General features: G+C 43.0%; 1 protein-coding gene and 1 long non-coding RNA gene across 2 annotated transcripts; both read right to left on the reverse strand.

Annotated features, from left to right (window-relative positions):
* Nucleotides 1-19,978: 19,978 nt before the first annotated feature.
* Nucleotides 19,979-47,689, reverse strand: LOC311010332 (uncharacterized protein). The gene is made up of 13 exons (XM_084040857.1): nt 47,675-47,689; nt 47,299-47,518; nt 44,797-46,597; nt 36,314-36,487; nt 34,359-34,532; nt 32,412-32,585; nt 30,465-30,638; nt 28,513-28,686; nt 26,560-26,733; nt 24,611-24,784; nt 22,703-22,876; nt 22,124-22,170; nt 19,979-21,130 (listed from the first exon to the last, which is right to left on the reverse strand). The coding sequence occupies exons 1-13, from the start codon at nt 47,675-47,677 to the stop codon at nt 20,613-20,615; spliced, it is 3,981 nt and encodes a 1,326-aa protein (XP_083896983.1). The 5' UTR covers nt 47,678-47,689; the 3' UTR covers nt 19,979-20,612.
* Nucleotides 47,690-52,199: 4,510 nt separating this feature from the next.
* LOC311010333 lies at nt 52,200-57,278 on the reverse strand. The gene is made up of 3 exons (XR_014596768.1): nt 57,151-57,278; nt 53,025-53,127; nt 52,200-52,339 (listed from the first exon to the last, which is right to left on the reverse strand). It is a non-coding gene; the product is annotated as an uncharacterized lncRNA (long non-coding RNA).
* Between the last annotated feature and the right edge of the window lie 14,811 nt (nt 57,279-72,089).

Raw genomic sequence — 72,089 nt, forward strand, 5'->3', positions numbered from 1 at the left:
TCGGTCACGATGCGTCATTCTCAATGAAGCTGCCAGAGAAGAAGCATCGTGTCTGAGCGTCTTTATTGATATTTCCCCTTTTCAGGGTGTAACATTTTGGAGGCACAGCTGGGATGAGTGTGACGAGGGCCAGCTGTCCCAGATAGACGTCCTTGGTCATCATTCAACCCCCCCCCCCATATCTTCAGCCACGGTGGATGACAGCGTGTGGTGTTCCTTCTGCGTAGAGAGACTTTCATGCAATCTGAGGTTAACCACTGGTGCCAGGAGAGCTGTGTTGTCCACTCTGCCAGAAGACGGATCTGCATCACGCTGACATTGTCCACGGGCCGGTGACTGGGATGGATTCTTCAGAGGTTGAGGACTTGAAACTAGAAGTTGGTGGTGCATTGTACACACTAACAAGAGATGCTTTGGTTGAAGTTTGTGATTTCCTAACTATTGCTGGTCCAAAATTTGAGAAGGTATCAGGCAAGAATCGCTCTTTTCTTATCTCGTATATTACCAATCATCTAGAGAGAGAGGAGTTAGATGAACTTGAGGACCAAGGTATGTCTGAATTGCTAGACTTAAAAGATACAATTATTGAGTTGCAACATTCTCCTCAAAACACTGCACCAGAACAGGCAGCCTCAGATGTAAAACAGACAGAAGTGGTGCAAGAGCAGGTAGTTCAACCATTAGAAGAAGAGCTGTTGATAAAAGAAATAGAGAGATTACAACAAGCACTGGCATTCTCACAACAAGGGAAACCAAACCAAAGTAGTGAAACCAAAAAGTCAGTGGATGAGGGAATTAACATTATGAACCATGCCCCTGCTCAACAGTTCCCCCAACCCCGTTTGTCAGTACAGTGGAGCAGAGAATTCAAAATATCAGGACAGATTGGTGAGCCAGGGCAAAAGGACAGGCTTACCTTCTCAAGCCTAGCACACCAGATTGAGCAAGGCATCAGCAAGGGGTTTCCCGAAATGGAGATAGTTGACACAGTGATTAGAGCCATAGCACCAGGCCTACAACTTCGCAGCTACCTTGAGGGCAAAACCAACCTTACCCTGCCCAACTTAAGAAGGATTCTCAGGTCTCACTATCAAGAAAAGGGTGCAACAGAACTGTACAAACAACTAACATCAGAGGTCCAAAGCAGCAAGGAGACTCCGCAAGCGTTCCTGATCCGGGCTCTAGACTTGAGGCAAAAAATTCTGTTTGTTTCACAGGAAGCAGAATCTGGCTTGAGATATGATCCTGTCCTTGTCCAGAGCATGTTTCTTCATACCGTTCTAACAGGCCTGCAAAACGATAGTATTAGAAGTGACCTCCAACCTTACTTGCAACAGACCACATCAAGTGATGAGCTTCTCCTCGAAAAAGTCAACATTTACATTTAGGTCATTTAGCAGACGCTTTTGTCCAAAGCGACTTACAATAAGTACATTTGTCAAAAGAAGGAAACAAAGAAACCACGACGTATCATTGCCGATGCAGTAAGAGCTAAAAATAGAACAAGTGTTAGGTCCTCATCTGAGTAAAGTAGTACTTCAAGAGCAACAATGCTACGATCTGAGTGCTATAGGTAAGTTTTTTTTTTTTTTTTTTTGCGGGGTGGGGGGGGGGGGGGGTGTCGAGGGAGGGTGTTAGTGGGTCATGCTATGTAGAGTCGAGGTGAAGTCTGAACAGGTGAGTCTTGAGCCTTTTTCGGAAGATGGCAAATGACTCTGCTGTCCTGACATTGGTCGGGAGTTCGTTCCACCACTGAGGCGCCAGAACAGAGAAGAGTCTGGACTTTGCTGAGCGACATTTGTTTGATTTCAGCGATGGTGGTACCAGCCGGCCAGCTGAAGTAGAGGAGCGAAGTGCTCGCTTCGGGGCATGAGGTTTGACCAGTGTTTGAAGGTAGGCAGGTGCCGTTCCATTGATGGCCCTGAAGGCCAGTGTCATCGTCTTGAATTGGATGCGTGCTGCAACAGGGAGCCAGTGGAGGTCACGGAGGAGGGGGGTCACGTGGGAGAATTTGGGTAGATTGAAGATAAGGCGTGCTGCAGCGTTCTGGATACGCTGCAATGGTTTAATCGCATAGGCCAGGAGTCCGGCCAGGAGAGAGTTGCAGTAGTCAAGGCGGGAGATGACCAGTGCTTGGACCAAGAGCTGCGTTGCATCCTTTGTGAGGAAGGTCCGAATCCTGCGGATATTGTAGAGGGCAAATCTGCAGGATCGGGCCACAGCAGTGATGTTGGGGGTGCAGGATAGTTGGTCATCGAGGATTACACCCAGGTTCCTCGCAGTTGAGGAAGGAAATACTGTGATGCCCTCAACAGTGACCGACAGGTCCATGCGAGGGCAGTCTTTCCCTGGGATGAAGAGGAGTTCGGTTTTCTTCAGGTTAAGCTTGAGGTGATGTGCAGTTGTCCAGACAGAGATGTCAGCCAGACAGTCCGAGATGCGAGTTGCAATGTGAGCGTCAGAGGACGGGGGGAAAAGAGAGGAACAGCTGGGTGTCATCAGCGTAGCAATGGTAGGAGAATCCATGCGATGTGATAACAGAACCTAGTGATCTGGTGTATAGTGAGAACAGAAGCGGTCCTAATACTGAGCCTTGAGGGACACCCGTGTCCAGAGAGCAGGGTTTGGACATAGAGCCATTCCATGTGACCTGAAAGGTGCGGTTTGTCAGGTATGATGTAAACCAGGTGAGAGCAGAGTCGGTTATGCCAAGTTCAGCCAGAGTGGAGAGGAGAATTTGGTGGTTGACTGTGTCGAATGCAGCAGATAGGTCAAGGAGAATGAGAACGGAGGAGTTGGATGATGTTTTGGCGTCTCGCAGGGACTCGGTCACCGTGAGGAGGGCCGTCTCAGTGGAGTGGGCAGTCCTGAATCCTGATTGGTTAGGGTCTAGGAGGTTCTTCCGCAAGAGATAGGATGACAGTTGGTTGTAGGCAGCACGTTCCAAGGTTTTAGAGAGGAATGAAAGAAGAGATACAGGTCTGTATCTTTGGATGTCAGTAGCGACAAGGGTGGGTTTTTTCAGGAGAGGCTTCACGATAGCGGTCTTAAAATCCGCTGGAATGACACCTGAGGTGAGGGAGGAGTTGATCAGGGTGGTGAGGAATGGCAAGATGTCGTGTGAGATGTCCTGGAGAAGAGAGGAGGGAATCGGGTCAAGGGAGCAGGTGGTGGCACGGTTAGATGTAACAAGTGCGTGAACGTCTTCAGAGGTGAGGGGGCTAAAGCTGGTAAGACCATCCAAGTTGAGAGTTGGGGGAGATGTCTTCTGGGAGGGAATAGGCGTGAATGAGGAGCTGATGTCATTTACTTTCTTGGTAAAGTAAGTTGCAAAGTCATCGGCAGTAAGGGAGGAGGGAGGGAGAGGGGTAGGAGGGGTGAGGAGGGAAGAGAACATGGAGAAGAGTTTCCTAGGGTTGGAGGCAGAAGAGTTGATCTTTGCCAGGTAGAAGGCAGATTTAGCTGCCGAAACAGTTGAGGTGAAGTCAGAGAGGAGGAGGTGGTAGTGAGCAAGGTCCTCGTGCTGTCCCGATTTCTTCCATTTTCTCTCTGACGCTCGCAACAATGATCTGTTGGTTCGCAGAGGTTCAGACAGCCAGGGAGGGGGGGGGAGATGATCACGCCGGTCGTGAGATTGGGGGACAGAGAGTGTCCAAAGAAGAGGCGAGTGAGGACATCAGGATAGAGGAGGCTTCCTCAGTAGGCATTAAGGAGAACTGTTCCGAGGATGGGAGCGAGGAGATAACAGTTGAGGAGAGAGCGGAGGGAGTGAGGGATTTCAGGTTGCGGCGGCTGGTGACCATTCGAGGCGTAGAGGGGAGGGATGAGGTGGGCTTCATGGGGAGGGAGAAAGTCACAAAGTGGTGGTCGGACACGGTGAGCGGGGTAACAGAGAGTGCCGAGATGCCACAGGATCTTGTGAAGACAAGGTCAAGTTGGTTCCCGGCCCGGTGAGTTGGTGGAGAGGGGGAGAGTGTGAGGTCAAATGCGGAAAAGAAGTCAATGAATTCAGATGAATGCAGCTTTCCCGGGTGGATGTTGAAGTCACCGAGGACGACTGAGCGGTGTGCCATCATCAGGGGAGCAGCTCAGGAGGGCATCCATCTCATCCAAAAAGTCACCAAGAGGACCGGGTGGGCGATAGATCACTATGATGTTGAGTTTGAAAGGAATGGTGACAGAGACGGCGTGAAATTCAAGCGTAGGGTAGGTGGTCGAGAGGAAGGACCTGGTAGGACCATGTGGGTGAGATGAGGAGCCCAGTTCCTCCTCCTCGCCCTGTTCGTCTTGGGGAGTGTGAAAACGAGTAGGCAGTTGAAAGGGCAGCTGGAGTGGCAGTGTTTTCTGGGGTGATCCAGGTCTCTGTGAGGGCCAGGAAGTGGAGAGTCTGCAGGGAGGCATAGGCTGAGATTGTGTCCGCCTTCTTGACTACAGACTGGCAGTTCCACAGCCCCCCTAGTACCTCAAGTTCCTTACCGGTGGAGATTGGTGGGTAGCAGAGATTGGATGGGTTACAGCCTCGAATGAAGGGACTTCTGTAAGATCTTCTCCAGTGCGATGTCCTGACTGGGATAAGACACATGGCTGCGAGGAAGGGGGGGGGGGGGGGGGGGGGGTTGAGATGTTATACCTATCTCAATGGGCTTCCTCTCTGGACTCCCACAGATAGACTCCCTGTGTCTTTGTTCAGCTGTCTTCGTTCTGATGGCCCGACGCTGCAGCTGACGCTGTAGTGACAGCCTTTTAAGTGCTCAATTTACCGCAAGTACTGACTGTGGCTCCTCCTTCCCTCTAATCAAGTCTATTCACTACAGGTGAGCTGGCTCAAACAAGCTGATTGCTCACTTACCATAGACAGCTTCACAAGAAGTTCAACAACAAGCTATCAATACTAGACTAAATGTTACCACTAGCTTTACACACACAATGCCTAAACCCAAATCTACAATTAGTTTCTGACTTACCAACAAGAGACAAAGCAGCTTCCTTCCTTTCTCCAGACCAAATGTGGTTTGAAGAGAACTACTGCTGTCCTTTAAGTTCTGACTGTGGCTCCTCCTTCCCTCTAATCAAGTCTATTCCCTACAGGTGAGCTGGCTCAAACAAGCTGATTGCTCACTTACCATAGACAGCTTCACAAGAAGTTCAACAACAAGCTATCAATACTAGACTAAATGTTACCACTAGCTTTACACACACAATGCCTAAACCCAAATCTACAATTAGTTTCTGACTTACCAACAAGAGACAAAGCAGCTTCCTTCCTTTCTCCAGACCAAATGTGGTTTGAAGAGAACTACTGCTGTCCTTTAAGTTCTGACTGTGGCTCCTCCTTCCCTCTAATCAAGTCTATTCACTACAGGTGAGCTGGCTCAAACAAGCTGATTGCTCACTTACCATAGACAGCTTCACAAGAAGTTCAACAACAAGCTATCAATACTAGACTAAATGTTACCACTAGCTTTACACACACAATGCCTAAACCCAAATCTACAATTAGTTTCTGACTTACCAACAAGAGACAAAGCAGCTTCCTTCCTTTCTCCAGACCAAACATTGCCTGTGCAAACGAAGCAGAGAGACAAAACAAAAAGAAACTACTTACCCAACAGCGGTCAGCCACTGTGCACTCAGTCCAGCCTAATGAACCACCTGCAGAAAAAAAGGGAAAAATCAAAATCTTGAGCCCACCAACAAAATCCAGCCAGATGTACTAAATGAACTGAGAGAAATACGCTCTGATATGGCAGTACTGAAAAATCTGGGCACTGAAGTCGCACAAATCAGAGAGTCAATTCGCCAGCCAAGTTCAACACAGACCCAGTATCTGGCCTCCCCCACAGCACAAGAATGCATCCCCACTCCTCCGTTTCATTTTCCACCCCAGAGCTTCTGGCCTCCCCCAGGGCCAGGACAAAGAGGAGATACAGCCCAACAGCGATTTGCCCCAAACCGTGCACGCCTGAGAAAATGCAGTGGCTGTCATCAAAATGGACGTGAGTATTGCACCCATTGCTTCAGATGTGGTAGTAATGAACATTACCTCGCCGGTTGCAAAGTGAGAGACAACAGAAACGACAGAGATGGTCCTTTAAACGAAAGAGGGTTGCCCCCACGGGACAGGGAGTAACCAGCAAAGATGGATTGTCCCACAAGTATTGCTCCCACTGTGGTGTCTCTGAAACACATCAAAAATTTCGACAATGTGCATCATGTAAAAACCTGTCAAGCTGAGCATTGGCCAAGACACAAAAAACAGTGCAACCAACATTCTCATGTACAAGTAAACCACCACTCTCACTCAAGTTCAGAGACCACCCACGCCACGAAAGAGGACAGGCAGTCTCGTCTTGTTGCACTGGTAGGGAAACGGTGCATTGTTGAGTGCTACATACAAGGCCGCAGAACACGAGCACTATGGGATACAGGCTCTCAAGTCTGTATTGTGGATGAGAAGTGGAAAAAGAGACATTTACCACATGAAAAGTTAAAAAGTGTCTCAGAGCTACTTGATGCACCTGATGATTTGAAAATCACTGCTGCCAATGGACAAAATATGCCTTACAAAGGCTTCATTGAGGTCACCTTTGGGTTGGCTGCAGAGGGAGCTGACCCTAAAGAACTTGTTGTGCCCATGCTCGTGATGAAAGGCAGAAGCCTTTCGCAGCCCATCCTCGGCTATAATGTTATTGAGCAAATCGTGAAAACCAACACAAAAGAACAACTTGACGCTGCAAGAAAAGAGCAGTTGCATGAGGCGCTTGAAGCAGCTTTCCCCAGCCTTGAGAAGGAAAATGTCATAACCTTCATTGACCTGGTGACAACTGAACAGTCTTGTGATTATGTCATGAAAACTACAAAAGAGAAAGTCACTGTCCCAAAACACACTTCTGTCCAGATTGACTGTAAGGTGCAGACACAGCCCCCTAAGAAAGACACTACACTCCTGTTTGAGCACAACATAAATCCCCAGTGGCCTGAGGGCCTTGAGTTCTGTGAGACTTTGGTAAAGCTCAGGAGTGGTGGTTCGCCTTACATAGTTCTTGATGTACAAAACCCCACTGATCATGATATTGAGCTGTCAGGAAAGACTGTTGTGGGTACTCTTCATGATGATGACATCAGATTCAGGCTGTGTATCCAGCTACTGTTTTGGAGGAACCTGATAATTGCCCCCCAGTGTCAGTGAGTCAAGTTAATGCAGAGAGTGACCAAGTTACAAATACTCCATGGAATCCACCAATCGATTTGAGCCACCTGAATGAACCTGAAAGAGTAGTGGTGCAGGACATGCTTCGCGATGAGTGCTCCTCCTTTTCCAAATCAGACGATGACATCGGATGTATAGAGAAACTGAAGTTGAGCATATCGCTGAAAGATATGGATCCTGTCGCACGTACATACCTGTCTGTGCCAAAGCCACTATATAAAGAGATGAAAGATTATCTTCACAATCTTATTGCACAGGGATGGGTGAAGAAATCCAACTCTTCTTATGCCTCACCGGTGGTCTGTGTATGGAAGAAGGATGGGAGCCTTCGACTTTGCGTAGACTACCGAGAACTGAACAGAAAGACCCACCCTGACAGACAACCGATCCCTCGAGTGCAGGACATCTTCGACAGCCTCGGTGGCAATTCATGGTTCTCATTACTAGACCAAGGAAAGGCCTACCACCAAGGTTTCATGGATGAGAACAGCCAGCCTTTGACTGCATTTGTGACCCCATGGGGCCTCTATGAATGGATAAGAATTCCATTCGGGTTGATGAATGCACCCGCTGCCTTCCAAAGGTGCATGGAGAAGTGCTTGGAAGATGTGCGAGACAACATCTGTGTGCCCTACTTGGATGATACACTTGTGTATAGTCAGTCATTCACGTTAACCATGTCCGCAAGGTGCTTCAGTTGTTGAGGAAGCACAGGATAAAGTTAAAGCCTAGCAAGTGTGAACTATTCAAACACGAAGTCCGCTACCCTGGAAGAATTGTTTCTGCTGAAGGTAGCAAGATCGACCCAGCCGACACCATTGCTGTGAGAGCTTTGAAGGATAAGAGGCCAAGCAACATAGGGGAACTACATGCTATCATGGGCTTGTTAAGTTACTACAGGCAGTACATACAAAATTTCTCCCGTATTGCAGGGCCACTTTATGACTTGCTGAAAGGCACAGCAGCAGACAACAACGTGACACAAAACACAACCAACACAAGACGAGTCACAAGAAAGACAAAAGGAGTACCGTCACACAAACCAATCATTTGGACTGAGGCACATCAAAACATCTTGGAGCGGCTGTTAGACTGTCTAGTCGAACCACCAGTCCTTGGCTTTCCAGACTTCTCACAGCCATTTGTACTCCACACAGACGCCTCAAACCGAGGCCTCGGGGCAATTCTATACCAACGACAAAATGACAAACGCCGTGTGATAGCCTACGGTTCCCGAACACTGACTGCCGCTGAACGGAATTACCATCTTCATTCAGGAAAATTGGAATTTCTCGCTCTAAAGTGGGCAGTCATAGAAAAATTCCGAGATTATCTGTATTATCTGTCTTCAGTGATAATAATCCTCTTACTTATGTCATGTCAAGTGCCAAGCTCAATGCAACTGGATGCAGATGGGTGGCAGAACTTTCAGACTTCCACTTTACCATTCGGTATCGTCCAGGTAAAGAAAATGTGGATGCAGATAGTCTGTCACGGATGCCTTTAAATATTGAGGAGATGATGGGACAGTGTACTGAGGAACTGGCATCAGATTGTGTTGCAGCGACGGCCCAAGCTGTTGAGGCTCAAGACACCAGCTCATCATGTGTCTATCCAGTGCTTACTCCTTTCCAATGTACAGCTGTGAGTGAGGAGGTGCACAAGCCATTCTCAGCTACTGAGATCCAACAAGCACAGCTCAATGACAATATTGGTCCAGTGATGCAGTGCAAACTGAGAGACCGCAAGCCATCAGGTCATGAACTTAATGCCTTCAGTATGTCAAGCAAGTGTCTGCTACGGGAATGGGAAAGACTTCACATTGATGAAGACGGCATTCTTCGCAGGAAGACAGCAAGCAAAACTCAGCTTGTATTACCTGAAGTGTTTCAGTCCACCGTGTTGAAGGAGTTGCATGATGAGATGGGCCATCAAGGAATTGATTGAACAACATCACTAGTTAGAGACAGATTCTTTTGGCCGTACATGCAGAAAGAAATCGAACACTGTGTCGCAAGGACATGTACCTGCCTTAAACAAAAGACACCAAGTAAAGAAACAAGGGCCCCTTTGACCAGTATCATAACCACACAGCCATTTGAACTGGTGTCGATAGATTTCCTTCACCTGGACAAATGTAAGGGCGGATACGAGTACATACTGGTAATTGTTGATCACTTCACTCGTTTTGCGCAGGCTTATGCCACCACCTCTAAGTCTGCGAGAACAGTTGCAGATCGAATATTCAATGATTTTGCCCTAAAGTTTGGACTGCCAGCACGGATACATCACGATCAAGGTGGCGAATTCGAGAACCAGCTCTTCGCCCAGCTGAAAAAGAACTTTGGTGTACTTGGGTCACGAACGACACCCTATCACCCGCAAGGAAACGGGCAAGTCGAGCGATTCAACAGAACATTGTTACAAATGTTAAAGACACTAACTGACAAACAGAAGACAAACTGGAAAGAATCCTTAAACAAGTTGATCTATGCATACAACTGCACGCGATGTGAGGTAACAGGTTTCTCTCCTTTTTACCTCCTCTTTGGAAGGTCCCCAAGGTTACCTATTGATCTCCTGTTTGGTCTCACCTCTGAGACAGGAAAAGTTGACCATCAAAAATACATGGAAAAATGGAGACAGGAAATGCAGGAAGCATATGAAGTTGTTCAAGAGAATGCAAAGAAGTCAACAGAGAGAGGTAAAAGACATTATGATGGAAAGACAAAGAGCTCAGTGTTGTATCCCGGTGATCGTGTCCTTGTTCGGAATCTGACACCTAGAGGAGGCATTGGAAAACTTCGTAATCACTGGGAAGACACTATCCACATTGTAACTCGCCAGGTTGGAAAGGACATCCCCGTCTACGATGTTAAACCTGAGCTGGGACGGGGACGGTAAAGAATCCTGCATCGTAACCGGTTGCTACCGTGTGATCACTTACCTTTGGAAATCCAGCCAGAAGGAGTGTCTAAACGAAAGAAACATGTGACAGAGACAACCAAGGACTCCACAACTCAGGAAGAAGATGACGATGAGGAAGAAGGTGGCTACTATTACAACCCAGTTGTTCAGTCTGACGTGCCCATGCTCGACAAACCCCTTGAGTATGTGGACACTGACCATGAGTCACCAGTGTTGTACACTGACAAACCCGTGGTTGAGGAAAGCTTTATCTCAGACACAGACGAGACTGAGACACAACAGGAAAATGGACCGCAGCAGAACAATGATAATCAGAGTGAAGTCATTCAACCAGATGAACCTGTTGAGGAAGAGGATCCTGTAGCCCTGCCACCAGACCCACCTGAAAATCACAGACAACAAAGTTATGACCTACCAAAAAGAGAAAGGCGAGCCCCCAAAATCTTCACCTATGACCAACTTGGGACCCCTGCATGCTACAGTGCAGCACATGCAAATTATATGCTTTGTCAGTTTCAGCCCATACCATACAGAGAAGTATAGCCAGTGACAATGTGGATGAGTCCATTTCCAGTTTACCAACCCTTACTCATGCAGGGATACTGAGTATAACAGTCAGAGACTACTACGCTCAATATAAGTTGTAGATGATTTTGCAAATTCACATTAAGGTAGTATTGCCAGAACCAGTTAGTACATTGCCATTACCCCCATAACACAGTTAAGACAAATAACCAGTACCTAGTGAAGAGCCGTTGGTTCATGATGATTGTGATGTCGGGACGACATCAAATTTTGCGGGGGAGTGTGTGATAGATTTATTCTTGTTAAGAAGTGCTACGAAAGAGCTTAAAATAGTTAAAAACAAGGTTAAAACAGTTATAAATAGACCAGTCAGATGAGTGTATCTGGGATCTACCTGTTAAGCCTTCAGAGATTGATCATGATCGATTACTTATGCCTGCAGAGGCCGGAAGGGGGAGCTCTCGGTCACGATGCGTCATTCTCAATGAAGCTGCCAGAGAAGAAGCATCGTGTCTGAGCGTCTTTATTGATATTTCCCCTTTTCAGGGTGTAACAGTTACCTGTCTGTCTCTACATGTGATAGACTGGTTACCTGTCTGTCTCTACATGTCTCCCTGTGATAGACTGGTTACCTGTCTGTCTCTACATGTCAGCCCTGTGATAGACTGGCGTCCTGTCTGTCTCTACATGTGATAGACTGGTTACCTGTCCAGGTGTACCCTGCCTTCGCCCAATGACAGCTGGCATCGGCTCCAGCCCCCCCGTGACCCTGAATACAGGATAAGCGGTAGACAATGGAGGGATGGATGGTATTTTTTATTTATTTAAATCATGTTACAAATGTTTGACAGAAACAAAACTAAAACCATAAATGAAGTCGGACCTGAAGCCGGTCAGTGAACCAGCTGTTTATATCCAACAAATAAATATCTGTGGAAATCAGAATCAGAATAATTTAGTAATCCCTCGGGAAATGATGCTGTGACACAGCCACATGAGTTTACAAGTGTTATCTAAATTGTACAAAATATATGTAAATGAAAGTGTCCAATTAACAAAATGTTTTAAATCCTTGCAAGGTTAATGTGTTTCGGGTTACTTATTTGTTTTTGTGTTTGCCGATGTTTAAAAGCCATTTAATTCAGGCTGCTGTGATTTTGCTATATATGACAGGACAACAATGTGACTGGGATTTTAGACCTAGTGACCTCAGATGGGCTGCACGGTGGTGTAGTGGGTAGCACTCTCGCCTCACAGCAAGAGGGTCCCAGGTTAGATTCCCAGGTTGGCCCAGGTTCCTTCTGTGTGGAGTTTGCATGTTCTCCCCGTGTAAGCGTGGGTTCTCTCTGGGTTCTCCGGCTTCCTCCCACAGTCCAAAGACATGCAGGATGGGGATAGGTAAATTGATGGCTCTAAATTGCCCGTAGGTGTGAATGTCAGCGTGAATGGTTGTCTGTCTCTACATGTCGGCCCTGTGATAGACTGGCATCCTGTCCAGGGTGTACCCTGCCTTCGCTCAATGACAGCTGGGATTGGCTCCAGCCCCCCCGTGACCCTAAATACAAGATAAGCGGTAGACAATGGATGGATGGATGGACCTCAGGAGCTATGGACAGATACCAGGAAGCAGGTAGTGAACAAAGGAAAAATGTTTGGTGTGGATGGAGAGAGATGTGTGGTGTGTTTGAGAATGGAGTTATCCTGTAGGCCTAATCTTAAAGCCCCACTAAAAACCTGAGAAGGCCACGCTATCAAGACATTCGTTAAGAGTTAACCTGGGAGTAAAAGGAATCACTTTCCATGAGATCTTTCCATTTTTCTACTTTTTGTGCAATGCATTGCTAAGGAATATTTTTTGCGTGTTTTTGGCGGAATACTTTTTTGGTGTTTTTGGACTTTTCATGTTTTTGGTGCTGGACTTTATGAGACTTGGGGAGGGGTGAAATGTAAAAAATCTTATGGTATATGAAAGCAGTGTTTGGTTTGAAGTGCATGGTGTTTTTTGAAGCTGCTGATACAGTTATTCAAATAATACAAAGGCTTTTGGGAAACAGTTTGTTTGTAGAATATTCTTTTTGTTTAAACTTGATTTGCTGTTGTGTATGTGATTGATGGGGTTTATTGCGTAGGTATATTGTGTAGTTTCCCAACAAAGTAGTGATAATCTACTTGAAAGAGAATCAGGGTGATTGTTACAATACAGCTGCAGTAGCTTTATAAGTGTCAGGAAAGAAACAAAGTATAAAAACACAAAGTATAATCGAATGCCAACAAATATATGTAATTATGAACGTAATGTATACACTATAGTATAGTAGTGTATCTGCGGTTGACGTAGTAGTATCATAGAATGTAGTTCACATAAGTAAAGTTTGGATTCCCAGCCACACCAACACAGGCAGAACGACAGAAGAATTCTTATAGAAATATGTTTTATTACCCTTTCTAAAAACAAGCTTGTCAAGATAATTGTTTCTTAAAAAGGACAGAATTATTTAAAAGCAAACGTCTTTTCGATTGTCCAATGTTCCATACCAAGGGGGGGAAATACTTAATAATCATTCTAGTCTCCAGTTGGCTCCTGGTTTTCCTTTTGCGCTTCGGGATTTACGAGTAGCTCTTGCTCCAACCCGGAAGTCCAGCGCCGGGGATTCTGAGGGGCCGCTTTGCCGCTACCAGAGACAGACAGGAGGATTCTGGGAGACGGTTTCACCGGGACACAGGAGATCCAGCCAGCAGAAACACCGGGGGAATAGAGGAGGCGATCCAGCCCGTGACGGCGTGCAGCACGTTCATCCGAGCAGAGAGTCCTCTGGTAAGAGATCTAGCCAGTGGCGGCTCCAGAGATTTTCTGTTGCAGGTGCTATGGGGATGCTCAACACTTAAGAGAAGGTGCTTTGAATTTCGGGACATTTCATTATGGCAGTCGCATCGGACCACCCTTGTTATATATAGCTACACACGCGTACAGGCCCGCATTAACTATACTCGTTCCGCGACTATAAGCATATATGTAAAACTATTCAACACAAGGGCTATAGATACAACATACACTCAACAAAAATATGAACGCAACACTTTTGTTTTTGCTCCCATTTTTCATGAGATGGACTTAAAGATCTAAAATTCATTCCAGATACACAATATTACCATTTCTCTCAAACATTGTTCACAAATCAGTTTAAATGTGTGATAGTGAGCACTTCTGCTTTGCTGAGATAATCCATCCCACCTCACAGGTGTGCCACATCAAGATGCTGATCTGACATCATGATTAGTGCACAGGTGTACCTTATACTGTCCACAATAAAAGGCCACCCTGAAATGTGCATTTTTTTTGCTTTATTGGGGGTCTGGGGACTCAGAACCAGTCAGTATCTGGTGTGACCACCATTTGCCTCATGCAGTGTATCACATCTTCTTCGCATAGAGTTAATCAGATTGTCAATTGTGGCCTGTGGAATGTTGGTCCACTCCTCTTCAATGGCTGTGCGAAGTTGCTGGATATTAGTGGGAACTGGTACACGCCGGTCAAGCACATCCCAAACATGCTCAATGGGTGACATGTCCGGTCAGTATGCTGGCCATGCAAGAACTGGGACATTTTCAGCTTCCAAGAATTGTGTACAGATTCTTGCAACATAGGGCCGTGTATTATCTTGCTGAAACATGAGTGATGTTCATGGATGTATGGCACAACAATGGGCCTCAGGATCTCATCACGGTATCTCTGTGCATTCAAAATGCCATCAATAAAATGCACCTGTTCACCTAAAGTGTTCTTCGTCCATAACAGATGCCTGCCCATACCATAACCCCACCACCACCATGGGCCACTCGATCCACAACATTGACATCAGCAAAGCGCTCACCCACACTACGCCACACACGCTGTCTGCCATCTGCCCTGAACAATGTAAACCGAGATTCATCCGTGAAGAGAACACCTCTCCAACGTGCCAGACGCCATCGAATGTGAGCATTTGCCCACTCAAGTCTGTTACGGCGACGAGCTGGAGTCAGGTCAAGACCCCGATGAGGACGACGAGCATGCAGTTGAGCTTCCCTGAGACGGTTTCTGACAGTTTGTGCAGAAATTGTTTGGTTATGATGTTGGATGTGGAGGTCCTGGGCTGGTGTGGTTACACGTGGTCTGCGGTTGTGAGGCCGGTTGGATGTACTGCCATATTCTCTGAAACGCCTTTGGAGACGGCTTATGGTGGAGAAATGAACATTCAATGCACGAGCAACAGATCTGGTTGACATTCCTGCTGTCAGCATGCCAATTGCACGCTCCCTCAATGCTTGTGGCATCTGTGGCATTTTGCTGTGAGACAAAACTGCACATTTCAGAGTGGCCTTTTATTGTGGGCAGTATAAGGTACACCTGTGCACTAATCATGATGTCAGATCAGCATCTTGATGTGGCACACCTGTGAGGTGGGATGGATTATCTCAGCAAAGCAGAAGTGCTCACTATCACACATTTAGACAGATTTGTGAACAATGTTTGAGAGAAATGGTAATATTGTGTATCTGGAATGAATTTTAGATCTTTAAGTCCATCTCATGAAAAATGGGAGCAAAAACAAAAGTGTTGCGTTTATATTTTTGTTGAGTGTACAAAAGCTTGCCAATGTAAACCTCTGAAAATAATATTTCACACAATTCTTTCACAGTCGAGCCCTGAATACAACGGAGCAGCAAAAGCAGCAACAGAAGGCAACAGACACATGAAATCACACAGCCAGTTACCAACACTTGAATAATGATGAATCAGCAGTGTTCCTATTGTTGGAGCATCTTAGATGTAACTATGAAGAGCCCAGATGTGTGCTTCAACCACCAAATTAATTCAATTTGTAATAGCCAACAGAGGAGAAAATCAAGCACTTACCATAGACGTCTTCACAACAAAACAATACGTCTGTTGCTGTGATTGAGTGCGAAGGCATCAATGATGTTGTTGCAGTCAAGGGTCCTCATTCTCTCCGTGTTTATAGCCAAAAGTGCCAGATTACTGGTACTAGTGTCTCCATTGCTGTTCCTCAGGTCGTTTTTTACACGGCCCAGGCAAGAAAAACTGCTTTCACAGCTCACTGATGTGACAGGAAGTGTCAGGGCTATGCATATTAACTTGTACAGGTCCATAAATGCATCATAATATGGCCGCATTAAGGATAGGTACTCCTGTGTGCTGTGGATGGCATATCCCTGTTCTTCCTTCCTTTGCAGAAGCCGCCGCACCTGGTAGAGCTCTGCTGACAGGTTTTCCTCACTGACACCATAGTGTTGGTCCATGGGCAGCAGAAGTTGTTTGTCCAAAAACGATGTTTTGGGCTGAGAGTTGGCACACCTCTCAGTACATCATTTGTCTCTGTTGAAAAGCGCTGATTCATTTCCACCATCAACCTGTCTATAACTGGATAGAAAGAGTGCGTTTTCATGTCATCGGTGTTGTCTGTCTGTGTTCTCTCTATCGGGGCCTCCACAATAAAATTCTCCAGGTGTCGAGTTTTCTGGATCTGCCTTGTCTCACGTGAAGTATGTGTTGTGCCTGTTTGCACACAGAGTCTCTGCTTGTTGTTGGATTTCTTTCCACTTAGTGTCTGTGCGCTTCTCTGATAGAGCATTAAGTACAGACTGGGCCAAATCATCTGCCGCAACGAGGTCAAAATTGGGGGCCTGTAGCTGATCTAACATGAACTTTGTTGTTCTAAATAAATCCTCAAACATGATGAGATGCAAAACAAACTTCTCATCGATGATGGCACTGATGGCTCTTGCCTCTGCCCTCCGATGTGGGTTTGACTGAGTGATGACATCACGCAGGGTGGCTCGGATAGCAGGGAGAGTTTTCTTGACGGCGCAGATCGCATTATACTGGCACACCCCAGCGAGTATCGCACAGTCTCTTGAGTTCCACTGCTTGTTTATTTATTTATTTATTTCGGGCATGTCAGTTAAATCATCATCATCACATCTTTGTTCAAATAATACAATACACATGGCCGAAAGGGAAAGCGGGAAAAGCCAAGGCTTATCTAGTCCCGCCCCCATTACCCACAGGCTAAAATCGTCATAATATTTTCTTATCTTTTGCATTTTTCATTTGACATAACATTTTATTTTACTTGTGACATTTTACAGCAGTAGGTGGTACAGAGAGCTGAAGTCCAGTGCAACTTATTGTTTGGGTACAGAATGTTCATTAGTTATGCTCCCATGTCTGCTGATTCGTGCCTCAGACCTTTATCAACTCTCATGCAATAATCTGTACCGGTCAACGGTTGAATTTACATACTTCTTCTCAAAGCCACTTAGTGTTGCTGATTTTTTGACTTCTTCTTCTAACAAATTCCATTGTCTAAAACCTGTGACCGATAAGGAAAAGGATTTTAACGTAGTTCGTACCTTCCTTTGCCTGAAAATCATGTTCCCTCTAAGATTGTGCTGTCGGGTCGAGCTCTTTTTGTTTTCTCATGAATAGATCGTGCACCACGGATCCAGAAAAAACTTGTAGAGCATTTGTAGTGTCTCAAAAAACTCTGCTGCAGCGCTGACATTATGTACACAGTCCACCAACACTAAATTCAGCCTGTGTGCATGGCAATGTATATAGATGGCTTGCGGCACCTCCTTTCTGAATTTTTCCTGCACACCCTTATTTCATCCTGACATCACAGATGCTCCGTCGTAGCATTGACTGACGCAGCAATGTATATCAATATTACACTGACTGAGTGTGTGTTTGATCCTGGCTAGCAGAGAGTCTGCATCCCATCCATCTGCAGCAGTGAAATGCAAAAACTCCTCATGCACTTCCTCTGACTCTGGCTGCAAATACCGCACGACAACAGAAATCTGCTCCTTTTTACTCGTATCTTTACTCTCATCCACCAAAACAGCAAAGCACTCGGCATCTCTCACCTCATCACTTATCTTCTTTCTTATCATGTCTGCCATTACAGCAAATATCTCATTTTGAATATCATGGTGAGTGTATTTGGCGTTTGATGGGTTAGTAGCTAACTTCTCGTCCACTGTTGGATCAAACTTAGCAATGACATGCAGCAGCTCACAAAAGTTTCCAGAGTTTTGCGACTCCTCACCCTCTCTGTGGCCTCGCTGTGCGATCCCCTGGCATACAGCTTTCATGTATTTTCTGTTCTCCATAACAAACGCATGTCCCTTATCAAGCATGTTTGCTATTTTAGATCCGCTTGTCTCTTTTTGCTTGAACTCAGTCCATCCTTCCATAGCAAATTTGTGCCCCATACTTTCATGATGGCCCTTCAGAGATGCTGATGCTTTCCGCCAGTTGTTAAATCTGTTGCTGGTAAATGCTGGCTCTAAATGAAATCCGTGCCCTCGTTTCAGAAAATGCCTACACGCAAAACAAGTGCTGCATCTTTGGGCAGACTGTATTCCAGTCATGAATACTGATCCATCTAACTTTTGTTAAAACGTCTCTGCTGATTCCCAAATTGCCGTGTGGGGTATTTTTGAAGGACTGGCCGTCTTGGGCCCTCTTGAGGATGGTTGCTTATATCACCTGCAGCACCAACCGTAACATTAGCATCCTCAATGGAAACCGCCGCCGGTGATTCTCCTTCGTCTTTATCCCCAGGATTTTCTTGTTCCTTGGGCTCTGTGACGACGAGCGGTGTGTCTGCACCTTCACTGTCTCGTTTCCCTTCAGGTTGTGACTCAGAACGTGGACGTTTAGGGAGCAAAAAAACGATCCATTTTGGTGTATTTTACTAAATTTCCAAACTCGCTATCAAAAACATGCCGCCATGCTAAGGTCAAAGGTTCACCGGGCGCTGTGCCCATTGTCCAAAGAAGATCACCTGTTTATGCCTCATGTTATTTTAGACTAAAATATATTTTTAAAATTATTATTTAATTGCCATTTTTAAACAACATGAAAAACACTATTCAAACATGACATTAAAATATAAATATAAAAAAATTACAGACATTTCTTGGGGTGCTGGGCGGGTGTTATGGCTATTATAGGGGGAGCTACAGCACCACCTAGCTCCTCCTGGGTGCCGCCACTGAATCTAGCATCCTTTTATTGAGAGGATCTGCTCAACTGGCAATCAGATGCTGATTGAAGCGGGTTCAACAGGTGTGTCACTTAGTGGAATGATGTCCGTTTTCATGCAGTTCATGGGAGAGGTAAACAATATAAAAAGTCCAAAACAATAGTCCACAGCAACTAATGAAATCACAGCAAACAATAATATTCAAATGCAGAAAATAAAGTGAACCATCAGCCACACTGCTCACACTAATTGTTTTCATTATATGACACAATCAGCTGTTAGATGAGGCGAGAGCCAGGCGTTTCCCATCATGCCCCGGGTCTTGCAGTCGGTTGAGAGCACCTGCGGCCGCCTTGTTCTCATGAGACTATCGTTGTCCACGTGTTCATGACGTCGGAGCAAGTCAGGATCAAGTCGGACACAAAACTACCCAGCATGCATTGTCCGTCGAGATCGATTCTGCGCCGGCTGGCTCATCTCCAACGAGCCTATTATAAGTGAAGGAGTTGCATTCATGAAGGACCCCAAGTTGCATTTATGGACAGTTTGCAGTCTTGGTTTTGGGAGACTCTGGTCTGGGTCTCATCAACGGCCCTAACTTTACCCTCAGGACGTCTACTTTTAACTCACATTCTTTGTATTTTTATTTGATTTGAACCTGTTCTCATGTAACTTCCTTATTACACAGAGCTTTTGTCTTTTTATTATTTCAGTCATTGGATTTGAATCCACACATTCTCTCATCTTGATCTTAATTAATTTCCTTTTGGAGAATATTATGCGTTACTCACTGCGTCTAGGCCGAGGTGAAGCTGATGATAAAATAGTGGCAAAACACCTCCGACCTTTATTTGCGTCCGCAGTGTCGGAGTTGCCCAGAGCCGAGATGCAGCCAGCGGACGCTTCTCTTCTTCCAAGCCTGTTGGTGACGCCGGATTCAATTCAACGGAGGTTCACTGCAGCAAAGTCAACATTTATACCCAGACACGTTCACATGCATCATGCAGCCGTCTTCATCAGCTGGTCCGTGTATCTCTGGACACGAAGACGAGTCCTTGGGAACACAACATTCAGCAGGCCTCCTGCACAAGTTGTACCAAGTTCAACTGATGCAGGTATTAGAAATAATAACACAATATAGTGATAATAATGGGACTAATCTCCACATTCAATATACTATAGTATCGGACTGTACTCGGGGAAATGAACCAAACATCAGCCCTGTTTTCATTTTCATGACGAGGCATCTTTCAGATCGTCACACTGGTTTTAAAATATAGTTTAATTAAACTTTTGCTAAAATATCAGTTCAAGAACAGTTTATTCTCTTTTAAATGCAATTTTATTTATTGTTCCATATCATAACAAAAGTTATGTCAGGACATGTTTTCACATCCAGCAGGACTAGAACACCCTCATGATGTTCAAAGTCCCAACATCACCCAAGAGCAAGCGTTATAAAGCGTTGATGAATGGAAAATCACAGCTGCAGCATCATCATAGTTTATCATTCCTTAGTGAATTTAGCAGGAGCATTTTCTCCAACAATGAACAAACAGTTTAATATGTGTTTTTATTTTGTAATATGTTAAATACATTATGTTTTCTATTCTAATCTGTGTGTGCTCTGTGTTTCATGTTGATGGTTTTCACTGGACAGCAACTATTTGCTCCGGTCACTAATGCATGTTCCTCAACACGACAAGGTTCAGTCTAAAGACAAAGCCATCCCGATATACTCCATTCATTTAAGTTCATTTACACAAGCATTAATACATTTACAACAAGTACAAGGAGGAATGAACCTGACTGATTACAAACTGCTATGTTTTCATTCACATCTTTGCATTGACTCTGAATGTAATCACACCGCTTTGTGTTTGTTGTGAACAGTTTCAGAGACGCAGAGACACTGATGATCCAGACCAGACTCTAAACCCAGGATAAAGAGGTTCAGTGAATGTGGTGTTGAAGGTGTGGAGGTGGATCAGTGTGTCAGAGGAGACTCTGTAGAAGGTCAAAGTGCCAGCAGGACAGTCCAAGTACACTGCTACCACACCAGAGGAGGAGGAGGAGGAGGAGATGAGTGTTCGTTTGTTTTTGTGACAGACAGAGTAACCATCATAACAATACAGACTCCAAGACTGATCATTCCTTCCAAACCCAGAGTCGTTTCCTCTCCTCTTGATTCCTCTGTAACTCACTGATATATCAACCACTCCTCTCCACTTGACCTCCCAGTAACAGCGACCAGTCAGACCGTCTCTACACAGCAGCTGACGATCTGAGACAAATCTGTCTGGATGATCTGGATATGACTGGTCGTCTGACACACCTGTCACCTTCCTGTTGGTGTCGTCCAGTTTGAGGTTTCTGCTGACTGTGTTTGTGTCCAGTTCCAGTTCACAGACATCTGATGGAGAGAACAAACACAATGCAGCTAAAGGTTATTGTTGGAGACAGTTGGGTGTTTTTTGGTTTGTGTTTTGAAAGCTTAATAAATGTACTTTGGGTATTAGTATATGACATCACAAGGGGGCGGTAACTTGATGGTGATGGGTCACGTCTTACATTTCATTGATAAATAGGACACCGGTGTGTAGTGGTGTGTGTTTTGTTGGATCGCAGAGAAAAACACAGTGTTGGGGAACTAGCAGGAGCAGATTCAGTTATTAATAGATAATTATTAATACTCAGTCTCAATATAAAGGAGTTTGTACTCAAATGCCAATAATTAATAACTATTAGAATATGAGTACAAACAGTTGAAGGATTTGTGAATTCTTCACAGAGAAGAGGTTGATATCATTCATTCTTATACAACATTAATAAACACAGCAGTATGTTCATAAGGGGTTTATTAACAATAAACAAGAAACATACACTAAGTCCAAGTGGCCTATCTAACTAAATACTATACAAGTGTGTGTGTGTGTTAGTGTTACAAGATGGCGGCTGTGGGTGTCGACCAGTCAGCCATGTGGAGTGGGGGTGTTCTTTGTGGGAGGCCGTGTGGTCCTGCCTGGAGAACAGGTTTCTATATATGTGTATAATTAGTGTAATATATGTAGAGCCGTTGTAGACGCAACCTGACGACAGGAGGACGATCTCAAAAAAAGCTGAGACGCTTTAGAGACACAGAGGAATTTATCTCTTGAGTTGAAATATTTAAACTCACACAAACACGTCTCCGTTGCCGTCCGGCAGGAATTGCCGTCCGTTTGTGTCTCTGCGTTGACTTTGTGTGTAATTGAGTGTGAAAATGTGGCGTTTGGTGTGAACACAACACGACATCTTTACAGCCACGAAGAAACAAACGCTACATCCTGATAGAAACGTGATCATCGGATTTCAGTCATGAACACGTTCAAATCTGGAGCAGCCGAGTTACTGAAGACATACTCACACTTCCTCACACCAGGTCTCAGTCTCTGCTGTCCCCCATGGTCCACCCTGCAGGAAGACATGCAAAGACCTCAATCAGGTCCACCATTAAACATGAACCCCAGTTCCTCAGTCAGAGACGGAGACACAGTCTGGAGCTGTTGTCCATCTGTCCTCACCTGAGAGTCCAGTCTGATGTCTGTCCATCTGTCCTCACCTGAGTGTCCAGTCTGATGTCTGTCCATCTGTCCTCACCTGAGACTTTCCAGTCTGATGTCTGTCCATCTGTCCTCACCTGAGTGTCCAGTCTGGTGTCTGTCCACCTGTCCTCACCTGAGAGTCCAGTCTGATGTCTGTCCATCTGTCCTCACCTGAGTGTCCAGTCTGATGTCTTTCCATCTGTCCTCACCTGAGTGTCCAGTCTGATGTCTGTCCATCTGTCCTCACCTGAGTGTCCAGTCTGATGTCTGTCCATCTGTCCTCACCTGACTGTCCAGTCTGATGTCTGTCCCCCTGTCCTCACCTGAGAGTGTCCAGTCTGATGTCTGTCCATCTGTACTGACCTGACTGTCCATTCTGATGTCTGTCCATCTGTCCTCACCTGAGAGTGTCCAGTCTCCAGTGTGGACCCTCCAGTCCAGCAGACAGCAGCTTGACTCCTGAGTCTCCTGGATGATTGTAGCTCAGGTCCAGCTGTCTCAGATAGGAGGGGTTGGAGTCCAGAGCTGAGGCCAGAGAAGAACAGCCGTCCTCTGTGATCAGACAACCTGACAGACTGAAGACACACACACTTCTGTCACTTCTGGGGACATTACGTAGACTTATGTCCATTTGTCCACTTTTTAAAATGAGAAAAAGTGATATTTGTCTTTTGCTGTGTTGATGTTGTACTGGGTGGGATAAGCGTGGCTGAGTGATGGACAGAGATGGACAGAGGAGGAAATTAAAAGAAAGAAAAGAGACGAGCTGAAATGATTGAGAGAGAAATTGAAGCGTTAGAAAAGAGAAGAAACAACAGTTGAAACAGTCTATGTGGTCTGTCTTCAGACCTGGTGTGCCAACAAAGATCTGGTATTGATTTTAAACCATCTAGCAAAGAAAAAAGGCTGTAATTCAATAACATTTCAACAATGTTTATAGTTTTCATATTGAACTGGAGGAATTATGAATAACAAGTACTCTGATAATAACAGTAAAATACAAAACACAGCTTTGAAAATGTGCTTCTTAAGAGTCTCAGAACATATGAGGCATTCAGGTGTTCAACTGCCAGTTGGAAGAAAAGAGTCTGTCTTGATTCAAAGCTCTGTTCTCACTGTCAGCGTTCCTCTTTGAGAGCAGCCGTGTGAACTTATCTATCGGTTCTAGATTTCACCGACCTGACTGACGTTTATCACCTCCACTCTCTGATCCATCTGTCAGCTGTCAGTGAGTCTCGTCAGTTGTCACCATAGAAACGTCACTCACAGAAACTCCAGTTTGCACAGATTTGATTAAGTTTGGAGTTAACGTTTCACCCCGTTGCATTACTGGGTAATTTAGTGTTTGTGAGTAGCAACCAGTGAGATGATTAAGCCTCCAACCATCTGAACCAGTGTAGTGATGCTAACGCTGCAGCAGTAAAATGGAAACGCTCCATCATCATTTAATAATTCTCAATGATCTATCAGTTATGGGTCTGGGTCCAGATAGGACGGGGTCTGGGTCTGGATCTGGGCCAAGCTCCACCTCTTAGTGACCCTTGCTATAGAGCCTTTTACAGTCATTGTCATCATAAATGTGTGTGCACATGTTGGTGTTAAAATGGCGTTTTGTCTCCGCCGTGCAGACGAGTTAGAAGCTTTAAACTTTGAATTAAAACTGTCAGCAGCATCAAAATGTCTGGTTGGTTCATGTTCAGTTGTCAGAGTTGATATTCCAATCAGGCATCAACCTCTGGTTCAGAAAAGTGAAGTCAAGCCTGAAGGTCCTTAAAGCTGCATTCTCTCTGCTGGCCACTAGGGGGTGTTTTCATGAATAATATGTCTTCATTGCATCTGCATAGCTTTGAGTCTGCATGTGGGTCCTCCCTGCTGCTTCAGCCACCGTGACAAGAATATTAGTTCATTTCATATAAAACTCAATAAACTCAACTGTATAGAAAGTGGTTCAAACTGGCTCCACCTTGACAGCAGAGACAGTCTGGTGTTGTAGTTCAGGCTCACATGTTCATGGAGTGACGTTCACAAACGTAGACTGACGTTTGCAACAGCATTTATAAACGCCAGGTGGATTTATAAAACTATTAAAACATCGAACGGCGGGGAAAAGATAGACAAGAGGTTTGGTTTTGACAAAAGTTTTGTTCTGTTGTTTTGCTGGAAGACAGAGTATTTCATCAGCCATGTAAATAGATTAGTAGTAAACGTTTTTTTAGGAATACGTGAATATAAATAACTGAATATTTGGTGCATGTAAACACATCATTGAAAGCTTCATAGGTAAACTTCTCAAAGTAGTTGAATCTGACCTGAGAGTTTCCAGTCGACAGTGTGGACTCTCCAGGCCAGCAGACAGCAGCTTCACTCCTGAATCCTGCAGGTTGTTGTTACTCAGGTCCAGGTCTCTTAGACTGGAGGACTGGGAGCTGAGAACTGAGGACAGAACTTCACAGCTTCTCTCTGAGAGCTTACAGCCACTGAGTCTGAAGAGGAATCAGAAATTAGTGATGAAACAATTACAAACAACTGTTCATCGCCTCAGGTTCTAACTGACATTTTTGTCATAATTAAGTTATTCACATATTCTTATTCTATGACAACTTAGTAACATCATGTGAGTTGTTTTATTTAGGAAACCAAAAGGTTCTATTTCCAAAGTCAAACCACCTTGGTTCTCTAAGGTTCTACTTGTGAGCCAATCAGCAGGTCAAATGCACACAGGAAGACCGATCGGGTTCTGCTTCGATGTTGCTGTGGTTGCTCAGTGGCAGCAGCAACAAGGAGCAGAGGAAATGTCACGCCAACGCAACGCTTAGAAGAAACCTCAAGATCAAGCCTTGTGAAAGACAGCAGGACAAACACCAGACTAGTTCAGTCTTGCTAATAAGTTTATTTTCATTGTTAGCTACCATGCTAGCCAGCTAACACTGGCTTCCTATGATTAGTACGGCAACATTAGGAATATATAGGAAGCTAGCATTATCTGGCTAGCATTAGCATATGAAGCTAGGGTATGGCAGCTATAATTATCTAATAGGCTAATATTAGAAAGCTCTGTTCTCACTGTCAGCGTTCCTCTTTGAGAGCAGCCGTGTGAACTTATCTATCGGTTCTAGATTTCACCCACCTGACTGACGTTTATCACCTCGACTCTCTGATCCATCTGTCAGCTGTCAGTGAGTCTCGTCAGTTGTCACCATAGAAACGTCACTCACAGAAACTCCAGTTTTGCACGGATGTGATTAAGTTTGGAGTTAACGTTTCACCCCGTTGCATTACTGGGTAATTTAGTGTTTGTGAGTAGCAGCCAGTGAGATGATTTAGCCTCCAACCATCTGAACCAGTGTAGTGATGCTAACGCTGCAGCAGTAAAATGGAAACGCTCCATCATCATTTAATAATTCTCAATGATCTATCAGTTATGGGTCTGGTTCCAGATAGGACGGGGTCTGGGTCTGGATCTGGGCCAAGCTCCACCTCTTAGTTACCTTTGCTATAGAGCCTTTTACAGTCATGGTCATCATAAATGTGTGTGCACATGTTGGTGTTAAAATGGCGTTTTGTCTCCGCCGTGCAGACGAGTTAGAAGCTTTAAACTTTGAATTAAAACTGTCAGCAGCATCAAAATGTCTGGTTGGTTCATGTTCAGTTGTCAGAGTTGATATTCCAATCAGGCATCAACCTCTGGTTCAGAAAAGTGAAGTCAAGCCTGAAGGTCCTTAAAGCTGCATTCTCTCTGCTGGCCACTAGGGAGTGTTTCCATGTATAATATGTCTTCATTGCATCTGCATAGCTTTGAGTCTGCATGTGGGTCCTCCCTGCTGCTTCAGCCACCGTGACAAGAATATTAGTTCATTTCATATAAAACTCAATAGACTCAACTGTATAGAAAGTGGTTCAAACTGGCTCCACCTTGACAGCAGAGACAGTCTGGTGTTGTAGTTCAGGCTCACATGTTCATGGAGTGACGTTCACAAACGTAGACTGACATTTGCAACAGCATTTATAAACACCAGGTGGATTTATAAAACTATTAAAACATCGAACGGCAGGGAAAAGATAAACAAGAGGTTTGGTTTTGACAAAAGTTTTGTTCTGTTGTTTTGCTGGAAGACAGAGTATTTCATCAGCCATGTAAATAGATTAGTAGTAAACGTTTTTTTAGGAATACGTGAATGTAAATTACTGAATATTTGGTGCATGTAAACACATCATTGAAAGCTTCATAGGTAAACTTCTCAAAGTAGTTGAATCTGACCTGAGAGTTTCCAGTCGACAGTGTGGACTCTCCAGGCCAGCAGACAGCAGCTTCACTCCTGAATCCTGCAGGTCGTTGTTACTCAGGTCCAGGTCTCTTAGATTGGAGGACTGGGAGCTGAGAACTGAGGACAGACCTTCACAGCTTCTCTCTGAGAGGTAACAGCCACTGAGTCTGAAGAGGAATCAGAAATTAGTGATGAAACAATTACAAACAACTGTTCATCACCTCAGGTTCTAACTGACATTTTTGTCATAATTAAGTTATTCACATATTCTTATTCTGTGACAACTTAGTAACATTATGTGAGGTGTTTTATTTAGGAAACAAAAAGGTTCTATTTCCAAAGTCAAACCCCCTTGGTTCTCTAAGGTTCTACTTGTGAGCCAATCAGCAGGTCAAATGCACACAGGAAGACCAATCGGGTTCTGCTTCTTTGTCATGTTGCTGTGGTTGCTCAGTGGCAGCACCAACAAGGAGCAGAGGAAATGTCACGGCAACGCAACGCTTAGAAAAAACCTCAAGATCAAGCCTTGTGAAAGACAGCAGGACAAACACCAGACTAGTTCAGTCTTGCTAATACGTTTATTTTCATTGTTAGCTACCATGCTAGCCAGCTAACACTGGCTTCCTATGATTAGTATGGCAACATTAGGAATATATAGGAAGCTAGCATTATCTGGCTAGCATTAGCATATGAAGCTAGGGTATGGCAGCTATTATTAGCTGCCAGGCTAATATTAGAAAGCTCTGTTCTCACTGTCAGCGTTCCTCTTTGAGAGCAGCCGTGTGAACTTATCTATCGGCTCTAGATTTCACCGACCTGACTGACGTTTATCACCTCGACTCTCTGATCGATCTGTCAGCTGTCAGTGAGTCTCGTCAGTTGTCACCATAGAAACGTCACTCACAGAAACTCCAGTTTGCACAGATGTGATTAAGTTTGGAGTTAACGTTTCACCCCGTTGCATTACTGGGTAATTTAGTGTTTGTGAGTAGCAACCAGTGAGATGATTTAGCCTCCAACCATCTGAACCAGTGTAGTGATGGTAACGCTGCAGCAGTAAAATGGAAACGCTCCATCATCATTTAATAATTCTCAATGATCCATCAGTTATGGGTCTGGTTCCAGATAGGACGGGGTCTGGGTCTGGATCTGGGCCAAGCTCCACCTCTTAGTTACCTTTGCTATAGAGCCTTTTACAGTCATTGTCATCATAAATGTGTGTGCACATGTTGGTGTTAAAATGGCGTTTTGTCTCCGCCGTGCAGACGAGTTAGAAGCTTTAAACTTTGAATTAAAACTGTCAGCAGCATCAAAATGTCTGGTTGGTTCATGTTCAGTTGTCAGAGTTAATATTCCAATCAGGCATCAACCTCTGGTTCAGAAAAGTGAAGTCAAGCCTGAAGGTCCTTAAAGCTGCATTCTCTCTGCTGGCCACTAGGGGGTGTTTTCATGAATAATATGTCTTCATTGCATCTGCATAGCTTTGAGTCTGCATGTGGGTCCTCCCTGCTGCTTCAGCCACCGTGACAAGAATATTAGTTCATTTCATATAAAACTCAATAAACTCAACTGTATAGAAAGTGGTTCAAACTGGCTCCATCTTGACAGCAGAGACAGTCTGGTGTTGTAGTTCAGGCTCACATGTTCATGGAGTGACATTCACAAAAATAGACTGACGTTTGCAACAGCATTTATAAACGCCAGGTGGATTTATAAAACTATTAAAACATCGAACGGCGGGGAAAAGATAAACAAGAGGTTTGGTTTTGACAAAAGTTTTGTTCTGTTGTTTTGCTGGAAGACAGAGTATTTCATCAGCCATGTAAATAGATTAGTAGTAAACGTTTTTTTAGGAATACGTGAATGTAAATAACTGAATATTTGGTGCATGTAAACACATCATTGAAAGCTTCATAGGTAAACTTCTCAAAGTAGTTGAATCTGACCTGAGAGTTTCCAGTCGACAGTGTGGACTCTCCAGGCCAGCAGACAGCAGCTTCACTCCTGAATCCTGCAGGTCGTTGTTACTCAGGTCCAGGTCTCTTAGACTGGAGGACTGGGAGCTGAGAACTGAGGACAGACCTTCACAGCTTCTCCCTGAGAGGTTACAGCCACTGAGTCTGAAGAGGAATCAGAAATTAGTGATGAAACAATTACAAACAACTGTTCATCACCTCAGGTTCTAACTGACATTTCTGTCATAATTAAGTTATTCACATATTCTTATTCTATGACAACTTAGTAACATTATGTGACGTGTTTTATTTAGGAAACAAAAAGGTTCTATTTCCAAAGTCAAACCACCTTGGTTCTCTAAGGTTCTACTTGTGAGCCAATCACCAGGTCACATGCACACAGGAAGACCAATCGGGGTCTGCTTCTTTGTCATGTTGCTGTGGTTGCTCAGTGGCAGCACCAACAAGGAGCAGAGGAAATGTCACGCCAACGCGACGCTTAGAAGAAAGCTCAAGATCAAGCCTTGTGAAAGACAGCAGGACAAACACCAGATTAGTTCAGTCTTGCTAATAAGTTTATTTTCATTGTTAGCTACCATGCTAGCCAGCTAACACTGGCTTCCTATGATTAGTATGGCAACATTAGGAATATATAGGAAGCCAGCATTATCTGGCTAGCATTAGCATATGAAGCTAGGGTATGGCAGCTATTATTAGCTGCCAGGCTAATATTAGAAGGCTCTGTTCTCACTGTCAGCGTTCCTCTTTGAGAGCAGCCGTGTGAACTTATCTATCGGCTCTAGATTTCACCGACCTGACTGACGTTTATCACCTCGACTCTCTGATCGATCTGTCAGCTGTCAGTGAGTCTCGTCAGTTGTCACCATAGAAACGTCACTCACAGAAACTCCAGTTTGCACAGATTTGATTAAGTTTGGAGTTAACGTTTCACCCAGTTGCATTACTGGGTAATTTAGTGTTTGTGAGTAGCAACCAGTGAGGTGATTTAGCCTCCAACCATCTGAACCAGTGTAGTGATGCTAACGCTGCAGCAGTAAAATGGAAACGCTCCATCATCATTTAATAATTCTCAATGATCCATCAGTTATGGGTCTGGTTCCAGATAGGACGGGGTCTGGGTCTGGATCTGGGCCAAGCTCCACCTCTTAGTTACCTTTGCTATAGAGCCTTTTACAGTCATTGTCATCATAAATGTGTGTGCACATGTTGGTGTTAAAATGGCGTTTTGTCTCCGCCGTGCAGACGAGTTAGAAGCTTTAAACTTTGAATTAAAACTGTCAGCAGCATCAAAATGTCTGGTTGGTTCATGTTCAGTTGTCAGAGTTGATATTCCAATCAGGCATCAACCTCTGGTTCAGAAAAGTGAAGTCAAGCCTGAAGGTCCTTAAAGCTGCATTCTCTCTGCTGGCCACTAGGGGGTGTTTTCATGAATAATATGTCTTCATTGCATCTGCATAGCTTTGAGTCTGCATGTGGGTCCTCCCTGCTGCTTCAGCCACCGTGACAAGAATATTAGTTCATTTCATATAAAACTCAATAAACTCAACTGTATAGAAGTGGTTCAAACTGGCTCCACCTTGACAGCAGAGACAGTCTGGTGTTGTAGTTCAGGCTCACATGTTCGTGGAGTGACGTTCACAAACGTAGACTGACGTTTGCAACAGCATTTATAAACACCAGGTGGATTCATAAAACTATTAAAACATCGAACGGCGGGGAAAAGATAGACAAGAGGTTTGGTTTTGACAAAAGTTTTGTTCTGTTGTTTTGCTGGAAGACAGAGTATTTCATCAGCCATGTAAATAGATTAGTAGTAAACGTTTTTTTAGGAATACGTGAATGTAAATAACTGAATATTTGGTGCATGTAAACACATCATTGAAAGCTTCATAGGTAAACTTCTCAAAGTAGTTGAATCTGACCTGAGAGTTTCCAGTCGACAGTGTGGACTCTCCAGGCCAGCAGACAGCAGCTTCACTCCTGAATCCTGCAGGTTGTTGTTACTCAGGTCCAGGTCTCTTAGACTGGAGGACTGGGAGCTGACAACTGAGGACAGAACTTCACAGCTTCTCCCTGAGAGGTTACAGCCACTGAGTCTGAAGAGGAATCAGAAATTAGTGATGAAACAATTACAAACAACTGTTCATCACCTCAGGTTCTAACTGGCATTTTTGTCATAATTAAGTTATTCACATATTCTTATTCTATGACAACTTAGTAACATTATGTGAGGTGTTTTATTTAGGAAACAAAAAGGTTCTATTTCCAAAGTCAAACCACCTTGGTTCTCTAAGGTTCTACTTGTGAGCCAATCAGCAGGTCAAATGCACACAGGAAGACCAATCGGGTTCTGCTTCTTTGTCATGTTGCTGTGGTTGCTCAGTGGCAGCAGCAACAAGGAGCAGAGGAAATGTCACGCCAATGTAACGCTTAGAAGAAACCTCAAGATCAAGCCTTGTGAAAGACAGCAGGACCAACACCAGACTAGTTCAGTCTTGCTAATACGTTTATTTTCATTGTTAGCTACCATGCTAGCCAGCTAACACTGGCTTCCTATGATTAGTATGGCAACATTAGGAATATATAGGAAGCTAGCATTATCTGGCTAGCATTAGCATATGAAGCTAGGGTATGGCAGCTATTATTAGCTGCCAGGCTAATATTAGAAAGCTCTGTTCTCACTGTCAGCGTTCCTCTTTGAGAGCAGCCGTGTGAACTTATCTATCGGCTCTAGATTTCACCGACCTGACTGACGTTTATCACCTCGACTCTCTGATCGATCTGTCAGCTGTCAGTGAGTCTCGTCAGTTGTCACCATAGAAACGTCACTCACAGAAACTCCAGTTTGCACAGATTTGATTAAGTTCAGAGTTAACGTTTCACCCCGTTGCATTACTGGGTAATTTAGTGTTTGTGAGTAGCAACCAGTGAGGTGATTTAGCCTCCAACCATCTGAACCAGTGTAGTGATGCTAACGCTGCAGCAGTAAAATGGAAACGCTCCATCATCATTTAATAATTCTCAATGATCTATCAGTTATGGGTCTGGGTCCAGATAGGGCGGGGTCTGGATCTGGGCCAAGCTCCACCTCTTAGTGACCCTTGTTATAGAGCCTTTTACAGTCATTGTCATCATATACGTGTGTGCACATGTTGGTGTTAAAATGGCGTTTTGTCTCCGCCGTGCAGACGAGTTAGAAGCTTTAAACTTTGAATTAAAACTGTCAGCAGCATCAAAATGTCTGGTTGGTTCATGTTCAGTTGTCAGAGTTGATATTCCAATCAGGCATCAACCTCTGGTTCAGAAAAGTGAAGTCAAGCCTGAAGGTCCTTAAAGCTGCATTCTCTCTGCTGGCCACTAGGGGGTGTTTTCATGAATAATATGTCTTCATTGCATCTGCATAGCTTTGAGTCTGCATGTGGGTCCTCCCTGCTGCTTCAGCCACTGTGACAAGAATATTAGTTCATTTCATATAAAACTCAATAAACTCAACTGTATAGAAAGTGGTTCAAACTGGCTCCACCTTGACAGCAGAGACAGTCTGGTGTTGTAGTTCAGGCTCACATGTTCATGGAGTGACGTTCACAAACGTAGACTGACTTTTGCAACAGCATTTATAAACACCAGCTGGATTTATAAAACTATTAAAACATCGAACGGCGGGGAAAAGATAGACAAGAGGTTTGGTTTTGACAAAAGTTTTGTTCTGTTGTTTTGCTGGAAGACAGAGTATTTCATCAGCCATGTAAATAGATTAGAATTAAAAGTTTTTTTAGGAATACGTGAATGTAAATAACTGAATATTTGGTGCATGTAAACACATCATTGAAAGCTTCATAGGTAAACTTCTCAAAGTAGTTGAATCTGACCTGAGAGTTTCCAGTCGACAGTGTGGACTCTCCAGGCCAGCAGACAGCAGCTTCACTCCTGAATCCTGCAGGTCGTTGTTACTCAGGTCCAGGTCTCTTAGACTGGAGGACTGGGAGCTGAGAACTGAGGACAGACCTTCACAGCTTCTCCCTGAGAGGTTACAGCCACTGAGTCTGAAGAGGAATCGGAAATTAGTGATGAAACAATTACAAACAACTGTTCATCACCTCAGGTTCTAACTGACATTTCTGTCATAATTAAGTTATTCACATATTCTTATTCTATGACAACTTAGTAACATTATGTGAGGTGTTTTATTTAGGAAACAAAAAGGTTCTATTTCCAAAGTCAAACCACCTTGGTTCTCTAAGGTTCTACTTGTGAGCCAATCAGCAGGTCAAATGCACACAGGAAGACCAATCGGGTTCTGCTTCTTTGTCATGTTGCTGTGGTTGCTCAGTGGCAGCAGCAACAAGGAGCAGAGGAAATGTCACGCCAATGCAACGCTTAGAAGAAACCTCAAGATCAAGCCTTGTGAAAGACAGCAGGACAAACACCAGACTAGTTCAGTCTTGCTAATAAGTTTATTTTCATTGTTAGCTACCATGCTAGCCAGCTAACACTGGCTTTCTACGAATAGTACGGCAACATTAGGAATATATAGGAAGCTAGCATTATCTGGCTAGCATTAGCATATGAAGCTAGGGTATGGCAGCTATTATTAGCTGCCAGGCTAATATTAGAAAGCTCTGTTCTCACTGTCAGCGTTCCTCTTTGAGAGCAGCCTTGTGAACTTATCTATCGGCTCTAGATTTCACCGACCTGACTGACGTTTATCACCTCCACTCTCTGATCCATCTGTCAGCTGTCAGTGAGTCTCGTCAGTTGTCACCATAGAAACGTCACTCACAGAAACTCCAGTTTGCACAGATTTGATTAAGTTTGGAGTTAACGTTTCACCCCGTTGCATTACTGGGTAATTTAGTGTTTGTGAGTAGCAACCAGTGAGGTGATTTAGCCTCCAACCATCTGAACCAGTGTAGTGATGCTAACGCTGCAGCAGTAAAATGGAAACGCTCCATCATCATTTAATAATTCTCAATGATCTATCAGTTATGGGTCTGGGTCCAGATAGGGCGGGGTCTGGATCTGGGCCAAGCTCCACCTCTTAGTGACCCTTGTTATTGAGCCTTTTACAGTCATTGTCATCATATACGTGTGTGCACATGTTGGTGTTAAAATGGTGTTTTGTCTCCGCCGTGCAGACGAGTTAGAAGCTTTAAACTTTGAATTAAAACTGTCAGCAACATCAAAATGTCTGGTTGGTTCATGTTCAGTTGTCAGAGTTGATATTCCAATCAGGCATCAACCTCTGGTTCAGAAAAGTGAAGTCAAGCCTGAAGGTCCTTAAAGCTGCATTCTCTCTGCTGGCCACTAGGGGGTGTTTTCATGAATAATATGTCTTCATTGCATCTGCATAGCTTTGAGTCTGCATGTGGGTCCTCCCTGCTGCTTCAGCCACTGTGACAAGAATATTAGTTCATTTCATATAAAACTCAATAAACTCAACTGTATAGAAAGTGGTTTAAACTGGCTCCACCTTGACAGCAGAGACAGTCTGGTGTTGTAGTTCAGGCTCACATGTTCATGGAGTGACGTTCACAAACGTAGACTGACGTTTGCAACAGCATTTATAAACACCAGCTGGATTTATAAAACTATTAAAACATCGAACGGCGGGGAAAAGATAAACAAGAGGTTTGGTTTTGACAAAAGTTTTGTTCTGTTGTTTTGCTGGAAGACAGAGTATTTCATCAGCCATGTAAATAGATTAGTAGTAAACGTTTTTTTAGGAATACGTGAATGTAAATAACTGAATATTTGGTGCATGTAAACACATCATTGAAAGCTTCATAGGTAAACTTCTCAAAGTAGTTGAATCTGACCTGAGAGTTTCCAGTCGACAGTGTGGACTCTCCAGGCCAGCAGACAGCAGCTTCACTCCTGAATCCTGCAGGTCGTTGTTACTCAGGTCCAGGTCTCTTAGACTGGAGGACTGGGAGCTGAGAACTGAGGACAGACCTTCACAGCTTCTCCCTGAGAGGTTACAGCCACTGAGTCTGAAGAGGAATCAGAAATTAGTGATGAAACAATTACAAACAACTGTTCATCACCTCAGGTTCTAACTGACATTTCTGTCTTAAAATTAAGTTATTCACATATTCTTATTCTATGACAACTTAGTAACATTATGTGAGGTGTTTTATTTAGGAAACAAAAAGGTTCTATTTCCAAAGTCAAACCACCTTGGTTCTCTAAGGTTCTACTTGTGAGCCAATCACCAGGTCAAATGCACACAGGAAGACCAATCGGGTTCTGCTTCTTTGTCATGTTGCTGTGGTTGCTCAGTGGCAGCAGCAACAAGGAGCAGAGGAAATGTCACGCCAATGCAACGCTTAGAAGAAACCTCAAGATCAAGCCTTGTGAAAGACAGCAGGACAAACACCAGACTAGTTCAGTCTTGCTAATAAGTTTATTTTCATTGTTAGCTACCATGCTAGCCAGCTAACACTGGCTTCCTATGATTAGTATGGCAACATTAGGAATATATAGGAAGCTAGCATTATCTGGCTAGCATTAGCATATGAAGCTAGGGTATGGCAGCTATTATTAGCTGCCAGGCTAATATTAGAAAGCTCTGTTCTCACTGTCAGCGTTCCTCTTTGAGAGCAGCCTTGTGAAATTATCTATCGGTTCTAGATTTCACCGACCTGACTGACGTTTATCACCTCGACTCTCTGATCAATCTGTCAGCTGTCAGTGAGTCTCGTCAGTTGTCACCATAGAAACGTCACTCACAGAAACTCCAGTTTGCACAGATTTGATTAAGTTTGGAGTTAACGTTTCACCCCGTTGCATTACTGGGTAATTTAGTGTTTGTGAGTAGCAACCAGTGAGGTGATTTAGCCTCCAACCATCTGAACCAGTGTAGTGATGCTAACGCTGCAGCAGTAAAATGGAAACGCTCCATCATCATTTAATAATTCTCAATGATCTATCAGTTATGGGTCTGGTTCCAGATAGGACGGGGTCTGGGTCTGGATCTGGGCCAAGCTCCACCTCTTAGTTACCTTTGCTATAGAGCCTTTTACAGTCATTGTCATCATAAATGTGTGTGCGCATGTTGGTGTTAAAATGGCGTTTTGTCTCCGCCGTGCAGACGAGTTAGAAGCTTTAAACTATGAATTAAAACTGTCAGCAGCATCAAAATGTCTGGTTGGTTAATGTTCAGTTGTCAGAGTTGATATTCCAATCAGGCATCAACCTCTGGTTCAGAAAAGTGATGTCAAGCCTGAAGGTCCTTAAAGCTGCATTCTCTCTGCTGGCCACTAGGGGGTGTTTTCATGAATAATATGTCTTCATTGCATCTGCATACCTTTGAGTCTGCATTTGGGTCCTCCCTGCTGCTTCAGCCACCGTGACAAGAATATTAGTTCATTTCATATAAAACTCAATAAACTCAACTGTATAGAAAGTGGTTCAAACTGGATCCACCTTGACAGAAGAGACAGTCTGGTTTTGTAGTTCAGGCTCACATGTTCATGGAGTGACGTTCACAAACGTAGACTGACGTTTGCAACAGCATTTATAAACGCCAGGTGGATTTATAAAACTATTAAAACATCGAACGGCGGGGAAAAGATAGACAAGAGGTTTGGTTTTGACAAAAGTTTTGTTCTGTTGTTTTGCTGGAAGACAGAGTATTTCATCAGCCATGTAAATAGATTAGTAGTAAACGTTTTTTTAGGAATACGTGAATATAAATAACTGAATATTTGGTGCATGTAAACACATCATTGAAAGCTTCATAGGTAAACTTTTCAAAGTAGTTGAATCTGACCTGAGAGTTTCCAGTCGACAGTGTGGACTCTCCAGGCCAGCAGACAGCAGCTTCACTCCTGAATCCTGCAGATCGTTGTTACTCAGGTCCAGGTCTCTTAGACTGGAGGACTGGGAGCTGAGAACTGAGGACAGACCTTCACAGCTTCTCCCTGAGAGGTTACAGCCACTGAGTCTGAAGAGGAATCAGAAATTAGTGATGAAACAATTACAAACAACTGTTCATCACCTCAGGTTCTAACTGACATTTCTGTCATAATTAAGTTATTCACATATTCTTATTCTATGACAACTTAGTAACATTATGTGAGGTGTTTCTTTTAGGAAACAAAAAGGTTCTATTTCCAAAGTCAAACCATCTTGGTTCTCTAAGGTTCTACTTGTGAGCCAATCAGCAGGTCAAATGCACACAGGAAGACCAATCGGGTTCTGCTTCTTTGTCATGTTGCTGTGGTTGCTCAGTGGCAGCAGCAACAAGGAGCAGAGGAAATGTCACGCCAACGCAACGCTTAGAAGAAACCTCAAGATCAAGCCTTGTGAAAGACAGCAGGACAAACACCAGACTAGTTCAGTCTTGCTAATAGGTTTATTTTCATTGTTAGCTACCATGCTAGCCAGCTAACACTGGGTTCCTATGATTAGTATGGCAACATTAGGAATATATAGGAAGCTAGCATTTTCTGGCTAGCATTAGCATATGAAGCTAGGTAGAGGTGTAACGATTCATTCGATTAATCGATGAATCGATTGTCAGTCCTACTTATTCAACTAAACCGATCTGCTAAAATAAATAAATAGAATGAATCGTTTTGGCTTCACCGATAATCGATAGGCTATAAATGTGTTTAATCGTATGGATCGTGATTCTTAATTATGATTAATGTTTTAATACGTTTCAGACACTCTCTCCCGTCAGCTTTTAAAAAATTTAAAAATAACTGAGCATTACATTTTTGTATCCAGCATAAAATATAATGCAGGACTAGGCCTACTTTTTTATAGAATAAATATGTTAAATAAGTAATTCTGTGGTCTGTTTAATTTTTCACTTTTCAGAAGAATACAGATAGTCTCACTCACATTATTGTATGTTTATTTCATGGATATAGAATTGTGTTTACAAGTAACTGAATCGAATTTTGGTTTACAGAATCGAATCGAATCGTTACAAGAACAGAGGCTAATATTAGAAAGCTAGCATTATCTGGGTAGAATAATCGTATGAAGCTAGCATAAGCTGGCTAGCATTAGCTGATCGGGTAAGATAAGGAAACTAGCACATGGTGGCTAGGGTTAGCTTCCAGACTAACATGAGGAAGCTAGCATAAGCTGACTAGCATAAGGTGACTAGCATTAGCTGGCAGTCTACCTGCCAGAATTACACGAGGAAATATGTGTAGCTATATGTGTAGCTATGACATCGCTTACTCTCTGAGTTGCCTCGCTAAATTTGCTATTGTCTACGCGCTACCTCTGCTAGCTACTTTAGCGCAACTGCTAGCCTAGCGGCTACGATGGCTTCTCTCTTTCCCTGTCCTCCTTCTCTTCTCTCCTGCCCGGTGTGTCTGATGTTTAGCTACTACTCTGCCTCCTTTACTGATAACGGTACATGTAATAAATGTAGTTCACTTTTTGCTTTGGAGGCGAGGATGAATGATTTGGAAGCGCGGTTCCGCACCAACAATCCTCCGTCGGCTGCCGCTGTAACCAGCCAGCTGACGCTAGCTGTACAAGGTGCGGACCGACAAAGCATAGCAGCTAGCCGTCCCTCGGCAAACCCCGAGCAGCCGGGAGGCTGGGTGAATGTCCGAAGGAGGCATAGTTCTAAACCGAAGCCCACGGTTAACCACCATGTTCACGTGTCCAATCGATTTTCCCCACTCAGCGACACACCCGCTGAGAAGCCAACTCTGGTCATTGGTAGCTCCATAGTGAGACACGTGAAAATAGCGACACCAGCGACCATAGTCAAATGTGTCCCAGGGGCCAGAGCGGGCGACATCGAAGCTCAATTGAAACTGCTGGCTAAGGATAAACGTAAATACAGTAAGATTTGTATTCACGTCGGCGTTAATGACACCCGATTACGCCAATCGGAGGTCACTAAAATTAATGTTGGCTCGGTGTGTGAATATGCAAAAACGATGTCGGACTCCGTAGTTTTCTCTGGTCCCCTGCCAAACTTTACTAGTGATGACATGTATAGCCGCATGTCATCTTTCCACCACTGGCTGTCGAGGTGGTGTCCAGATAACGATGTGGGCTTCGTTAATAATTGGCAGCCTTTCTGGGGAAAACCTGGTCTGATCAGGAGAGATGGCATCCACCCCACTTTGGATGGAGCTGCTCTCCTATCTAGAAACATCGCTGATCTCATTGGTAGTCCTAGAACATGACAAACCAGTGTTGAGACCAGGAAGCAGAGTTGCAGTCTTACACACTTCTCTGCGCCTCCTTTAGAGCAGTCACCCACCCAAAACCAAAACCACATAAGAACGGTGTCTGTTCCCCGACCAACTAAAATAATCAGGTCAAACAGAAGAGAGTTTTCACATGAAAACCTAATAAAAATTAGCACTTCCGATGTAGTAAAACAAAATAAGAGAATTACATGTGGACTCTTAAACATTAGATCTCTCTCATCCAAAGCAGTATTAGTCAACGACTTAATATCAGATAATCATATTGATTTATTCTGCCTGACTGAAACCTGGCTGCGTGATGAAGACTATGTTTGCTTAAACGAAGCTAGTCCTCCCAGCCATATTAATACTCATATATCTCGAGGCAGCAGACGTGGAGGAGGAGTTGCAGCCATTTTTGATTCAAGCCTGTCAATCAATCCTAAGCCAAAACTAAACTATAACTCATTTGAGAGTCTGATTCTCAGCCTTTCGCACTCAAACTGGAAAACAATGCAGCCAATTCTGTTTGTTATTGTGTATCGTGCTCCTGGTCCATACTCTGAATTCCTATCTGAATTCTCTGAGTTGCTATCAAGTTTAGTCCTTAAATCAGATAAAGTAATCATTGTGGGGGATTTTAATGTCCATGTGGACGTTGTAAATGGCAGCCTTAGTGTAGCATTTACTTCCTTAATATATTCTATTGGCTTCAGTCAGAGTGTACATAAACCAACTCACTGTCATAGCCACACTCTCGACCTCGTCTTATCTTATGGCGTTGAAATCGAAAACTTAATAATCTTTCCTCAAAATTCTTCTTTATCTGACCATTACTTGATAACCTTTGAATTATTGTTGCTGGACTTCACTCCTCTAGGAAAAAGCTACTACTCTCGGTGTCTATCGGATAGAGCAGTAGCTAAGTTTAAGGAAGTAATTCCGCCAGTCTTGAGTTCACTTCCATGTCTTAATGAAACGGAGGACTTTTATGCTAATCTTAGTCCCTCCCAGATCGATTCTCTTATAGATGAATCTGGAAGCCTACTGCGAACGACTCTCGACTCTGTTGCTCCGCTAAAACAGAAAACTATAAAGCATAGGAAGTTAGCTCCCTGGTATAACTCCCAAACTCGTAAATTAAAACAAAAACTGCGTAAACTTGAAACCATCTGGCGCTCCACCAAACTAGAAGAATCCCGCCTAGTTTGGCAGGACTGTCTTAAAACGTATAAGAAGGCTCTCCGTAATGCCAGAGCAGCCTACTACTCATCTTTAATAGAGGAAAATAAAAACAACCCTAGATTTCTTTTCAGTACTGTAGCCAGGCTGACAAAGAGTCACAGCTCTACTGAGCCATGCATTCCTAGAGATCTTAGTAGTAACGACTTTATGAACTTTTTTAATGATAAAATTCTAGCAATCCGCGACAAAATTACTTGCATCTTGCCTTCAATTGGAACCGCGTTACCCTCAAACTCAGGAGCTTTAGAACTAGCATTAAGACCTGATATATATTTAGACTGCTTTTCTCCAATCAACCTAAACCAACTAACGTCAATGATCTCTTCTTCTAAACCTTCAACCTGTCTCCTAGACCCGATACCAACCAGGCTACTGAAAGAAGTCTTACCCTTAGTTAGCGCGTCGCTATTAGATATGATCAATGTGTCTTTATTAACAGGCTATGTGCCACAGTCATTTAAAGTAGCTGTAATTAAACCTCTTCTTAAGAAGCCTACTCTAGATCCAGGGGTTTTATCAAACTACAGACCAATATCAAATCTTCCTTTTCTCTCTAAGATCCTTGAGAAAGTAGTCGCCAATCAACTGTGTGACTTTCTCAACAATAACAGTCTACTTGAGGACTTCCAGTCAGGATTTAGAGTACATCATAGCACAGAGACAGCTCTGGTCAAAATTACAAACGACCTTCTTATTGCTTCTGACAAAGGACTGGTTTCTGTACTTGTTCTGCTAGATCTTAGTGCTGCATTTGACACCATTAACCATGAGATTATAATATGTAGACTGGAAAAATTAATTGGCATTAAAGGAAACGCATTAAGGTGGTTTAAGTCCTATTTATCCAATCGATCTCAGTTTGTGCATGTCAATGAAAAATCCTCCAGGCACACTGAAGTTAAATACCTGAAGCCTGAAGAAACCAATCAGCTAGTTAAACTCCAGGCATGTGTGGATGACATAAAATCCTGGATGACCTGCAATTTCCTGATGTTAAACTCCGATAAAACGGAAGTTATTGTACTTGGGCCTAAACTCCTCCGAAGCTCGCTGTCTAAAGATATAGCGACTATTGATGGGATTGCCATCGCCTCAAATGCTACTGTAAGAAACCTTGGAGTTATCTTTGATCAGGACCTGTCCTTTGACTCGCATATTAAACAAACCACGAGGACAGCCTACTTTCACCTGCGTAACATTACTAAAATTAGGCCAATGCTGTCTCAAAAAGATGCAGAAAAACTCGTCCATGCATTTGTTACCTCAAGGCTGGACTATTGTAATTATTTATTATCAGGCTGCTCTAATAAATCTCTTAAATCTCTCCAGCTGGTTCAGAATGCTGCAGCTCGTGTTCTGACTAAAACCAGAAGAAGGGATCACATTTCTCCTGTATTAGCTTCTCTGCACTGGCTGCCAGTAAAATCCAGAATAGAATTTAAAATCCTTCTCCTCACTTACAAGGCTCTTAATGGACTGGCACCATCATATCTTAAAGAGCTCATTAAACCCTACCATCCTCCTAGAGCACTACGCTCTCAGAATAAAGGGTTGCTTGTAGTTCCTAAAGTCTCCAACATTAGAACAGGGGCCAGAGCTTTCAGCCATCAAGCTCCTCTTCTGTGGAACCGTCTTCCGGTTCTGGTTCGTGAGGCAGACACTGTTCCCACATTTAAGAGTAGGCTTAAAACCTTTCTCTTTGACACCGCTTATAGTTAGGGCTGGCTCAGGTTTGCCCTGAGCCAGCTCTTGGTTAAGCTGCTATAGGCCTAGACTGCTGGGGGATTATAGTGACACACTGACCCCCCCCCCCCCCCCCTCTCTCTCTCTCTCTCTCTCTCTCTCTCTCTCTCGCGCGCGCTCTCTCTCACTGTGTATGTTCCCCCGGAGTCCCTGTGCTCTCTTGCCTAGCAGGTCTCCCTGGACCGTGGTGGAACCTGATCCGGACTACACCGATGTTGTGGTCTTGTTTGCCTCTTACCGCCTGTATTTTTAATTAAAGTAATTGACTAAAATCGGCATCTCTACTGTCACTAACTTGACAGTCTGGCTATGCTTTCTGGTCCAGCAGAGTCCACTGAGGTCCTGACCGATGCAGACTGCTAACTGGCCTGATGCTGGAAACACCACATTGTAGCTCCAGCTGCCCGCTGTGTGACTGCTCAACTACTCCTGCTTTCTGGTTTACGGCGACGTGGTTGGGATGGATCCATCTCGGCGTAGCTGTGCCTGCTGCCATGGACTACTACTGTTGATACTATTGCTACTGTTAATACCACCGCTACTGTTAATGCTACTACTACCATACTACCAACACCAAATGCAGTTGGAACCCAAGGGCCTGGGCTGCACGAGATTTCTGCCTAAAAGCCTATTAAGGCAGTTTTTTCTCGCCACTGTCGCTGTAATGCTTGCCCCTGGGTGATGTTGGGAATTTGAAATTGTGTTGACTCTTGAAATTTTGAGCGTATTCTAGTCCTGCTCAATGTGTTAAGTGTCCTGAGATGACTTCTGTTGTGATTTGACACTATAAATAAAATTGAATTGAAATTGAATTGAATTGTAGCTTGACTGTGTGGAAGCTAACAATGAAAACTCCTCAGCAAGACCTAAAACAGGTTTTAAAAAGACTGAACTTTTTCATTAATTGACCTTTAAACTTAACCAGCAATGATTTTTCAAATAAGAAAAAATGCTGATTCATCCTAAAATATAAATGAATGTAAAATGAAGTAGAAAACATTACACATACATACATTACACAACACATACATCAGTGAAACCCTGACTGATTCTATCAGATGGTGTCTAATCATGTGGCTGATGAATCAAAGACATTTACTGAAGAAACATTCTAGTAGTTCTAATTCTAAATCCTTGTCATTCAGAGACAAATGTGCATAAATATACAAGTGTATGTGCAATCATTTATGGAGGAGTCACAATATACCGCCCACTTTTTGAAATCCCCCCGACTTTTACCGTCTAAAGTCAGTGAATCTGTCGATCCTATTAAAGTTTCACTTTCAGTTGTAAATCAGTTCATTTCTGAATGTTTCTGATGTGAGATTCTGTTTGTAGCTGCTCATCACGCGGATTCTTGTGGGTCGAGTCATTCTTATGTAGCCCTATGGAAAATTATGCTGGAATGTTAATTGATTCATAGATAGGAATTAATAATTAGAATACATAGGATTTAAAAGGGTAAAAACTATGCAGAGGTTTGTTATGGCATATTGTGACATTGGATTTCATTGTTCAGTTCATATATTGAAATATGCATTCTGTAAATGGTATTTGTTCAGTCAATGTGTTCACAATGATAAAAAATGTGTTTATTAATGTTTTCTGTGGGATAGGCTACTGGAGGAAGAAAAAGGGTTAAATGTGAAGTTTGCATTTGTTATATTTGCATGAGCCAATGAGAAGTGGTTTTTGACGGTCAGGTGAGAGGAGGACAGGAGAGAGAGAAAAAACGAGGATCGGCGAGGCGGCTGGCGCCACGAGGGTGGCAGCGCTATTGTAGCGAGTTAAAAGTTAACAGTGGAAATATGTAGCCCACCTATTTCTAACGGAGGAGGTAATAACGCGAGTCCACAACCCGTGGACTCAGCGCGTTGTTATGTTTGACGGACGGACGGCTGTGAACATTTATTCCGACAAGGAATTCAACGTTCGAGCGTCTGCTAACTGGTTAGCCTAGCTCCACAGTGGATAGCTAGTGGGGCTGGACTGTTTATGGACTGTGGGTTCGCCAACAAGGGGAGCGCAACACGCCATAATACAGAGGACTCCGCGACGACAGAGATTCCTAAGATTCCAGTCAACTACGTACGCACGTTCCGAAGAGGAGCGACGCGCGTGCTGCATCGGTGAGAGACCGTGGGTTGGCTAGGAGCCGCCATCTTAGTGCACTGCAACGCTCTCAAGCTTCCCGTCAGGCCTGCAACAACCGCTGGACTTGGGGGTATTTTTTTTAGTATACTGCCGGCTATAGGTTATTTTATTTCCTTGAGGTTTAGAGCCTAGTACTTGAGGTGGATATAAATGTGCAATGTGTTTGGTGTTGTTTATCCATTGTGTTAACTGACTGTTTGAATAATTGAAACAAAGAAAGGAGTGATATACATTTATACATAATTAAATAGTTAATGTAATTCCTAAACATTTCAGAGCCTGCGAATGGTTATTACTATCTTTACCCTTGATAAGTGAGCTGTGTAGTAGTCTGCATTACAAGGTAAATTTCAAATTATACACACACTTATGGTTAGGGATAACCCTTTATGTAAAGAACCCAGGTTAGCTACCCCTATTAATTGCCCGAACAGCAAAGGGGCGCTACACTTATGTTGACAAAACTCAGAGAAAAGTTAGAATAAATGTCTTCGACATGACTATCGATCACTGTGTGTGTGTGTGTGTGTGTGCCCCGCCCCTTGGTGAAGCGGTGAGCCTGTTAGTTACACTAAATCACATAGAGACACTCGACAACGTGTTTTTTTCTTTTCTTTCAGCTAATGTGCGGTGACAAACGCTTCATGTTAGAGAAAGCATCGATTTATATAAACCCCCCCCACTTCCGATGTCTATGCCTCCTGGTAGTCTCTCAGATCACCAGGTGCGGGGCCACAATAATCAGAATTTACTCAGAAGTTACTCAGTACTCGAGTAGTTTTTTCACTAAATACTTTCTTACCTTTACTCTTAAGTAACTATTTGGAACTACTTCTTTACCTTTTGCAGTTGGGAAAACCAATGAAATTGTTCAGAATGCAGATAGAATTTTGTAATTCCAAGATGGTTTGTTGTTTTCTGAATGAAAAACTATATTTACAGAGCTTTGCTGGAGGCTTGGACCACCGGCAGCAGCCCCAGAAGAGCCTCCTCTGAAGCAGAGTATTCCTTCAGGTCAAACACGTCCAGACGTTTTTCTGATGACAGTAAGATGAAGACCAGAGCTGACCACTGACCAGGAGACAGTTTATTGTAGAAGAGTTGTCCTGAAGTCAGATACTGTTGGATCTCCTCCACCAGAGAACGATCATTCAGTTCATTCAGACAGTGGAACAGATTGATGCTTCTCTCTGGAGACAGATCTTCAACCTTCCCCTTGATGTACTGGACTGCTTCCTGATTGGTCTGTGAGCTACTTCCTGTCTCTGTCAGCAGACCTCGTAGGTTTTTCTGATTGGTCTCTAGTGACAGACCGAGAAGGAAGCGGAGGAACAGGTCCAGGTGTCCGTTTGGACTCTGTAAAGCCTTGTCCACAGCTCTCTGGTGCAGATGTGTTAGTTTGGGTTTGTCTCTATAGACTTCAGACCACGAGGAGGTTGTTGGTTCTTCTGCCATCAGATTGACACCAGAGTTGACGAAGGTCAGATGGACATGAAGAGCAGCCAGAAACTCCTGAACACTCAGATGGACGAAGCAGAACACCTGGTCCTGGTACAGTCCTCTCTCCTCTCTGAAGACCTGTGTGAACACTCCTGAGTACACTGAGGCTGCTTTGATATCGATGCCACACTCTTTCAGGTCTGGTTCATAGAAGATCAGGTTTCCTTTCTGCAGCTGCTCAAAAGCCAGTTTTCCTAGAGACTCAATCATCTCTCTGCTCTGTGGACTCCAGTGTGGATCCGTCTCAGCTCCTCCATCATACTTGACGTTCTTCAGTTTGGACTGAACCACCAGGAAGTGGATGTACATGTTGGTCAGGGTCTTGGGCAGCTCCCCTCCCTCCCTGGTCTTCAACACGTCCTCCAGAACTGTAGCAGTGATCCAGCAGAAGACCGGGATGTGGCACATGATGTGGAGGCTTCGTGAGGTCTTGATGTGGGCGATGATCCTGTTAGCCTGCTTCTTATCTCTGAACCTCTTCCTGAAGTAGTCCTCCTTCTGTGGGTCAGTGAACCCTCTGACCTCTGTCACCATGTCAACACACCCAGGAGGGATCTGATTGGCTGCTGCAGGTCTTGTGGTTATCCAGAGACGAGCAGAGGGAAGCAGTTTCCCCCTGATGAGGTTTGTCAGCAGCACTTCGACTGAGGTGTACTCTGTAACATCAGTCAGGATCTCGTTGTTGTGGAAGTCCAGAGGAAGTCGACACTCGTCCAGACCGTCAAAGATGAACGCAACCTGGAACTCTTCAAACCTGCAGATTCCTGCTTCTTTGGTTTCGGTGAAGAAGTGATGAATGAGTTCCACCAAGCTGAACTTCTTCTCTTTCAGCAGGTTCAGCTCTCTGAAAGTGAATGGAAACGTGAACTGTATGTCCTGGTTGGCTTTGTCTTCAGCCCAGTCCAGAGTGAACTTCTGTGTTAACACTGTTTTCCCGATGCCAGCCACTCCCTTTGTCATCACTGTTCTGATTGGTTCATCCCTTCCAGGTGAGCCTTTAAAGATGTCTTCTTGTCTGATGGTTGTTTCTGGTCTGTCTGGTTTCCTGGATGCCGTTTCAATCTGTCTGACCTCATGTTGGTCATTGACCTCTGCAGTCCCTCCCTCTGTGACGTGGAGCTCCGTGTAGACCTGATTCAGGAGGGTTGGGTTTCCTGCTTTAGTGATGCCCTCAAACAAACACTGAAACTTCTTCTTCAGGTAAGACTTGAGTTTACGTTGGTTCACTGCACCAGCGGTTCCTGGATAAACAACAAAGGAACCCAGTTAGTGGATCCTACAGACCCTTTTACAGTCTAAGAACAAGCCATGTGTTAGAGCCATGTATTCCTATAGTCCTCAGTAGTAGTGACTTCATGAGCTTCTTTCATGATTAAATCATAACTATTGGACACAAAATCAATTAGGTTCAGCTGATGAAGTGAAAATATAATATATAATCCTCCACCCTGAGACGCCACCATTGAAAACATCAACGGAACATGGAGGTGTCCTTGTAGAAGCCCATTTTAAATACACCTTTGTTTTTCATCTACCAACAGTTATACGAGCTGAAAGTCACCAGTTAAAACGGTCACTGGATGAAGTGAAACACCTGTTCCTCTGAAACGGTCGTGATCCTGTCTGAACTCTGTAGAACTTGAGTCTGTTGGAATATCGATTCTGACAACCGAACACGTAACAAGCAGACATTTAGATGCTACTAACAGTTTAAATTCACTGTTTAAAGCCTCTAACTCGTCTGAAAGTTGAAGCAAAACGACATAAACGTAGACATCATGCGTACGCATATTAATGATGACATCGGCTATAATCGGGTCTGTAGACAACCAGAGAACCTAAACATTGAAGTTGTGTGCAGCCTATTAGGAGAAATATGAAGTTATTCATATTGAATCCTTCTCTTCTTTCCATCATGTTAAATCTGTTAAAATCCTCTTACTGATCTGCAGACAGTCAGCCAGCTCCTCCTGCTTCATTCTCCTCAGGAAGTGCACTGTGATCTTCTGAAACGCCTCTCTGCTCCTCCTCTGCTCTTCATCCTCACCGTCCAACAACTCCTCGTCCTCACTCTCCAAGCATTCTGGGTAATCTGGACTCAAGACCTTCTGGATCTTCTTCAGCTCATTCTTCACAAAAGTGCTGATGTTCTCCTCCAGCAGCTGGAACAGAAGGATAAACTGAACATGAACTCTAAAGAACCCAACATGGGATTCATATGTGGGTCTGAGCAGCATGGAGACCACTAGAACCTGTTCAGCATTGAGTCTGTAGTTGATGTGGTTAATAGTGAAAGGTGAGCTTGTACATGTACTCACCATAAATATGGAGTCCAGGTCTGTTTGCTGCCGGGTCAACGGAACCTCTGAGATCTGCTGAACTCTGTGGAGAAAACCAAGTTTAAAGAGTCACTAAACCACAGACTGGAGATCAGAAGTGGACGTCGTCATGGTGACGTCACCCATTGTGTTTGTGGACTACAGTTTTGAATCCTCAGGTTCGGAACACTAGCAGCAGAGCGGCACCCCCAGCAGCAACCTTACTGGATCTGGATCCATCTGGATTCTGTTGTGAAGCTGCTCACAAAGTTAGCTTCATAATTCAAGGTGAACTTTACAGCTTAGTGTTAAAGTCATCTTTAGATAACTTCATTGGTAGATAACTGCATTGGTAGCGTGGTAAAGACCTGTCAATCAACAGGTAAGCCCCGCCCCCTAAAGCATCCCCTGTTTCTAGTCTGTTGGACTCTAAATGGACCTGTCAATCAGCAGGTAGCCCCGCCCCCTAAAGCATCCCCTGCTTTCTGGTCTGGTGGACTCTAAATGGACCATAATGTACTAAATGAACATCATGCTGGATTGAAGAAGACTTGAAACTAGAGATTGAGACCATAAACTCATGTTTACAATGTTTACTGAGATAAAACATCAAGAGAGAAGTAGAACCATTTTCTCATAGACTTCTATACAACCAGAGAGGAGTCGCCCCCTGGTGGCCAGCAGAGAGAAGTAGGACCTTTTTCTCATAGACTTCCATGCAATCAGACAGTGTTGGGAGTAACGCGTTACAACTTTTGTAAACTTTTGCAAAAAGTAATGCATTACTGTAATGTATTACTTTTTGCTGTAACGCGGTAATGTAAGGCATTACAAAAAACAATTGGTAATATTTTACTCGGTATAAATCTCAGTAACACGTGTTACAATGCATTTTAAACCCGAAATCGATTGGTGTGTTGTTTTTATACAAATTCGTCATCACCGCGAGATCCGCAGAGGAGAAAAAAATCTGCGCAAATGTTTACTTCCTCTTACTGCTAGCGATTGAGGAAAAGATGACGGCAGCAGCAGAGTCGGACTGTACATACGCTCATTATTTTCAATACATCAGAGACAAGGATACGAAGAACGTTATACATTGCGTTCACATGGGCGAGCTTTATACGATCTTAAACCCATCAAAACCCGTATCAAATTCATGTGTACAGGATAAGAAACGTGTAGGGATAGGATTTCTGAAGCCGATTGCAACCCCTGGCTTGAGTCGTGGTTTAACTGACTTGTGCCGCCTTGTGAACGAGATCGAAACATGTTTGTGTCCTGTCTATGCGCGAGAATTTTCGCCGGGGATTTCACCCGGAAGTGGAAGGAAGCGCCGACACCGTCATAAATGGCTGCGTTTCGGATCGCATGCATTTGCACCGATGCATGCACGAGACTTGAGAGGATCTGCCGGAACTCATCATAAACACGTCAAGTTCCCACCACGTCAAGTCGGACACAGGTGCACTTCACTGATTTAAAAAAAAAAAAAAAATTTAAACTTTATTAATAATTATATACATAACAAAAACTGTCGTGCCAGGGGAAACTTCACGGACTTTGCACAAAGAATATGGTCTACCCAGTGGCGCTGGCTTTCTTCGTCGCTGACGAATTCGAGCCGAGGCATTTGAACTCCCGTTGGAGACGGAGGCTGAGGAATTTTCTCACGTGGGAAATACCGCGTGATAATTCTAACCAACTAGGGCAACGTTGAGAGGAGTGTCTTATGTTCGCACTTATTTCAGACCATCTGCACAGAAAAGCATGCGGAGGGAGGTACCCTGGAGATCCCGCAAGTTTTTAAGCCATGTGACATGTCGCAAAGGGAAGTTATCGCCAGCATTTGTGACGTTTTTTTCCCAGAATGCCTGGTTTTGCGAGGCAAATGCATGCGCATTCATGATTGGAAACGTGCCTATTAGTAAAATTGTTGCCGGAACAGTCAAACAATACCATGGCTTCGAAGAAATCAACAACTCATTTTACTTGAACGCCATCTTTGTCTGTATGCCGCCAGATAGTTTGTTATTGTTTTTAAGTAGCCGTGTACCGGAAGTAGTTCTAACACCGTCTTGTAGAAAGCGCTACAGCGCCATCTAGCGAAGCGGAGTCAGCCAGGTCACTGACCATTATCGGAATTATTCAACTGATTGTTAAGTAAATAAAGGGATAGAAATGTAAAAAGGGTTGTGTATCTTGTCATGACATTTTTTTTTACAATCTACAGTAGTAGGCTCTAGCTCTATTGATTTCAATATGAACACCTAAAGTTACAGTATTTCTGTTATAAAATGTATTGCACCATGAGCCATAACTGTGACATTATATTGTACTTGTGTTAGCCTTAAGCCTAGCTCAGTCATTGTGCCATACCACATCACCTCCTGCTGTGTAATGAGCTGCATTGAACGCAAGAAGATCTATTGAGAACACCAAATCCATATTTTCTTCTATTTTGGCGAAAATTAATGCAAAAGTAATGTAAAAGTAGTGTAATGCCTTACAATTCAAAGACAGTAATATTGTAATGTAACTAATTACTTTGAAATGACAGTAACAAGTAATAAATAATGCATTATGCTTTTGAAGTAACTTGCCCAACAGTGCAATCAGAGGAGTCGCCCCCTGGTGGCCAGCAGTGAGAATGACAGTGGAGCTGGAAATTCCATCTAGATTCAAACCAGTCGAGGGCATATTTGTACATGCATATTTTATATTTAAATATTTTGCACTTAAATGTCAAGATCTGGACCTGAATCCACCAACAATTTAAGATTCTCACTCGTTAAGCTCTTCATTAATGGAGCGAAGCCTGCGAGCTAGTTCAGGCAGACAACTCGAGCTGCACCGTCATACTCATGTGACATACCTCATACTCCAATAATATTCTTCCTTCACATCCTCCCTATTTGGCGGATCATTTAAGCTATGCCACTTCCCATCCCCCTCTATTGGTTGTCAGTGCCTCTGCTGCCACGTAGGTTTGCAGTCTGCTTGTTGCTATCTATATCACCGCTAATGCGATTGCTAGCTTACCTCTCTCTGTCGATCGCTATGTCTCTCGCCGTTTCGGATTCGATGATTCTTGTTCCTCTGTGTTTTAGAACTGTGTTTTATCACCGATACTCAGGCCGTGTACACACTACACCTTTCTGTTGACGGCCCGTTGATGGACCAGGGAAGGCGTGTCTGGTTCATGGGGGAGTTGCCTTAGCGGAAGCAGCCATCAGCCATTAAAATAGCCGGCTTATTCAGGCTACTTCTGTCTTCTTTATTATTATAGTGCAAAATAGATGCTGTTATAGCCAGAAGAGGGCTGCTACGTGTTTCAGTAATTCCGTCCCTGTATATATACACAGGGACTGGTCATAAAGAATCGGTCTGTTCCCAAACACAATTATTTACCATTCCTCCATGTTTTGTTTTCATAGGCATGTGCTTTCCCCGGTCATACCAAAAGAATTTGTCTATTGATGGCAGATGAGATGATTTTAATCCAGGTTACAAAGCTCTGTCAAAGCAACCTAATAGATGCTTCATTTATTACCTTATCACTGGCTTAGTGCAATGTATCAGGTCGATGCCAGAGCCAGAAATAGTAGGATATATGATAGTTCACTGTATAAATCCCCCTTTTCCCTCATCTAAGTAAGCCCGATAGGTGTTGCCACTGGGAAATACTATATAAAAAATAAATACATAAATAATTAAACAAATAAATAAACACAAAATTATCGATTTTAGCATCTCTCGATTCTCTATCCCAAGTATAAACAGTTCAATTCCTCTAGAGCCATTTCTATTGTTGTTGCAAATTATCATTGCTAAGAATAAAACTGCTTTCTGTTCCTTTTCTTCCATGACCAAATTCCTGAATCATCGGTCCTCAATCCATCGGTTGACTCCCCTCTTCATCACAGATGACTGTAAACCCAACGAAGAGATCCTGGTGTCCTCCAAGCTTCGAGATCTCTGTTTGAGCTGCAGCCTTCCACCCGTACACTATTCCCCTCACTGCATAAGAACCGGTGGAGCCACAACAGCAGCTCTCCACATGCCAACCTAATCTTAAATCCCTGGGCTGCCGATCATCATCTGCTTTCTATTGCTATGTCAAACTCTATAAGAAAGATAATATTAGCCGCTCAAAAGGTTTTCTCCTCACAGGTGTATGTCAGGTTAATATTTAATCCGAATGTCTTTTTATTTGACTTATCATCAAACTTTACTGCTTCTTCTTCTCAGACAACTAAAAGTACAGAGGTCAATTAAAGATTCTGGTCTCAGTGAGTGTTCACCAAAGTGAAAACAAATGGATTCTAAAGGAGTCGACACTAGATTCAGATCATCCCCTACATGGACTACAAAGGTCTGGACCAAGACCTGAAAACAACTCTGTCTCTCTCTCTCATATCATCGTGGCTCAGAACACTTAACAGGTTGCAGGATTCAGGGCTGGTGGACTCAGAGTTATTGTTTAAGGGGCTAGTCTAGACCTGGTTCATCCTGTAAGGAGAGTTCAGTTTCATTTCTTACCTTCCATCAGCAGCTTGTTCAGCTTTAAAAAGAATAGGGTGAACCATAGAGCGGTCACTCTTCATGGACACACAGCTGGGTCCAGGTCCAGGTCCAAGGGAGTCTGGTCTCTGCTGCTGCATCCTGATACAATAAATACAATTTAAGGAAATACTTTCCCAAGATTCTCACTAGTTAAGCTTCATTCATTACAATATAAGCCAGAACACGAAATGATCAAAAAACGTTATTATCACAATATTTCTGGCAGTTCAGACCATCACATTATTCATTCAGCAGACTTGACTTAATGTTGATGGATGCTGTGTTTTTGTGGTTCAACAGACCAACAGAGAATCTGAATTTCCCAGTTAAACTTTCATTCCTTTCATTCAATATTTGAAGCTGATCAGCTGAAGTGTCAGCAGGTTACAGTGTTGGTCCATGTGTATGTCAGGTTATTATTTAATCCCAATGTCTTTTTATTTGACTTATCATCAAACTTTACTGCTTCTTCTTCTCAGACAACTAAAAGTACAGAGGTCATTTAAAGCTTCTGGTCTCAGTGATTGTTCACCAAAGTGAAAACAAATGGATTCAACAGGAGAGTCGACATAGATTCAGATCATCCCCTACATGGACTACAAAGGTCTGGACCAAGACCTGATTCTTCACCTCAGGGGAGTTAAGATAATAAGACAGATAATAAAAACGTTATTTTTAACTCAATAAAGCGATCTAGTTAATATTATGTATATTTATGTTGTTGAGTGAGAATCATGATGGTGGAGTGATCTGAGTCCTGGACACTTGGAGATCCTAGTCTCACCTCTGAGCTCTGGTCTGGCTGTCATGTCCCCCATCCTGAGTGGTTTTTGAGGGAAGGACTCCGTCCTCTCGGTCCTCACACCGATTCATAGCAGAGTCTCCACCTGCTGGCAGAGACGCACACTGTCACTACGCCAACACTGGCAACAGAGAGGCAAAGTCCCGCCCCTTCCTGTGTCGCCAATGGGATCTCATTTCTAAACGGCGAGACCAAGGGGTGCAGTCGAATAGTCAAAAAATAAGGTCCTAACTCCTATTCCTAACTACTTTTCCTAACTCCTTTTCCTTGACCTCTGGGGAAAAGGTCACAGGGTTAAGGAAAGGCGATGGAGAACTCCAAAGGATTTAGGAAAAGTCGGCCGCGGTGCTCAGAGAATCCGACCAGACTTTCACTAAGCTACGTCATTATAATGCTGCTGATGATTGACAGCTGATGATCGGCACTGGTGATTGACATGCGTCTGTGTAACCGACTAGTTTCTGGCATTGTCTGCGTTGTGTTTTAATGAAGAGGCCCAGACCAGGATATCTTTGGATGCGATCTCCGTTTATTCTCTCTGACAAAAGGCGTAAACAACAAAATCCTCCCATCAATCATTAACAGCTTGAGCTCCTAGACAGATTAAATGACACAGAAATATGTTAGCGTGTTACACACTAACTTTAATGGCGGCTAAAACACGAAAATTTCTGTGACCACAGTGTCGCTCACCTCTCTCAAGTACAACAGGAAAAGGGGAGAGGCAAAAGCGTGGGACACATTTATAGGGGGGACCCACGAAAGTGAACGTCGAGCTACAGAAACTGAGTCTCAAACGTTCCACATACTGACTTAGGAGGCCACACATGTCAGGTAATAACTATTAGAACAGATTTTGTGTAATTATAATATACTACACATCACTGCTGTATAATTGACTCTGTTACATCTGCGCTGGAGAAACTACAATAATGGACTACAAAAAACGCGTCATCCACTTCTCCCTATGTTGTTGGTTTTTATAAGCAGCCGGTCCACTGACCGGCTTCAGGTCCAGCAGCTCCTCCTTCCTGTTTGACCGTTTGCTGTATTTACATTTCATTTGTGGTTTTAGTTTAGTTTTTGTCAAACATTTTAACATGATTGAAATAAATAAAAATACCATTCAATTATTATCACTGTCCACACATTTATCAACACAATTCCAATTACTATATGTCTGCATGAAAGTAATATGCAATATTAAATATGCAAATGCTATGTAATTTGTTTTCATGAACGACCGGGGTGTGTTTAAATGTTGCTCTCGCAACCTTCCTAAGAGAAGAAGACTATTCCACTGCACCCCAATAATGTTTTAGTACCATTTAAGTTGCTGAGTCCAGATGACAGGAGTAGAATCTCAAAGGCTTTCAGGACACAGAACGACATTACTAACGCTAAACCAACGTTAGCTTTAGACAACAAAACCAACATTAGCTTTAGACAACAAAACCAACGTTAGCTTTAGACAACAAAACCAAAGTTATATTTAGACAATAAAACCAAAGTTATATTTAGACAACAAAACCAACGTTAGCTTCATACAACAAAAACAAGGTTAGCTTTAGACAACAAAACCAATGTTAGCTTTAGACAACAAAACCAACATTAGCTTTAGACAACAAAACCAACGTTAGCTTTAGACAACAAAACCAAAGTTATATTTAGACAATAAAACCAAAGTTATATTTAGACAACAAAACCAACGTTAGCTTCATACAACAAAAACAAGGTTAGCTTTAGACAACAAAACCAATGTTAGCTTTAGACAACAAAACCAACATTAGCTTTAGACAACAAAACCAACGTTAGCTTTAGACAACAAAACCAAAGTTATATTTAGACAATAAAACCAAAGTTATATTTAGACAACAAAACCAACGTTAGCTTCATACAACAAAAACAAGGTTAGCTTTAGACAACAAAACCAATGTTAGCTTTAGACAACAAAACCAACATTAGGTTTAGACAACAAAACCAACGTTAGCTTTAGACAACCAAACCAACGTTAGCTTCATACAACAAAAACAAGGTTAGCTTTAGACAACAAAACCAATGTTAGCTTTAGACAATAAAACCAACGTTATATTTAGACAACAAAAACAAGGTTAGGTTTAGACAACAAAATACTACATAGAAAAAATAAAATACTACATAGACATAGTACACAATGTTGTTTAATGGTTAGAACGTTCTTTTTAAGGGCCTTTTTATCCAGATACATTCTAACTGACCATGGGCCCGTTTCACAAAGCAGGTTCAACAAACTCTGAACCTAACCCTGAACTCTGAGTTGACCAACTCTGAGATGGGCAACTCTGAGTTTTCAGTTTCAGAACAGCGGTTTTGAATTAGTTCAGTCAACTCTGAGTATATAAACTCTGAGTTACGCGCGTGCCTGCAGACTCTATAAAGCCATCATCAATGGAGCTCCGATACTACGATTCACCATGGCAACGGGGAGAGCGTCATTAGATATTACTGAGTGTTTATGTAGAAAACGAGCTCATCCTGAGAAAGCGGAGCAACGTAACTGCAGCAAAGTAGCGATAGTTAGCGTGGCAGACAATTACGGCCCGATCTAATGTGTATAACTGAATGAAACAGTCTATTGATCTAAAGGTAATAAGTCTTTATTTTCAGACTTGAACAGCGAAAGAAAGTGGCTTCAGTTGAAAATTAAGCATAAGAATATTGCGCAAATACGTTGACTAAGGCATATGATTTTAATCATATTTCACATATTAAACAGTAAATATAAGCAGGTATTTCAACACAGAAATGTACTTAAACATTTCATAAATCTCCCGTTCGCAAAAACACTACCTCCGCAAAGAATCTAGTTGCGGATTATGTCCGCGATATGAAATGTTGAAAATGTCGAAGAATATTGTGTAGATAATATCTAATGTGATTGGAAGGAAAGGTAATCAAAATTGTCTCCCAACGCAAAGCTGCTAGAATCACTTTTATTTCCATATTGATTAGGTTGGAAAGGATGGCACATTTTTTTCAGAGTTGGTTCAGATTCCGGAAAAAGGCGGAGACATGTAGGAAGAAACTCAGGGTTTGTTGAAGCAAACCTGCTAGCGAGCAGGTTAGGTTCACGGAGTATGTTACACGGGTAACTGACTCAGATTTATGCTGAACTGGCTTTGTGAAACCGAAAAACCAGTTTCCCTCATCTCAGGGTTAACTAACTCAAGGTTTTCACTAAACCTGCTTTGTGAAACGGACCCCATGTTGACTTCAACTAGCATCGCTAATAAACATTTACAAAATCTTGAAAAACCAAAACACTGCAGCCAATGCCCTTTGGACTTTTTCACAAACCAGATTGACCTTTTACACATCGGGAACCCTTTATTAAATTGCAAATGTCAGCAGTTACCAAGTGTGTCGTACTGGTATGATGTAAACAAGTTTATTTTCCGTGTTTTATTCTTCTTGTATTTAACCGTTGTTGACACGGAGCCATGTTTCACTTTGTCTTTTAACTAACGGATCCATGTCGCCCAATCAACATGAAGAGAGGTGGACTACGAGTACCATGAGCAGAGGACCTAATCAAGGACTACCATGCAACTAATATCTTCATTGATCATAAATCAAAGCTGATGATTAGCTATTCAGTTTATTATGTCAAGTTGGTGGTGGACTTTGTTTGGACCGAAATATGCATCATAGAAACAGAGTTTGAATAATTGATAGTTGATTAGAATGACTCGACTTCAATTATTGCATTAAAAACTGAATTTGAATCACATACGTTGAATTTGTATAGTTATAGTTATTTTTTTAAATTGTTTTCTCTTACAGTTTATTACATGTAAGTCTGTAGTATGTTCTGTTTTGAAGCTAGTTTTCACAGTAAAAATACTCGTAAATATGAAAGTTCTGCTTTGTTATCAGCTGAATGTTCTTAAAGTATCCACAGTAAAAGTACACAGAGCAGTGTTGTACGATAATACATGATATGAGTAGATTATTCTTACTGATGCATTCAGGTGGAATCTCTATTTTACAGCTTCAATACTGTTACTGCAGTAAAGACTGAACATTTTCACATTCTTGTATGTTTGAAATATCAGAAACTGTCACTTACCAAACTGTTCACACGGAGGAGAGACGACGGGACGACGTGTAGCAGATCTCATACACCAGGAAGTAACCAGGGATCAGAGTCCATTCATCACCATGGCAACAGATCCGGGTTATTTATATATGGTATAAAGCACCTTTAATTCAAGTTGCATAACAATAAAACTATTCAGTTAAGGTTAAACCATTAAAAAGCAACAGGCATACAGACAGGAAGTCCACAAGAAAAAAAGGGGGATGAGAACAGTAAAAATACATAAAAAATAAGAAAATACAAACAGATGAATAACAGTAAAAACGTTCTGAACAGAAATGTTTTAAGAGCAGATTTAAGAGATTGTAATGTGGAGGCAAACCTCAGCTTTTCTGGAAGTTTATTCCAGACATGAAGCTGAAAACTAAGAAGCTGCCTCTCCAGGCTTTGTTCTGAGACAGGAAGCAGACCAGCACCTGAAGACCTGAAGACCTGAGGGGTCCGTCCGGTATATATCACAGAAGGAGATCCGTTAAGTGCTTTATAAACATCCATTTCTGTAGCTTTTCAAATATGTAATCTGACAGGACCCAACCACTTTACAAAGTATACCCATATTTCTTTCTCTGACATTTTTTTACTTCTGATGTTACTTCAAAAGCGTAATGCATTATTTATTACTTGTTACTGTCATTTCAAAGTAATTAGTTACATTACAATATTACTGTCTTTGAATTGTAAGGCATTACACTACTTTTACATTACTTTTGCATTACTTTTCGCCAAAATAAAAGAAAATATGGATTTGGTGTTCTCAATAGATCTTGTGTTCAATGCAGCTCATTACACAGCAGGAGGTGATGTGGTATGGCACAATGACTGACCTAGGCTTAAGTACAATATAATGTCACAGTTATGGCTCATGGTGCAATACATTTTATAACAGAAATACTGTAACTTTAGGTATTCATATTGAAATCAATAGAGCTAGAGCCTGCTACTGTAGATTGTAAAAAAAAGTCATAACAAGATACACAACCCTTTTTACATTTATATCCCTTTATTTACTTAACTATCAGTTGAATAATTCCAACAATGGTCAGTGACCTGGCTGACTCCGCTTCGCTAGATGGCGCTGTAGCGCTTTCTACAAGACGGTGTTAGAACTACTTCCGGTACACGGGTACTTAAAAACAATAACAATCTATCTGGCGGCATACAGACAAAGATGCCGTTCGAGGGAAATGAGTTGTTGATTTCTTCGAAGCCATGGTATCGTTTGACTGTTCCGGCAACAACGTTACTTTTTATGACAGCGTCGGCGCTTCCTTCCACTTCCGGGTGAAATCCCCGGCGAAAATTCTCGCGCATGCACAGGACACAAACACGATTCGATCTCGTTCATAAGGTGGCACAAGTCAGATAAACAACGACTCAAGCCAGGGGTTGCAATCGGCTTCAGAAATCCTATCCCTACACGTTTCTTATCCTGTACACATGAATTTGATACGGATTTTGATGGGTTTAAGATCGTATAAAGCTCGCCCATGTGAACGCAACGTATAATGTTCTTGGTATCCTTGTCTGTGACGTATTGAAAATAATGAGCGTATGCCCATCTCGCGAATGTAGAGTCTGACTCTGCTGCTGCAGTCATCTTCTCCTCAATCGCTAGCAGTAAGAGGAAGTAAACATTTCCACGGATTTTTCCTCTGCGGCGATGGCGAATTTGTATAAAAACAACACACCAAACATTCAAAGATACACAAAACAATTTGCTTCAACAATTACTTTTAATCAGGCTTTGCCACAAAGGTAAAATGTACATTCATGCAAACAACATCACAGTCTCCTAGAGCTCAACCACTGTGCATAGTGGCATGACTACAGTGACCCTTTCTTTGGTCTTGCTTAAATGCACAGTGGATGTGTTAACCACACATCTCCCAGCAATGCGCTCAACAGGCAGAAATGATGCTGGGTATGACGTGTCTGTTCCCTGCAAGCTCCAAACTTCTATTGGCTTTCCATAAAAATGTCTGTCCGGATGGGGATGAAGCCAGGAAACTTGCGCAGTAACATGTTTAAATGCAGTACCTTTTGACACAACATTAACAACTATAAACTGCTTTATAATGGCTGGTCGTAGTTCTGCTAGAGGGTCAAGGATGGGTTCATAGATCATAGATCTCGGCTGTGTTCGAAATGCCATACTAACGTCCTACTCGTACTTAATTGTGACGTAAATTTGAGTACGTAGTGCGTTCACATACAATAGTATGTGAATTTGTGCACGCGAGAAATGCCCGGATGTATACTGCATTGGCAAGAATTTCTGAGTACAGCGGACCTTGCTAAATCTACTCAACTTCCCAAAATGCATTGCGGCTCGTCTGACTTCACAAGTTTTGGATAATGGCGGACGACTGCGGTGATTCTGGCGAGGAGCCCGACACAAACCGCGTACACATGTAAGTATACTGTAACATGACTTTTATGTTTCCAGCTGACTTATAAATCGTATTTATAATGAACGTTACTTTATTGTTGTTGGCATTGTACGTTAACGTTACGAATCGAAGGTCCTTCCAGCCGGCTAGCCTACTGACGGTAATTTACCATTTAGGGGTTAGCGAGCGCAAGCAAAGCGGCAAATGTGCCGTTTTTACCGACGTTAACTAATAATATAGTGCTTATGTTAAACCGTGGTTATATATTTACTAACGGTGATTAATAACGCCGTGCACCGTTGTCCGTTAAAGGGACGGATGCAGACACCGGGCGCCTCATTCAGTGGGGGGAACTATGAGGAGGAGACGTTCACGTTCACCGGCAGGAGGGATGCTGCTCTGAGAGGCTTCACTTAAGAAAATGTGGTTTAAATGTTATAATTCTTATATCCAGGACTGCTGGAGACTCTCAGGATGTCCCAGGACTGCTGGAGACTCTCAGGATGATTGCGGTAAGAATATGTTCGGTGACTGCTAGCTAAGCTAAAATTAGCAAAGCAAGCCCAAGCTAAAAGTAGCTTAAAAGCTAATAGTCCAAGCTAAAAGTAGCATAGTAGCCTTGTAAAAGAACAAGAGAGAGGAACCAGTGTAACGTTAAGTTGCTTTTTTAAGTGTATGTTGTTGGTCTTTTACAGGAAGCAGTACGCCGTCTTCACAACTCGGAGACGAATTGTAGGCGCTACGAACCGGAGCAAGGGTAAGATTTAAAGAATATGCTTTCATTCTGCTGTATAAGGAAATAGATGCGTTAACAGTAGATACCGATCTTAACTGTTCATTTTGTTTTCACAGACGAACCTCGCCTCATAACGAAGCTGTGACCTCTTACTTGCTCGGAGCTTTGTCCGCAAGTCCGGATTTCTATGACGCTGATAGTGACGCCATTGTGTGTAAGTAACTTTTACTGTTTTCTTCTTCCTTGTTTTAATTTTACTGTGACTTAAGTTTTCTTATTCATACCACTCATTTAATTGTTTTCCAGCTGCCTGTAAGACATACTATGAAACGGTACGCAGGAGCTTCAGACACACACAGCCTGATCTCGCATTGCAGGCGGAAGCTGTGAAGAGGTCAGCTCGGAGTCGTTCCAGGAGAAAGAGGGTAAGACTTATTAGATTTATTAGATCCGTTTTTGGTCAATGTGACCAAACCTACCTAAACCTATTTTCAGGTGCATTAATAGATGTGTTGTGTCCATGCGCAGTGCATCGCACAGTACTGATTGTCTTTATTGATTGTTTTTCAGCTGCCGGAAGCGAGACGGAGTGTGCTTGCTGGCGATGAGGCGGACCGTTGGAAGTGCGCCACCACAGACATGATGTCTGATGAGGAGGACGGCGTCGTTGGCGGGGTGTCTGGATGGATTGTGCGACCTCCATCCTCTCGTAGCCAGGAGCTCACCGAGCTCTGTGCGACTCTACAGTCGCGATTAGAGAAGAATCCCAAGTACAGGGCCACGCATAGCAGGCGGCTGTAAAATTGACCAAATTCGGACAGAATGTCGACAGGTTAATTTGTTTGTTGTGTGGGCAAATTTGTACAGTTGTGTGTTGTGTTGTCAATAAAGCTCTTTCTTTGAATACTTCCTCCTGGCAATTTTTCCTTTCCTCAATAAATTCATTCATATTTATATTTATAAATATATAAATAAATAAAAATAAATATATGTGTGTGTATATATATATGTATAAATATACATATATATATATATATATATATATATTTATATATATATAAACATATATGTATATATATACAGTATATGTGCATATATATGTGTATATATACACTCAACAAAAATATAAACGCAATACTTTTGTTTTTGCTCCCATTTTTCATGAGATGGACTTAACGATCTAAAATTCATTCCAGATACACAATATTACCATTTCTCTCAAACATTGTTCACAAATCTGTCTAAATGTGTGATAGTGAGCACTTCTGCTTTGCTGAGATAATCCATCCCACCTCACAGGTGTGCCACATCAAGATGCTGATCTGACATCATGATTAGTGCACAGGTGTACCTTATACTGCCCACAATAAAAGGCCACTCTGAAATGTGCAGTTTTGTCTCACAGCAAAATGCCACAGATGCCACAAGCATTGAGGGAGCGTGCAATTGGCATGCTGACAGCAGGAATGTCAACCAGATCTGTTGCTCGTGCATTGAATGTTCATTTCTCCACCATAAGCCGTCTCCAAAGGCGTTTCAGAGAATATGGCAGTACATCCAACCGGCCTCACAACCGCTGACCACGTGTAACCACACCAGCCCAGGACCTCCACATCCAGCAGGTTCACCTCCAAGATCGTCTGAGACCAGCCACTCAGACAGCTGCTGAAACAATTGGTTTGCATAACCAAACAATTTCTGCACAAACTGTCAGAAACCGTCTCAGGGAAGCTCAACTGCATGCTCGTCGTCCTCATCGGGGTCTTGACCTGACTCCAGCTCGTCGCCGTAACATACTTGAGTGGGCAAATGCTCACATTCGATGGCGTCTGGCACGTTGGAGAGGTGTTCTCTTCACAGATGAATCTCGGTTTACATTGTTCAGGGCAGATGGCAGACAGCGTGTGTGGCGTCGTGTGGGTGAGCGCTTTGCTGATGTCAATGTTGTGGATCGAGTGGCCCATGGTGGTGGTGGGGTTATGGTATGGGAAGGCATCTGTTATGGACGAAGAACACAGGTGCATTTTATTGATGGCATTTTGAATGCACAGAGATACCGTGATGAGATCCTGAGGCCCATTGTTGTGCCATACATCCATGAACATCACCTCATGTTTCAGCAAGATAATGCACGGCCCCATGTTGCAAGGATCTGTACACAATTCTTGGAAGCTGAAAATGTCCCAGTTCTTGCATGGCCAGCATACTCACCGGACATGTCACCCATTGAGCATGTTTGGGATGTGCTTGACCGGCGTATACGACAGCGTGTACCAGTTCCCACTAATATCCAGCAACTTCGCACAGCCATTGAAGAGGAGTGGACCAACATTCCACAGGCCACAATTGACAATCTGATAAACTCTATGCGAAGAAGATGTGTTGCACTGCATGAGGCAAATGGTGGTCACACCAGATACTGACTGGTTCCGAGTCCCCAGACCCCCTATAAAGCAAAAAAAATGCACATTTCAGGGTGGCCTTTTATTGTGGACAGTCTAAGGCACACCTGTGCACTAATCATGATGTCAGATCAGCATCTTGATGTGGCACACCTGTGAGGTGGGATGGATTATCTCAGCAAAGCAGAAGTGCTCACTATCACACATTTAGACTGATTTGTGAACACTGTTTGAGAGAAATGGTAATATTGTGTATCTGGAATGAATTTTAGATCTTTAAGTCCATCTCATGAAAAATGGGAGCAAAAACAAAAGTGTTGCGTTTATATTTTTGTTGAGTGTATGTATATATATATGTGTATATATATATACATATGTATATATGTATATATATATACAGTGATAGATCTGCTAACCAATCACTAGTGATTATTCTTGTTTAAAAGACCCAGTGTGACCAATAGTAACACATCTGCCAACTGGGGTGGGGTTTACATTTATAATGACTCATCAGGTTGACCAATAGTGACAGATCTGCCAACGTGGGTTGGCTTTACATTTATAATGACCAGTTCTGCCAACCAATCACGAGCGATTATACTTGTTTAAAACTAGTGGTTTCATCCAATCCTGAGTGAGGATACTCAAGCCATCTCTGGCCAGGCGCGGTTTCGCTGCTATTCATATGCTAATTAGAGCCTTCGCTGTGGTTCGTTTCCGACAATTTTCGGCACAGACGAACGCGGCATTCGCAGCCTGTAAATTGTCGTTAACTCCCGAAAATTAGGGAGATTTCCAGGCGTTTACAGGGACGAAAATCCGACTTTTCATGCAGTGTCTCCACTTATGATTTTACTCATTAAACGTGAGCATTGATCCCCAGTGTCTTGCTCAGGGACACCAGGCACTCAGCTAGGAGGAGCTGGGGATCGAACCGGCAATCTTGCGGTTTCCGGCCAAACTCTCTACCTCTTGAGCTAAACCCCCCCTCCTGAGCTAAACCCCCCTATATATCAGAGTTCATACATCTCCTTTCCCTTTTCCATGTCAGACTATGCAGCACCTCAAAATATCTGTCATGACGTGCACATGTAGGATTTGAAAAGAAGCGTTGCTCTAATAAATCTATTACAAAGAAGCATGCAGAGTGCATTCGGTGTGGGAGTCCAGTCTGAAAGGAAAAGTCTCTCTGGAGGCAGAATAATGAGAGCCAGACTGTTATTAAAAGACTGGAGCCATGACAACAGAGGACCACCGGTGAGGGGAATTAATTGTGCTTTTTTTAAGAGAGAAAGAAAAGCAGAGGGGATACTCTGTAATTAAGACTCAGGTTTTTGGTTGCGACTCAGATGCAGTGGGTTTGTTATGTGTGAGACATGATGCATATTCACATTCTGGTGAGAAGGTCTGACATCTGGCATGTCAGAGTCCGCTGCCAAGCTATGTTCACGCCATCTTCTCCTCAGAAAATCTACCTTCAAGAAACATGGAGGCTGTCGAGCCTGAAGACATGCTTAGATGTTTATTTCAACCATATGACTTATAATGTTGTATCTTTATCATCTATCACAAGTCTTAAAGGGACGATATGTTTTGTTTCTTTCCATAATTTTATTTTATTGATTTCTGTGGGTCATCATAGTTAAGTACCAGGAAGTACATAAAAACCTCATCAGAGTTTCATCAAAATTTCATCGAATTCAGGGTTACATTTTTTACGTTCAATGCTTCCTTCCATACTGATAATTGGTTATACAGACCCTACCCTTACCACCCCAGGTCTCCCTACCCGGCACACCTATCCCACCCATTAACCCACCCGATAGAGCAGGGTACCCCAAGTAGTCAAGATTTCTCTTGAGAAAAGGAGCCCCTAAAGGTTTTATCTATCTATCTGCTGGTATACATTCCAAATCTGACACACTCATACACACAACAAAAAAGGAAAGAAAAAAAGGTGGGAGTACTACGGCTAGAGGGCATTATAAATCTGACTCCATTGGCTATCAAATTGTTTATTTTTATTTTTGTCCTCTGACATTGATCTTTCAATATACAGGTAGTACTTCATCAAGACCTTCCAATTCTCTATTGAAGGTGCTTCCTTATTCTTCCAGTTTTGCAATATTAGTTTTTTAAGGATAAGAGAAGAAAAAAGTAATAGCTAGACGGATATCCTATCCCCTCAATATTTTGAAAGACTGAAGTTATCTATCTATAAGTTAGAGACTACCACAACACACTTCTTATAGCAGTCTCCTAATAATATATTATTATTATTCTATTTTATACTAAATCATCAAACTATACCACATCCTTTAATTAAAGCACGTTACTTTGGTAATTACTTGGTAAATATCACATGGACCATAAAGTACACAACCTCTGGTCAGTCAGTCACTTCCATCTAAACATGAACTTTGACCTGAGCAAAGAGACTATATATGACTCAAATGCATTCAAGGCCTTTATAAGAGATGACAATAACGGTTGTTTACAGCTGGAGTTTTCTAATATTTTCTTTGTAATATGTCGTTTTCAACTCTAGATCGAATGTGATGTTGCTCTACAGTGCCTCCTGGTGGTATTTTGCAAGGTGCTCTTTTATTATGAAAGTCCTTGTTTTTTATTGGTTATCACGGTCATGTGATTAGGGTCTCAGATGAGAGCAGCCATCTTGTTTGGGTTTGTGTGACAAAGTGCCACTGCCTTGTAATCCATCGCATCTGTCGCTGTTGAGCCTTGAAGAAGCTTTGTTTTTAAGTTTATATTATATTTGTATAAATCATAGTTTTGAATATTGTGATGGTTTATTTCATATTTTGCAAGATTTACAAGTGAATGCTAAAATTCATATTTTTCTTGTATGTAACATAGTCACTCATTTATAACACCTTTTTATGTACATTTATGGACGTTTTTCTGTGTCTATTTTTAGTTTCACAAGAAAGAAAGATTGTTCCTGGCATTGTTAAGTACGGTGACAAAGATCTTCAGCAAACAGACTTCAACTTACTACACGTCTGAGTCATCCTTCACCTTTCCAGCAACAAAGTGTTTAGCTATCTGTCACTCCGTGAAGCCATGCACTTAGGGGACAGAATATCGAAGATTTCCTGAAATATCATATAATAATATAATATAATAATCCTTAAATTTCACCCCTCCTGTTAGCCGAGCCACCCTTAAAGACGATCAAGGCTTTTATCGTGATAAAAAAATAACAAAAAGTTGATTGTGATGAATTCTCATTATATGAATAATCATGAATATCGTCACGAATAAATTGAAAAGGCTGTCTGGCTCTGTATGTAAAAATAGAACCACATTAAAAGATAGCCGTGAGTTTTTTTTTATTTTCCTTTTGCAATAAAACAAGGTTTATTGACAAAATAGTGATTCCAGTATGTTTTGCTGCCATTTTCAAAGTTTTAAACATATTTTGAGAATTAGATCGTGATTTCTTTTTTTATTATTATTATTATTTTGGCCAGGGTTAGTCACTACATGAATTTTCTTTTCACAGGTAGATCATTTAATAGAATTTATATTTTTTGATATATTTCATGTATTGTCACCTGAGAAATGTCCCTTCCGTTCCTGTGCTTCTGTCTGAGAGAGTGAAACGACCAGGGGGAACTCATTAAAAACAAAAAGACTAATTATCGGTATTGTAAACCAAAATAAGTTCAGAAAACTCAAAATGTATGTCGTAACTGTTAAAATAATTACCCGTTGGTATAGAACTGGAGGAAGGAGATCGGAGTCAGCTCAAGGTCCAAACAGGGATTTAATCTTGATCAAGAGGAGAATTCACAGAGCAACATGCTGGTCTGTTGCTAAGTGTAGACTCAACGTATTGTGAGACAAACATGATATTTATCCATCTTCTTGTGGGTGTGTTTTCACTCAGTTCACAGGGATGGAAGTCGTAAACTCAAATGTTTAAAGGAGTCATAACCTGGTTTTATACGTATCCAGCCCCCCTTGGATCGCTTTGGATCAATTCGTAAAACTTATTAGAAAAAAAAAAAAAAAATTTAATCAAACATTGAGCTTGTTCTGACCCTTTTTCGTACCGCGATTTTATCACGCGAGATTACGCGCGAGGTTTTGACTGGTCCGGATGTGCATTGTATAATATGTAATGAGGCGCGCGTTGATTCGCCGCAGGAAGGACAGAGCCGGGGGGGCTTGCCTGCATGCAGACTCCAAAACATAATGGCGGCGCTTCGGCGATTTCAGGTAGCGGACGGGGCGGGGTTGGGTGGTGAAAGAGGGGTGGGCTTATGCAAGTAGCCGCCACGGTGACGTCACCGAAGGCGCAGAATCAAAATCTCGTGCTTTAGGAATGCACACCCTTGTGTGCTATTCCTGTTCGGAAAAAGAGCAGAAGCGAAAAAACGGCGCCACTTTCAAACTCCAGCCTTTCAGGCAAGTTTCAACTGAGGTCAAACACAGATATGCATGTTTTAACAAGAGAAATTGCGATTTCCTGGTGATGACTCCTTTAACTAAACCTTGCATGGGTCTCAAACCCTACCTGGGTCATAAACCACAACTACACTCAACAAAAATATAAACGCAACACTTTTGTTTTTGCTCCCATTTTTCATGAGATGGACTTAAAGATCTAAAATTCATTCCAGATACACAATATTACCATTTCTCTCAAACATTGTTCACAAATCTGTCTAAATGTGTGATAGTGAGCACTTCTGCTTTGCTGAGATAATCCATCCCACCTCACAGGTGTGCCACATCAAGATGCTGATCTGACATCATGATTAGTGCACAGGTGTACCTTATACTGCCCACAATAAAAGGCCACTCTGAAATGTGCAGTTTTGTCTCACAGCAAAATGCCACAGATGCCACAAGCATTGAGGGAGCGTGCAATTGGCATGCTGACAGCAGGAATGTCAACCAGATCTGTTGCTCGTGCATTGAATGTTCATTTCTCCACCATAAGCCGTCTCCAAAGGCGTTTCAGAGAATATGGCAGTACATCCAACCGGCCTCACAACCGCAGACCACGTGTAACCACACCAGCCCAGGACCTCCACATCCAGCAGGTTCACCTCCAAGATCGTCTGAGACCAGCCGCTCAGACAGCTGCTGAAACAATTGGTTTGCATAACCAAACAATTTCTGCACAAACTGTCAGAAACCGTCTCAGGGAAGCTCAACTGCATGCTCGTCGTCCTCATCGGGGTCTTGACCTGACTCCAGCTCGTCGCCGTAACAGACTTGAGTGGGCAAATGCTCACATTCGATGGCGTCTGGCACGTTGGAGAGGTGTTCTCTTCACGGATGAATCTCGGTTTACATTGTTCAGGGCAGATGGCAGACAGCGTGTGTGGCGTCGTGTGGGTGAGCGCTTTGCTGATGTCAATGTTGTGGATCGAGTGGCCCATGGTGGTGGTGGGGTTATGGTATGGGCAGGCATCTGTTATGGACGAAGAACACTTTAGGTGAACAGGTGCATTTTATTGATGGCATTTTGAATGCACAGAGATACCGTGATGAGATCCTGAGGCCCATTGTTGTGCCATACATCCATGAACATCACTCATGTTTCAGCAAGATAATACACGGCCCTATGTTGCAAGAATCTGTACACAATTCTTGGAAGCTGAAAATGTCCCAGTTCTTGCATGGCCAGCATACTGACCGGACATGTCACCCATTGAGCATGTTTGGGATGTGCTTGACCGGCGTGTACCAGTTCCCACTAATATCCAGCAACTTCGCACAGCCATTGAAGAGGAGTGGACCAACATTCCACAGGCCACAATTGACAATCTGATAAACTCTATGCGAAGAAGATGTGATACACTGCATGAGGCAAATGGTGGTCACACCAGATACTGACTGGTTCTGAGTCCCCAGACCCCCAATAAAGCAAAAAAAATGCACATTTCAGGGTGGCCTTTTATTGTGGACAGTATAAGGTACACCTGTGCACTAATCATGATGTCAGATCAGCATCTTGATGTGGCACACCTGTGAGGTGGGATGGATTATCTCAGCAAAGCAGAAGTGCTCACTATCACACATTTAAACTGATTTGTGAACAATGTTTGAGAGAAATGGTAATATTGTGTATCTGGAATGAATTTTAGATCTTTAAGTCCATCTCATGAAAAATGGGAGCAAAAACAAAAGTGTTGCGTTTATATTTTTGTTGAGTGTATGTCGCAAGGCACACACAAATGGCCACAGGCCACAGGCCACAGGTCACAGGTCACATTTACCAAACCTTCTCATGTGTAAGTCTTCAGTTCAGATATCTCTCATCAAGAAGTACAAAATTTCCATATCAGTAACTGATTACGTAAAAACTTTTAAGTTAACCTTATAAATGTTTTGAGTTACATTATACTTAAAAAATATGTGTTCAGTTGACTTAATCTATATTCTAAGTTCAATTGCGGTTCTGCACCAACAATCCTCCGTCGGCTGCCGCTGTAACCAGCCAGCTGACGCTAGCTGTACAAGGTGCGGACCGACAAAGCATAGCAGCTAGCCGTCCCTCGGCAAACCGGGAGGCTGGGTGAATGTCCGAAGGAGGCCTAGTTCTAAACCGAAGCCCACGGTTAACCACCATGTTCACGTGTCCAATCGATTTTCCCCACTCAGCGACACACCCGCTGAGAAGCCAACTCTGGTCATTGGTAGCTCCATAGTGAGACACGTGAAAATAGCGACACCAGCGACCATAGTCAAATGTGTCCCAGGGGCCAGAGCGGGCGACATCGAAGCTCAATTGAAACTGCTGGCTAAGGATAAAGGTAAATACAGTACGATTGTTATTCACGTCGGCGTTAATGACACCCGATTACGGCAATCGGAGGTCACTAAAATTAATGTTGGCTCGGTGTGCGAATATGCAAAAACGATGTCGGACTCCGTAGTTTTCTCTGGTCCCCTGCCAAACTTTACTAGTGATGACATGTATAGCTGTCACAGTGGGGCGGTTTTACAGTATGGTTGCATTTTATTCTTTTTGCATGTTTTAATTATCCAAGTTCTTTTAAGTATTTTTATTTGATTACATTTGAGTATTGTGTTGTATGGTTTTATTAGTTTATATTCTCGCATGAGTTTTTTATATTGTTGGGTTGTGTAACCTACTGTGACTGGCTGTGTGTGGACAATTGATGAGCTGAACTGACTCAGCTGGGAATACCTGACCACACCCCCCTCACAGCACAGGATTGGCCGACACAGAACAGTGTGCGGTAGTTTTCGGCTTTAATTAATCACAGGTGAAGAGCGGGGGGCCGAGGACGCGACAGAGCAGGGCAGACAGACGCTGCTGCGGAGCAGGAAGGACAGAACGAAGTGTTACGGAACTGAACGGACAGAGAACCGAATCCAGGCGGCTTACGACTGGTCGGGAGAGTGGGCAACAGCTGAGTAGACGACGGACACAGCAGGAGCCACGATGAGGCGGCCAGAGAGGCGGAGCTTGGTCCGTACGCTACAGGAGGGAGTGAGACACGCCACGTGGGAACGCGGAGGGGTGATTGTGCGCATCGCCCCTCCTCCAGTTAAGTCTCACCATTATTGCTACTAATGATATATGTTGTAAATATTTTCTATGACATTAGGATAATAGGTCAGTATAACAAATGCTTTTATTTTGAAACAAAGTTTATGAAGAGTGAATACATCTGTGGATCCATACAGAAAGATTGAACTAACTGTATACTAAAGAGAGGAGAGCCTTGTGTTTCCTTTTTGCCTTTTGTTATTTGGTTTAGTGCATGGATATTTAGTTGTTTTGGATTGAAGTGGTTCATTTATTTTGGCTCAAACCTTTTAGTTTACTTAATTAATTTCTATACACCCTTTTGTGTGAATTCCTGGTGCAGTGTGGCACTGTGGTAATCGACGATTCTTTTTCGTCCTCTATACTCGCTAGCGGAGGACACCACGACAGTGACGGACCGGAGACCCATCTGCTGCAGCCAGGATTTAGGACTGCTTTTAACTGGACTGGACCCTGCATGGACCCTTGCAACCCGGGGACATTTTAATTTGTAGTATTTGTTTTAGAGACTTGGACTTTTACTACAGTTTTTACTTGTGTTTTAAATAAATTATCTTAAAGCCACAGGTTGTGCCATTTTTCTTTTAACAGTGGATATTTTAATTGCTGGTATTTTAAGAACTTCACACTATTGTGTGACATAGCCGCATGTCATCTTTCCACCGCTGGCTGTCGAGGTGGTGTCCAGATAACGATGTGGGCTTCGTTAATAATTGGCAGCCTTTCTGGGGAAAACCTGGTCTGATCAGGAGAGATGGCATCCACCCCACTTTGGATGGAGCCGCTCTCCTATCTAGAAACATCGCTGATCTCATTGGTAGTCCTAGAACATGACTGCAGAGCTGCAGTCTTACACACTTCTCTGCGCCTCCTTTAGAGCAGTCACCCACCCAAAAACAAAACCACATAAGAACGGTGTCTGTCCCCCCGACCAACCAAATTAATTAGGTCAAACAGAAGAGAGATTTCACATGAAAACCTAATAAAAATTAGCACTTCCGATGTAGTAAAAAAAATAAGAGAATTAAATGCAGTATTAGTCAACGACTTAATATCAGATAATCATATTGATTTATTCTGCCTGACTGAAACCTGGCTGCGTGATGAAGACTATGTTTGCTTAAACGAAGCTAGTCCTCCCAGCCATATTAATACTCGTATATCTCGAGGCAGCAGACGTGGAGGAGGAGTTGCAGCCATTTTTGATTCAAGCCTGTCAATCAATCCTAAGCCAAAACTAAATTATAACTCATTTGAGAGTCTGATTCTCAGCCTTTCGCACCCAAACTGGAAAACAATGCAGCCAATTCTGTTTGTTATTGTGTATCGTGCTCCTGGTCCATACTCTGAATTTCTATCTGAATTCTCTGAGTTGCTATCAAGTTTAGTCCTTAAATCAGATAAAGTAATCATTGTGGGGGATTTTAATGTCCATGTGGACGTTGTAAATGACAGCCTTAGTGTGATTTACTTCCTTAATAGATTCTATTGGCTTCAGTCAGAGTGTACAGAAACCAACTCACTGGCATAGCCACACTCTCGACCTCATCTTATCTTATGGCGTTGAAATCGAAAACTTAATAATCTTAACCTCAAAATTCTTCTTTATCTGACCATTACTTGATAACCTTTGAATTATTGTTGCTGGACTTCACTCCTCTAGGAAAAAGCTACTACTCTCGGTGTCTATCGGATAGAGCAGTAGCTAAGTTTAAGGAAGTAATTCCGCCAGTCTTGAGTTCACTTCCATGTCTTAATGAAACGGAGGACTTTTATGTTAATCTTAGTCCCTCCCAGATCGATTCTCTTATAGATGAATCTGG

Source organism: Eutrigla gurnardus, assembly GCF_963514095.1.
Source record: "Eutrigla gurnardus genome assembly, contig: SCAFFOLD_45, whole genome shotgun sequence".
Classification (NCBI taxonomy): Eukaryota; Metazoa; Chordata; class Actinopteri; order Perciformes; family Triglidae; genus Eutrigla; species Eutrigla gurnardus.

Coding starts and splice junctions, on each gene's coding strand:
- LOC311010332 (XM_084040857.1), bottom strand. Junction 36,488..44,796: donor CAAGCCTCCAGCAAAGCTCT/GTAAATATAGTT, acceptor ATTCCTCTTCAG/ACTCAGTGGCTGTAACCTCT. Junction 24,785..26,559: donor TGTCGACTGGAAACTCTCAG/GTCAGATTCAAC, acceptor ATTCCTCTTCAG/ACTCAGTGGCTGTAAGCTCT.